We start from the raw sequence: 72,089 nt of genomic DNA, 5'->3' as shown, positions 1-72,089 counted from the left end.
TCGGGACGAAATTTCCTAAAGGAGGGGAGACTGTAACGCCCTGCGTTTTCAAACTTCCTACATTTAGAAACCTTACATGAAATTCTAACTTTGGAAATCTTGTGTTCTTATAACCATTCTTTCATTGTAATCGTTGTAAAATACGGAACTTGCTTCGTAAATAAAACTTGTACATTACACTTTTTACCTAGTTAAATCATGTTTTATTTCATATTTCACCTTGTTACAAGTTAGGGGAAACATTGTTGCACATTATTACACAACTTAACTAACAAAATTACTCATTATAATGTTTTAAAAAAATAAAAAAATAAAGAAATATGGCAGCCCCAATTCAGCAAAATTCAGCCCATATAGTTGGGTTTTGTGGGCTAGTTTCAAGGTGTAACCCCTTCTAAACACTTCCAAAGCCCAACCCATTGAAACCCTAATCCTTCCCCCTATAAATACCACTTATAACCAGCCTCCCTACCACTTTTGCAACCCTAAAAACTCACAAAACATCCACCAAACCGTAGCTGAAAGCAAGGGTTCAAGTAGATTGACACCCCTTCACGAAAATGAGCATAACTCACTCAATTCTTATCCGATTCACTCGATTCTTTTTCCTACTTGCTTGTATAATCATGGGGTTCGATTCCTAGACTTCTCCTTGGAGAAATCAGACCTGGAAATGCCCCGAAATAGTCCATAAACTTTCTGTTTGTTTTTATGTTCATCAAAAAACTTGTTTAAACCTATGCAACTTGTGTCTAACACATCTCATACCTATGTCCTAATGCTTACAACTTATCCCATGGTTGGTTAAGCTTAAAAACAAGGTTGAGACATTTAAAATCAGAGGATTAAACCTCATAAACTTGGTGTTTTGTTTAGGGTTTTTAACCCACAAGTCATGTCAAACTTTGTCTTTGATACATGAGTGATTATGGAACAACTTGGGTTGTCCAAACATACAATCCTCACATGATTTGATGATTTCTCTTAGTTAGTGTGTATATTTCTTATTCTTTATTGTATGTTCATGACCCTCCTTGGTTGTTTTTTTTACATCAAGTGTAGTGGTGAACACATAGAGGTGCCTAAATGGAAGACTTGATCTTCCTACCTCCTACATGACTTCTATGACATTTAGAGGTACCAAAATGAAGATTTTAATCTTCTACCTCATGCTTGAACTATTGGACATATATTATATAACCTAAATATATTATTCGAATAATCGAATCTTTGATGATGAACTAGTATTCATATGTCGGGGTACTAGATTACATCATCCTAGACTATGATAACTTGTCACGATTCTAATGGAACCTTGTTCCATGAAAACATCTAAACTCCTTCGAGTTTCCTAGTGTCAAGAACAAGCATCATATGTACTAAATGATTATTTTCCATGTTATTCTCATATCTTATTTTTATGTTGTTTTAAACACCGAATCTCGACTCTAAACATACTTGAACCTTAACCCTTATACATTCGGACTCTAAATCTCTACTCGTCAACAATTGGATAATCGGAAAACATATGCAAACTTTGTGAGTATACTCGTACTTTTCCCCTTTTACTTTTACCACTTTTGGGGTGTAACATGTTTACCTATTGAAACTTACACATGAACTTTTGTCTAAACACACGAACATTCCTATAACAATGCTTGTATATGTGATGGCTTGATACTTTAAATTTGGGTGATTCTTATGTGTTGAACTTATCATTAACTTCGTACGAGCCAAACCTTGACATATGTAGCGCTATAGGATTAACGACCCGCCTCTACTGAAACTTTGGTTATGTCATGAGCAAGTTGCGTTTTCTTGGTTTGATATGTTAGACACATGCCATATTTAATGTTTATCTTGAATCGCATGCTTGCTATGAGGAATTGTTCACATTTTTATCTTATGCTATGTATGTACCAAACTTGTATACTCGCCTTTGCTTTTGCATTGAATTATTTTAAACATGTTACAGGTTGATGAGGACGATGCTAAGAAAAGAGATAGCGTTGATGCCTAGATACACATATAGACGTTAGGGTTTAAAATGTTGTATCAAAATTTTGTTATGTTATCATGTTGTTTTGTTAAACTTGTCGTATTTGAATTTCTTGTAATGTTGACTATTTGAAGTTATGAAATGAAATGAAATTTGGATTTTCTAAATATTGTCACAAATAGCGTTATGATGTCTCTAGCAATCTTCACACTTCGTCCCATCCCGATGTTTCCGCCATTGGTTGGGGTGTGACATCATAACCATCTATGAAATCTGCTAAGAAACACTCATCACCATACACATTAGTACCGTTAGTAAAAACATTTAATCTCATTTTTCTATTACCGAATGTCATGTCGACCGTACCATATCGACAATCAATAATAGCATGTGCGGTGTTCAAAAATGGCCGACCCAAAATAACATTTTGTTGTTGAATTGGGTCCGCGGATGAGTAATCTAGCACAAGGAAATCAACGGGATAATAAAACTCATCAACTTTAACTATCACATCTCGTACGATACCCCGGGGAAGTTTATGAGACAAGTCGGCTAATACAACCGTTGTCTCAACTCGCTTCAAAGGATCAAAATTGTATTGGTCATATAACCCCCCGGTAAGATACTTACTCCGGCTCCAAGATCCAATAACGCCCTTGTGGTTTGAAAATTTCCAACTTGGATGTTTATTAGGGGCGTTCCCGGATCTTGTAATTTAGGAGGAAGGTCTCCTTTCAATACCGCACTTACCCGCTCCGTTAAGTCTACCAATTTAGGCACTTTTTGTTGCCTCTTTTGAGTACACAATTCTTTTAGAAACTTAGCGTAAGCGGGTACCTGTTTGATAGCTTCAAGTAAAGGAAGATTAATTTTAACTTGTTTAAAAACCTCCCACATTTCCTCTTTTTGAGGACCCCGTTTTGAAATAAATTTTTTTCTACCCGAATCTAATAAAGTCGAGGGAAATGGTACTTCACTAGATCCCTCACCCTCATTTACTTTTTCTTTTTCTTTATTAACTTCGGGTTTTTCAAAATTGGGGTTTTTAGAAGAAACAATTGGTGGTTCATTTTCTTCCTCACTTTCTTGACCCGTTATATCCTCAACCACCCCATCAACCAAATCCGGTGAAGGATTGGTTTTGTACTCTTTCCCACTTCTCAAAACACTTACATGGTGAATGTTAACATTATTACCTCTTGAAGTACCATGAGACGGGTTTACCTTAGTGTCGCTTGGTAATTGACCTTTGTTTTTCTTCAATTCGGACACTTCGGTTGCAAGTTGACCCATTTGGGTGGTCAAGGTTTGAATCGCTTTGTCTCGGGCCTCATCCTTTTGAATGCGAGCATCATCCATTTGGTTCCTCTTTTGCATCTCCGCTTGCATGCTCTTCAACATTTCCATCATTTCACTACCACCCGAAGATCCCCCTTGTTCTTGACCCGCTTGATATTGCCTTTGGTATCCTTGGTTATTCCCACCTCGATATCCACTTTGATTGTTGTAAGGTTGGCGCGAACCATAGTTTCCTTGGCTACCTTGAAAATTCGGGTTTGATTGATTCGAAGGGTTCCCATAACGAAAATTCGGGTGGTTTCTCAACCCGGGGTGGTAAGTGTTAGAATTCATATTGAAGTTTCTACCACCCCCTCCTTGACCTTGAACGGCATGAACTTCTTCATATTGCCCTTCCACCATTCCTTGGCAATTTTCAGCCGCATGACCTATTTCATTACACAATGCACAAACATCATAAATTTGGTTAGAAGTTTGAACATTACCGTCATCTATTGCGTGCACATGAGGTCGGGCAATGGCCGGTCGTGCTCTTCTTGATGCTTGAGCTTTTCTCTTTGATGTAGTTGCCATGCTCTCCAAAAACTCCCAATCATCATTCTCGTAATTTGTACCAAAAGTCCCACCGGTGATGGACATTAAATCACGAGCATCTTCGGCACTCAACCCCTCGTGAAAGGCATTCATTAATTCCCACAATTCGATTCCATGGTGAGGGCAATTTTTGATCATCATATTGAATCGTTCAAATGCCTCATGGAACATCTCACCATGTTGTTGGAAGCTTCTCAACCCCTTTCTTGCATCGTTGGTCTTTTGGGCGGTGTAAAACTCATCCAAGAAAGTTTGTTGCATCTCCCCCCATGTATATATGGATGCCGAAGGCAATGTGTAGAACCATTTTTTCGCCTTATCTTCCAAAGAAAATTGGAACAATACCAATTCAATATCGTCAGCCGAGAACCCTTGACTCCCAAGAGTGTTACAAATTGAGTCATAAGCTTCCAAATGAAAGTAAGGCTCCTCTGTTGCTAACCCCTTATATTTTGGTAAACTTTGCAAAGAGTTGGTCCTCACTTCAAATGTCCTCCCTTGATCATTGTGAGGAATGACTACCAGTGAAGGGTTATGAGTGATTACTGGCCTAAAATGTGCTTCGATGCCCCTCACGTTTTCTCTAAGGTGCCTCCTTGGTACACCGAACCTACCCCTTGGGGGAATAGGACCCATTGGCCTTGGCACATGCCCTTGTGGTGCAATTGGTTGTTGAAACTGTTGTTGCGGCATTAGTGGGCGTTGAGGTGGTCTTTGAAATTGTGGTTGCACATGTTGCGGCCGGACTTGTTGCAATGGTATAGGGCGTTGCATTTGTGGCCCTTATGGTCTTGGCCGAATGTTTTGTGGTATGAGTTGTTGTTGTTGTGGCATTCCACCGACACTTGCCATCCCTTGCGATTGACTTTGCACATAACCGAATTCTCCTTGATCACCATAACCCCCGTAAGCATATCCATCTTCATCATACCCCTCAAACTCCTCAAATCCTTCATCATACCCATCTCCTTGAATTCCCGACGATTGCCCAAATGGAAGAGTCGAGTATTGGAAACCCGACTGGTTTGATGGTCGAAACGGTGTAGCATGGACAATGGATGAAATTGGTGCTATGGTATGGCTTGAATATGACGGACCCGCACCCAGGAAGAAATGGGATAATGGTGGTATAGTAGTGGAAGGGTTAAATGTGATGGTTGGTTCTTCTTGTGTAGTAATGGGCTGTATGGTGTTGGTTGATGTGACATTTTGAAGTATGGTGGGTTCGGTAGTATTTGGTGGAATGGTGGTATTTGGTGAAGGTTGAGTGGATGTTGGTATAAATGATGAGGTGGATTCACCCGTAGTGGGTGGTGGTGGTGGTGGATCCATGTATCGAAGTGGTGTAATCGGTGTAATTGGTGTTGTTGGTGAACTGCTGATTGTGTTTTCCCTTAACAAAATTCTGTTTGCTCGCAAAGTTCGTTCAATTTCCGGATCAAATGCCAATGGTGAAAGCTTGTGAGAGCTTCTAGTACGCATGCACCTGTAAATACCTGCACACTAACACACCCAGCGTAAACCAGAAAAATAACAAACTTAAGAAAAGCAAAAAATAACACACGTTGCGCACTACTCCCCGGCAACGGCGCCAAAATTTGACGTGATGTCGTGGTCACAATCAAATTTAATCCCAATAACAACTATATAGATAGTGGCAAGTGGGTATCGAACACACGGAGTTTGTGGAATATGTGTTATTTGAAAGTTTATCTAATTTAACTAAATTAATCTAATTGCAAGAGAAATGAAATTCAAGAGTTGGTTTGATTGGATTGGTTTTTTAAAACTAAGAATACTAATTAATTTGCGAAATGTAAGTTGAGGTTGTAAACAATTTGGAGACAAATGACCATCCTAAGTTTCCGGTTTGCTTCAACAATTGTGCTATCCTTTACTAGAAAGAACTACATAGACATAGTTCATGTGAAATTATTTGTTGTGATAAAAGGGAACTAAGTACTCAGATTCCTAGAACATGAGGTTGTTACCCGATGACCAATTGACCCTTACCCAATCCTACTTTTACCCATGATATCTCGGTTGCCAATGGCACCAAGAACGTATGGTTTCAAAGTAGAATAATTATAAAAATCAACAACTTACAACCAAACAAGAACACACCATAATAAACAAAACATAAGTTAATTCATCATTTCTAGAACTATAAAATAAGCACAATAGTTTCACAAACCTTCCACCTAGGATGACCATAAAGTTTTTAGCCACACATGGCTTCAACAAACATCATCATGAAAAATGTAGAAGCAAATATTGTTTACAAAGTTCACCAACAAAAACTAGATAGAGATTAGATGATTGGATGGATAAAAGATGCTTGTCCTCACTCCCAAGTGCTTCTAAAATACTTCCCCACTCGTTCTAGCCAAGTAGTAACCGAAATATTATGATTAAGAACCATAAGTCCTCATCAAAAGACCAATTAATGCATAAGTTACGTTGTTGGATCAATCGGTGCCGTAAGCTACGCCAACCGCCATAGCTTACGGTGGTCAACATATCCCCAGCAGTGTAAGCTACGCCAGGTGCCGTAGCTTACGACGATCATCATTTCTTTACGGCCGGCAGCTCCTGTTTTATGGTGGTCCTTTTTGGCATTAGATGGGGGCCGTAAGCTACGGCCAGGCACCGTAGCTTACGGCGCTGAGATTTGCTTCTTTCCTATTTCTTCACCCAAGCTTCACTTTTTTTACTCCACCAACTTCTAGCAACCAATCATGCCTTCTAAAACCCCCGTTTTGAGCACTTTTGCACCTGCATCATCAATATCTTGTGATTACCTAATTCAAGCAAATAACCGGATAAAATATGGGATTCTGTTCTATTTAAAAGTCTTAAGATTTGTCCTACGGACCACCCGTCAATCCGCCGAAGTCGATGACAAACTGAGTCAAGCTCCTAGTCTAAGGCAAGAACAACATAGTCCATGCAAATCGATATGTCTAACCAACGTTATGGCGCAAATCCAAACTCTACCACTCCAAGTCCGAGAAGGTCTACTCGGGTGTCGAAACCAAACTCGAGGTATGCGATGAATGTAGCGATTACAGAAGTGGAAGAAATAGAAACAGAATGAAGAGGTATGTGATCAAATAAAATGGAACCTTGCAATGTAAGAAGAGATTAAATCAATGAACTGGAATGAAACTTAGTCTTTAGTACCCAAGCCTTAAGAAGTAAAATCAATAACATGCAAGTGGGCATACAAAATTAAGCGCAAGCCTAACTGATCAGTTGAGAGATGTAAAGCAATGTTAATGGCACGTAGATTCTCTAAGCAATATGGTATTGACTATGAAGATACATTCAGTCCTGTAGCCAAAATAACAACAATACGAGTTGTGATAACAGTAATGGCTAGTATCGGATGGAATTTGCATCAAATGGACGTAAAAAATGCATTTCTCTTTGGCGACCTAGATCTTACTATCTACATGGAGTAACCGAAAGGATTTGTAAGTGCAACTAATCCTAATTACATTTGTAAACTCAATAAGGCGATATATGGCTTAAAGCAATCTCTAAGGGCTTAGTTTGGGAAGATGGGAGAGTTCTTACCACATAATGACTATGAGATGTCGAAGTCTGACGCAAGCATGTTTTTCAAGTCAAGTGGGTCGAAAATTGTGGTAATGGTGGTGTATGTAGATGACTTGATAATAACCGGAAACGATAATGAAGGCATTGAACAATTGAAGCAAAACTTGTGTGTTTGGTTCTATATGAAAGATCTAGGAAGACCACTCACTTCCTTGGTCTAGAACTAAACTATGAAGAAGTCGCCATACTTCTTCATCGAAAGTGGTATTGTGCAAATTTGTTATCTCCGTTTGGTATGATCGATTACAAACCTACTAAGATTCCTATGGATAGTATGGTGAAACTAAGCGCTGAAAGTGGAAAGGAGCTAGCTGATCCAACTATGTATGACTGATAGTTGGGAAGTTTGATATATTTGACATTAACCAGACCCGACATAGCATTTGAAGTAGGTGTATTAAGCCATTATATGTAGAAACCTTTGAAACTGCATCTAGATGCGATACGACGTGTGCTAAGGTACATAAAGCACATAATAACTCTTGGCGTGAAGTTTAATGAAGGTGAAGAGTTAAAGTTAGTTGGGCTATGCGATGCAGATTATGCAAGAGACTTAGAGACTAGAAGGTCGACAACGAGATACGTGTATAAGTTGGGTCAAGGAGCTATCACTTGGTATAGTAAACGACAACTAACGGTGTCCTTATCAATGGCCGAGGCAGAGTAACGGGTTGTTGCCATGGCAACCCAAGAAGTGGTATGGCTACAACTTGTTTTGGATGAGTTGAAGCAGAAGGTAGATGATGGTGTAGCTATTATGATAATCTATCAAAAATATATTTGGTAGAAAATCCATCGTTTCATGCAAGGTCTAAGCACATTGAAGTTCACTGCCATTTTGTTCGTAAAAAAGGTTTTGGAAGGCAAAGTCGATTTGAAATATGTGAACACTTATCAACAAGTTGTTGATATGTTTACTTAAAGTCTACCAGTCGAAAAGCTCAAGAAGTTTTGATATGAAATTGGTTTGGAGGAAGTCAACATTGAGAGAGTATTAAAATTGGCAATGTTAGACTAAAACAGGGAGGCACGATTGATCTCAAGGGGTGGTTGGAGGAGATCTATTAAACTTAAAGGTCCTTGGCATATTATTAGTTTAGTTATATTAAAACGTGTTCACATAAATGTTAAGTTGTTTAGAAAAATATCAGGTGTCCTAGTTCTAGTTTAATTCATATTACTAGTTGTATAAATAGGAGCTCTGATTTCTATTCATGTATTTTTGTTTTATTATCAATAAAAAGTGTCGAACATTGAGTTCAAACCCTTGTGTTCTGAGTTATGTTGCTTACGGGTGTGTTCTTGTTGGTTTGATATCGCAATACTTAGGAGCCTACTTTTTTTGGGGGGTGGGGGCACTTACAGAAATGTGTCGCATGCCAAGAAGGTAAGGAATGTCTCAACACATTGGACTCCACTTGACATTTCCAGTTGCATCTGGCCGATCAGGACATCTCCATGGATTTCGTTTTAGGCCTTCATCACACTTGGCAACATGATTTGTTGTATATGTGAATAGAATTCGAAACTAAAGATGCATCACTTACCCAGACAAAAATATGCCTAAAACAGTGTGATTCACATCTAAACATGAGCATTTCCTTTTCAATTATGTTGTAAAATCAAGAAATTATCAATTTGAGTTCTTGGTGCATTTTGAGTTCAATTCCAAACGTATGGAATTTTATGGGAACTATGGAATTCATAAGTATCAAATATGATGTTGTTTATGACTTGTTGGAATTCGTTTGCTTTTTGAAGCTTTGGCAACATGTATTCTTAGTGAATTATGAAGATTTTGAGCAAGTTATGTTTCTATCATCACCAACTCATAAGAGTTCACCATCATCTCTATTAAATGGACTTAAAATTAAAATATGCGAATAATTAGTGAAAAATTGTTTTCTTTTTTTTCCTTTTTTTTTAAAGCTTATGTTTTACACCAAATCAAACTTAGGGTGTAAGGAGTGGTTAAACACTTGAGAGTGGCATGTTGGTTCAGTTCTGTTTATACATGAAGGAAAACATTAAAACATACCTGTTATAGCAGACAGTGCGTTGGAGAATCCAGTAATGGAGTTTGACATGCTTGTCATCATGATCTGGTTCCTCCTTAGGGTGCTGACTAATGATGGGGACTTAGAAAACCGAAAAGGGATATCGGTTAGGAGAGGAGGTCGAACTAATGATGTTATGGCTAATGGGGTGTGTGTAATTGTGTAACTGAGTAACCCCCTTAACCTCCACATAATTCTCCTTATATAAGCACCCAGGAGGAAACCTAATTAGTTAATAAGGGTAATATGGTCCATCAACAATTACCAACTAATTATTTAATAGGTTCTAATATATTTTGATCTCTATAATGTAAATGATTATGATGGCTATAGATTAAATATCAATACGTAATATATTTAATCTTACATTCTCCCACTTAGCCGAGTAATCATTTACTATGAGTATTAGATAAGCCTGATCAGGAGTTAACACTCATTTTAGCCTTAAACAAGTACTATAGCAGAAAAATACAGCCGTTGAATCATTATGCGACTCAGGACCCCCATTAATCATACTATAGCCTTAATTTAAAACCTAATCATCATGATCAAAATACGCGTAAGCCCTTTGTTTGACTTGTAATTTTATTTGTCTATATGCCATTATACCGGTTGAACATATTCTAACAAACATACAAAATCAAACTGAGGAAATTTCATTAATCATAAACATAAGCTAGTACAATATGCTCAAATAAGGTCTTTATTAAATCCCATATTCCGAACATGTTCTTCATAAACCTTAGGAGGGAGACCTTTAGTCATCGGATCCGCAAGCATATCCTTAGTACTAATATACTCGATACATAGATTATTTTCCTCAACTCGTTTACGTACAAATAGATATTTCATATCGAGATATAAACCAGCTCCAGTCGAACTGTTACTGTTCGAGAAACTAACGGCAGCTGAATTATCACAGTAAAGCTTCAATGGTCTAGAAATGGAATTAACAATTTTGAGCCCAGTGACCAGATTTCTAAGCAACATTCCATGACAGATTGCGTTATAAACAGCAATGTACTCTGCCATCATTGTGGAAGTTGTGGTCAACTGTTGTTTATGACTCTTCCATGAGATAGAGCCGCCTGCTAACATAAAGATATAGCCCGAAGTGGATTTCTTGTCATCTTTGCACTTGGCAAAGTCAGAATCAGAATAGCCCACCACTTCTAAATGATCACTTCTTCTATAAGTCAGTTTATAGTCTTTCGTCCCTTGCAGATATCGAAGTACCTTCTTAGCTATTTTCCGGTGATCTAGGCCAGGATTAGTCTGATAACGGCCTAGCATTCCAGCAATATAAGCGATATCTGGGCGAGTACAGACTTGAGCATACATCAAGCCCCCGACTACTGACGCATAAGGTATCTGGCTCATTTGCTCCTTCTCAACCTCTGTTGTCGGACACTGGAATGAACCGAAAACATCTCCCTTAACTACTGGAGCGACGGAGGGTTTGCACTGTTGCATGTTGTAACGTGTGAGGACACGATCTATGTAAGCCCTTTGGGACAATCCTAAGATCCCTTTGTTTCTATCTCGGTGGATTTCGATGCCAATGACGTAAGAAGCATCTCCGAGATCCTTCATGTCGAAGTTATGCGAAAGTAACCGCTTCGACTCATGCAACATGTCTAAACTATTACTTGCCAATAGAATATCATCTACGTAAAGGACAAGTATAGTAAAGTTACTCCCACTCATCTTGAGGTAGGTGCATTGATCCACTTGATTCTCCATAAAACCTTGCTTCTTCATGACTTCATCAAACTTGAGGTACCACTGACGTGATGCTTGTTTTAACCCGTAAATGGATTTCTTCAACTTACAGACTAGATGCTCCTGACCCTCAGGTTTAAAGCCTTCAGGTTGTTTCATGTAAACATCTTCGTCCAAATCCCCGTTAAGGAAAGCGGTTTTAACGTCCATCTGATGTAACTCCAAATCAAAATGAGCTACTAGGGCCATGACGATCCTTAATGAATCTTTACGAGAGACGGGTGAAAACGTCTCTTGATAATCAATTCCCTCTTTCTGAGTATAGCCCTTTGCAACCAATCTCGCTTTGTAGCGTTCAACGTTCCCATTCGGATCCAGTTTTGTTTTGAACACCCATTTGCATCCTACGGGTTTGACTCCGTTGGGTAATTCTACCAAATCCCAAATGTCATTTTTCTTCATGGATTCAAGCTCATCAATCATTACTTTATTCCATTCAGAAGACTGATCACTGTTAATGGCTTCATTGTAAGAGATAGGATCATTGAGCTTTCCGGGATCCATTTCAGTCAGGTAGGTAACATAATCATCCCAATTAGTAGGCCTTCTTTGCCTAGATGACCTCCTGAGTGGATTATCGGGTTCAGCGTTGTCTTGGTTTTGAGCGTTTGATGCGCCTTCGTCATGAGGTATAATGGGTTCTGATTGTAGAGGTGAATTTGGAGTTGGTGCAGTAGCTTCAGGTGCAGTAGTTGCATTGGGTACAAGAGGAGTAATCGGAGTAATGGTAAGCGACGAGTCTCCCCCCCCCCCCCCCCCGCGTCTTGTACTTCTTGCAATTCTTCGTAAGGGTTGGTACTGCTCCCACTGACCTTGAAATCCTCCAGGAACGCGGCACGCTTAGTTTCAACAATACGGGTGACATGGGAAGGACAATAGAAACGATAACCCTTAGAGTTCTCAGGATACCCGATAAAGAAACAGGTAACTGTTTTAGGGTCAAGTTTCCTTAGGAAAGGATTGTAAAGTTTTGCTTCAGCAATGCAGCCCCATACTTTCATATATTTAAGACTCGGTTTCCTTCCTGTCCAAAGTTCATAAGGAGTTTTAGGGACAGACTTAGAAGGAACTCTATTGAGTATATGAACAGCTGCTTTTAATGCTTCAGTCCAGAGGAATAATGGTAAATTAGTGTTGGCTAACATACTGCGCACCATGTTCATAAGGGTACGGTTTCTTCTTTCAGCGACACCGTTCTGCTGAGGTGTACCAGGCATGGTGTATTGGTTCACAATCCCCTGGCCCTTACAAAACTCATAAAATGGACCAGGAGCTTGACCCACATCAGTATGTCTTCCATAATATTCACCGCCTCTATCTGATCTCACAACTTTAATCTGACGATCTAATTGCTTTTCAACTTCAGCCTTATAATCTTTAAAAGTTGTAAGAGATTCAGATTTCTCCTTAATAAGATACAAGTACATGTAACGAGAATAATCATCAATGAAAGTGATAAATGAAGCATGTCTTGTTATGCCAGCGATTTGGTAGGGACCACTAATGTCAGTATGAATGAGTTCTAATAAATTAGAACTCCTAGTGGCACCTTTCTTATTCGCTAATGTCATTTTACCTTTAAGACATTTGACACATGTTCCAAAATCAGAGAAATCGAGAGGAGGTAAGACATCATCCTTTATGAGACGATTTAATCGTTCTTTTGAAATGTGGCCTAAACGCTGATGCCACAACATGGATGAAGTCTCTAAGTCTCGTTTCTCTTCCATCTTTGTGAGTGATTCATTAATATTATATGACAACAAAGATTTGGAAAAGTTATCTTCTAGTTCTAATCTATAGAGACCACCATCCAGAATACCAGTACCATAAAGAACCGAATCATAGAGGATAGAGAGTTTGCGATAACCATGGGAAACAATAAAACCGTCCATGTCTAACTTTGGTCCTGATACAAGGTTCCGAGTTACCTCAGGAACATATAAGGTATCATAAAGTTTAATACATAAACCAGTTTTTGTAACTAATTGTAATGTTCCAATGGCCTTCACTTCTAATTCTCGATCATCCCCAACCTTAAGCGTTCTTTGGTTTCTTTCCAGCTTCCGGATTGAAAGGAATCCCTGAGTAGAATTGGTAACATGAACCATAGAACCAGAATCAAACCACCAAGAATTAGCAGGAACACTTAAATTATAGGACTCAAGTATCATAAAATAATCATTACCTTTCTTAGCCAGCCACTCCTTAAAGTCAGGGCATTCCTTCTGCATGTGTCCTGTCTTTTTACAGAACTTGCAGCGGATACTGCCTAAGGAGTTCTTAGAGCTGGAAGGTGCACTTGTATTAGAATTAGGATTAGGCCTTTGGACTTTTGAAGCATCCTTCCTCTGATAATTGTTCTTCCTTTTCTTAGAATTGGAGGTAGTGAAGTTTGCAACATCAGTATGGCGATCCATCCTCATACGCTCTTCCTCCTGTACGCACATAGCGACCAGTTCACTCATTGTCCATTTGTCCTTTTGAGTGTTGTAATTGATCTTGAATGCTTCAAAGGACGAAGGAAGCGAAGTAATGATGAAATGAACAAGGAAACCATCACTGATTTCCATTTCCAGCCCCTTCAGCTTATTGGCCATGTCATTCATCATCATGATGTGCTCGCGAATGTCGCTCCTCCCATCATACTTAGTTGTCACCAGCTTGAGAATAAGGGTACTAGCGTGTGCTTTAGACGTCCCCTTGAACTGCGCCTCCACAGAAGCCAAGTAGGTTTTAGCATCTTCAGAATCAGGAATAGCTCCCCTGATAGCATTGCTTATGGACTGCTTCATAAACATGAGACACATGCGGTTACACCTAGTCCACTTTTCATGAAGTATCTGCTCAGTAGCAGTACTCTGAGTGGTAAGGTCCGCTGGCTTATTCTCCCTTAGAGCATAATCAAAATCCAGCAGCCCAAGCGTAAGCATGAGAGCATCCTTCCATGCAGCAAAGTTATCACCAGTCAAAGATGGAATCCCCTGATTTAGTGCTGATAGTGGAAATAAGATGAGCAAGTTATGATACTAAGGAAGAAGTCCTAATGTGATCTAAGGGCACGTTAAACTAAGGCAGGCATAAATAATGACCATTTTACGTTATGAAGCTGTGATATTGTCTATTACTAACATCAAAATAATAGACTTAGTTAAAAATTCTACTTAAACGAAGACAAAACAGCTTTGGCCAGAAGTGTAATCATTTAAGCATATGTGCAAAGTGGTTGTAACAAATCAGCTTTGGCCAGAAATTGAAACAATCACTTTAGTTATGCACTTGTTAAGTATGTCATCTATGAAAGAATTAAATCAGCTTTGGCCAGATATTAAAACATTCATGCTTATGATGTACACTTAACATAGCTTTCGTAATACTTGAATGATAAGTAGATGTATCAAGTCAGCTTTGGCCAGAAATGATACATCAGAATCAAGTTAAGCTATTTTGGTTTTGTAAAACATTATCTGATTCTGATTATTTAACTAAATAACTACAAAACCAATTATTTAATAGCAAACTACCCGTTAGCGCGGATTGCAACCTTGTTATGAGATTTCGAGTCAGGTCTCGACTGAGTTATGAGATCTCGAGTCAGTTATGAGGTATTGAGTCGCAACCTTGTTGTCACGAGTCGAAACCATGGTCTCGACTACTATTCTTATGAGCTCTCGAGTCATGATGAGGTCTCGAGTCGCAACCACGGTCTCGAGTTATGACGTTATGGTCTCGAGTCGCAACCTTTGTCTCGAGTTATGACGTTATGGTCTCGAGTCGAGACCTTTGAGCCCTTATGATTTCGAGTCAAGACCTTATGGTCTCGAGTCGAGATCTGTTGGTCTCGAGTTGTGAAGGTTTTAAGGACCTGATGATTTCGAGTCGAGACTGATGGTCTCGAGTCGTAATCTGATGATCTCGAAGCTTCCTGTTAACAGCTATTAATTGTGATAACATAACTAAAAATTCGAAATCTAAGGGATTATGAGATATTATTTCCTGTTTTAAGATGATCTAATTTTATCAACATATTTCAAAAAATTATAACTGTTTATCTAATAACATTTTTCGAATAAACTTAAAAGATAAAATTGGATCAAACATGGAAAAAACACTCATTAATCCTAAAACATTCCAAAACATAACAGAATTATCGAATTTTCCCAAGAACATGATGAACCCTAAAAACATAAAACATAAATTCTGGAACCCGAAACCTGAATATTAATAATTTTTCTAAACAGACTTCGGTTAAAACATAATCCAGTTAATTTCGAATGAACATATGATTAATCTTTTTCCGAAAACAATGATCTCGAGTCGATCTTCATGACTCGAAACCGGCTGTGATGGTTTTGAAGTTATAAAAAATCCGTTTTCCAAGTTTCAATCCCAGAATTATGGATACGAAAACAGAACTGACTAATCAACACATGCTCTGATACCACATGTTGGTTCAGTTCTGTTTATACATGAAGGAAAACATTAAAACATACCTGTTATAGCAGACAGTGCGTTGGAGAATCCAGTAATGGAGTTTGACATGCTTGTCATCATGATCTAGTTCCTCCTTAGGGTGCTGACTAATGATGGGGACTTAGAAAACCGAAAAGGGATATCGGTTAGGAGAGGAGGTCGAACTAATGATGTTATGGCTAATGGGGTGTGTGTAATTGTGTAACTGAGTAACCCCCTTAACCTCCACATAATTCTCCTTATATAAGCACCCAGGAGGAAACCTAATTAGTTAATAAGGGTAATATGGTTCATCAACAATTACCAACTAATTATTTAATAGGTTCTAATATATTTTGATCTCTATAATGTAAATGATTATGATGGCTATAGATTAAATATCAATACGTAATATATTTAATCTTACATGGCAAACTAAAAAATCAACCAATGAGAGTGTGACATGTCAAAGTGGTAAACTATGCTCAGAAGTGTTGGCAATGGTTAGATACTTGGTGAAGTGGTAAACTATTTAAAAAAAAATGTTATATGTGAACAATCATGATATGATGATCAATCAAACAGCAAAACAAGATAAAATAGCGACAAAATCAAGCGACAAAACTCTTATTAACCCAAACCAAAAATTTGCCCCCCCCCCAAGAACCCTTGATCTTACAACTGTAAGACCTGAAACGATACAGAGAATACAAACAGTGTCACAACGATCATCCACTGATGATCGTCAACAAGAAACAACAATGAACTCTCAAGAAATACAGGCGAGAGTAGAGACATCAACCACTGCGATACAATTGCCTTAACAAACCCTAGAACTATACTAAAAGTGAAAGTGAAAATATGTGAGAGATTAATATCCACAAATGAGCAGCAACTCCCTTTTTTATATCAACAGCCACAAGCAATTACATTCAGGTCCAAAACAATGGCTGAAGATGATCGTGGCCCCTGCAATATTACACAATACACCCTCAAGATATTTTTAATTAGTTGCAACAACTTGAACCAATTAATAACTTCTAGTAACAAACCATCAGTGAAGCCCAGTTCTCAAAAAAGCCCAATAAACAACAACTGGGTCCAGAACACGTGAACAGAATTCACAACAAGCCCAAAAGGATGACCAATGTTTTATAACATTTTATCACCCCCCCCCCCCCCTTCATCCATTTGGCTTAAACAAATCAACCATTCCCAGTTTTTCACAGAAATAATTAAGTAGATTAACACTTAAACCTTTGGTAAAGATGTCAGCCAATTGACTTTCAGTGTCAATCTTTTCAGTTCTTGTAAATCCTGTAGAGATCTTTTCCCTTAGAAAATATAAGTCTATCTCAAAATGCTTTGTTCTTTCATCAAAAACTGGGTTTGCAGCTATAGAAATAGCTGCATTACTATCACAAAACATTTTAATAGGTAACTCACAACTTACTTGCAGCTCTTTTAACACATTAACAAGCCAAACAAGCTCACACGTAGCAGAACACATAGATCTGTATTCAGCTTCTCCTGACGACCTGGAAACCGTACTTTGTTTCTTGCTTTTCCAAGACACCAAATTTGTGCCTAAGAAAATGCAGAAACCTGTGACGGATTTCCTACTAACCAGGCATTTTGCCCAATCCGAATCAGCATAACATGACAAACAAAAAATTGCATCTTTCCTAAACATAAGACCTTTTCCAGGACTAGACTTCAAATATCTCAACAAACGTAAAGCCACTTTAAGGTGTCCTTCTGTAGGACTATGCATGAACTGACTTAGATATTGAACAGTATAGCTAATGTCAGGACGAGTTAACGACAAATAAATTAATTTTCCTATCAGTTTCTGATAGTTAGTTACATCAACAACATTCTCAGCATTACTTTCAGTTTTAGAATTAACCATATGATTTAGTTCAATCGGAGTAGACACTGGTTTACATCCTAAATATCCAAACTCACTTAGTAATTCTAAACAATATTTTCGCTGACTTAAACACAAACCAGATTGATTATACAACACTTCTATTCCCAAAAAATACTTAAGTACACCTAGATCTTTAATACGAAATGTGTCACTAAGCATGGTTTTCACTTTATTAATCTCAGAATTATTATTTCCAGTTATAACTATATCATCTACATAGACTAACAAAATAATAAACACAGAGTTTTTAGACAAAATATACAAAGAATGATCACATACACTTTGCACAAAACCAACACTCAGAAGAACATTTGTAAGCTTTTCATTCCATTTTCTAGGCGCTTGCTTTAAACCATAAAGCGACTTAACAAGTTTGCATACTTTATTTTCACCTTTAGTATAATACCCCTCGGGAAGTGTCATATAAACATCCTCAGAAATAGACCCATATAAAAAAGCATTATTAACATCAAGCTGAAACAACGACCACTCATTTTGAACAGCTATACTCAGCACACACCTAACAGTCACCATTTTAACGACCAGAGAAAATGTTTCTCCAAAATCAATACCCTCACGTTGACTATAACCTTTCGCCACTAAACGAGCTTTATATCTCTCAATCTCTCCATTTGCTTTGTATTTTATTTTATAAATCCAATTACATCCTATCGGTTTTCTATCCCTAGGTAAATCTACAATTTCCCAAGTTCGGTTTCTAAGTAATGCTTCCATTTCAAGATTCATGGCATCAACCCACCTTGAATCATTAGAAGCTTCATTAAATGAACGTGGTTCACTTAGCTTATTTAAACGACTTGTAAAGCAGAAATTTTCAGCAGTTAAACAAGTATAATTTACCACTTTTCCTATATCATATTTAACACTACTGTTTAACACAAAATTATCAAAACGTTTTGGTAAAATAGTACTTCTAGAAGATCTCCTAAGACCAGAAGTGGTCCCCTCAGACGGGTGGATCTCATCTGTTGGTACAACAGTGTCCTCTGCCCTGCCAGACTCCACCCTAACACTACTTTCTACACCAGATCCTAAGTCATGACTCGACTCAACAGAACTTGGAGTGGCAGACGTAGAGGGAACTGGTTGCTGATCATCACTGTTTGTACCATGAGACTCAGCAATACCCTCTTCATCATCGGGAGTATGAGAAACTTCAGATGTAAACATTTCGTATGAATCAAAGAAATTGATATGATTTAATGTTTTATCAAAACCAGATTGTTCAGTTATGAGTTTAGACTTAAAAGGATAAACATATTCATAAAATTTTACGTCTCTAGAGAAAAATATTTTTTTCTCGTCTAAACTCCAGAGTTTATAACCTTTTTTTGTATTAGAATATCCAATTAGAACACACTTATCAGCATGATAAGCAAATTTATCAGACTCATTTAACACAGTACTAAAACATAAACAACCGAAGTTTCTCAAATGGGATAAGGAGGGTTTAAAACCAAACATAAGTTCATACGGACTCTTACCACCTAACACCGAGGAAGGAAGCCTGTTAATTAAGTAGACAGCAGTTAGCACACAATCACTCCAAAACCTTAACGGCAAACAACCCTGAAACATCAGAGCTCTGGCTATATTTAAGAGGTGTCGATGTTTACGTTCAACTATTCCGTTTTGCTGCGGTGTATACGAGCAAGACGTTTGGTGTATGATACCTTTACTGTTACAAAATATGGTCATCTGATTATTTACAAACTCAGTACCGTTATCACTACGGAAAACTTTAATCTTACTTTTAAACTGAGTTAGTACAAGCTCATAAAAAATTTTAAGATTTTCGTAAACCTCCGTTTTATTTTTCAAAAGATAACACCAAACAGACCTTGAATAATCATCCACCACAGTCAAAAAATATTTATAACCTTCATAGCTACTAATTTTATACGGACCCCACAAATCTAAATGAACCAAATCACCAACATTCTTAGACTTATGTTCACTAAGCGGAAAAGGTACCCTAACTTGTTTAGATTTATGACATATCTCACACGGACCATGTTGAACAGTGTTGATACCTAGACTTCCTTTTAAAACAGCCAGAACTTGATCTGAAGGGTGACCTAGCCTACTGTGCCACATATTAGACTTCAACACAGTATTAAAACAAGTATTCACAGAATTACCATATCTACCAATCATGTAAAGACCATTATCCTGTTTACCAATCACCAGGATTTTCTTTGATTTCAAATCCTGTAACATGCAATTGTCTTCATTAAATAACACAGCTATTCCATTATCTTTAGCAAGCTTATGAACAGATAACAGATTAACACTATAATCAGGCACATAGAAAACATCTTTTAAAACAACTCCATTAATCAATTTTAACTCACCAATTTTTATAACTCTTACACTAGTGCCATTAGGGTGACCAACAGTTAAACCGCATTCAGAAACGTCCACACAATTAAACATGTCTTTATCAGTTTTAATCATGTGTTGATTAGCACCAGAATCAACAATCCAATTATATTCAGTTTCAAAACTTAAACTACTAGAACAACACATATAACTACTAGTAAAATTAGACATATTGACCAACTTACCTCCCATATTTGACTTTATCTGCTCTCCCCCAGACTTTTCACCAACTAAACTTAACAATTTAGCTATCTGCTCAGAGGTAAATGGTATAGAAGATACAACAGGACTAGAACAAGCACCAGATACCAGATTTATTACTACCAGTAACAATACTAGAATTATTACTACTATTATTATTCCTAGCAACTTGTCCTGTATTTCTTTTTTTCATACCAGGGGGATATCCTATAATCTCAAAACAACGGTCAACTGTATGACCTAACATATTACAATGGGTACATTTCAAATTAGTATTAGGACCCCTAAAATTTCTTCTTCTGGAATCAAAATTCTGATTAGTTTTAGATACAAAAGACACACTCTGATTCTTTGACCCACTACTAGCAATCCTATGAGATTCTTCTCTAGAAATAATAGAAAAAGCAACTTTGACAGAAGGAAATGGCTCTCTGGTTAGTAGATTTGTTCTTACAGGTTGATATACGTCATCAAGACCCATAAGAAACTGCATTAATTTGATTAAAGTTGAGAAATCATTATAATCTTTAGCTGCTTGACAAGAACATGAAGGCAGATGCACCATTGCATCAAACTGCTTCCACATAGTTGTCAGTTTGTTATAATATTCAGCTACACTACTTCCATTTTGAGAAACACAGTTTATCTTTTTATAAAGATCATACACCACAGAGCCATCTACTTTATCAAAGGATTCTTTTAAATCTAACCATACTTCAGAAGCAAGTTTTGAAAAAACTTGCCCCAAAAACAATTCTTCACAAATAGAATTCAACAACCAAGTAATGACCACAGAATTGCATCTATCCCATTGGGTAGCCAGAACCTCATCATCTTTTGATCTTATTACCTTCCCATCTATAAATCCATATTTATTTTTAGCTTCTAAGGCTAATTTCATAGCATTTGACCAAACAGAATAATTTTCAGTACCTTTTAGTTTGATACTAACTATGGTCAGACTACTAGAGTCACTTGGATGAAGGTACAAGGGGGCTATGTCCAATTTACTTCTTAAGGTCTAAGAGGTACCTTCCTTATCACCCATGATAACAATACACAAGACAGCAACAAACAACAGATAACAGATCACAAAGAATAAAAAAAACAACAACAATCTAGGACGAAGCTGAGTCAGGGACCAGATTCCAGGTTCGTCACTCGATGGTGCCTGGACAAGCCTTTACTCAGGAGCCACTCCTAAACACAAGAATCAGATAATAACCAAGAACAAAAAATACACAGTAACAAACACAGATCAGACCAGATCTAGACAATCAAGAACAAACACAAAAGACCAAACAATGCAACAGATAACAAGTAAGACTCGATCAAGTGCCGGCCCGACTAGTCCGGTAAACAGAATGCCTAGACACAACAACCGAATGATGCAGAAATAAAAAATGTAAAGAAGAAACGAGAGGAACGATCTTACAGCGGGTGCAAGCAACTCCAAATAATATCAGATCTGTAGTTTTCTAGAACTACAAGACCTGATGTAGAACAGAAAAACACCTCGAGCCAACTGGTTAGTTTGCCCTGAACCTTCGAGGGTTACAGAGACTAACACAGCCGATAAGCCGGAAAGCAGATCAGAAGTCAGGAACCCTAAGTTAGGGTTCCGTTCAGCACCAAACAGTATATCACCAAGACACCACAGATCTAAGCAGATCTGTCACCAATCAAAAGTTTCCGAGCACAGAAACCCTAGACAACACAACAACTGCAATCAGAGAACACAAAATATAAAGCGGAAGAACACCAAACAATTAAAAATGATCATCAACAGGAGCACGACGGCTCTGATACCATGTGAACAATCATGATATGATGATCAATCAAACAGCAAAACAAGAGAATATAGCGACAAAATCAAGCGACAAAACTCTTATTAACCCAAACCAAAAATTTGCCCCCCAAGAACCCTTGATCTTACAACTGTAAGACCTGAAACGATACAGAGAATACAAACAGTGTCACAACGATCATCCACTGATGATCGTCAACAAGAAACAGCAATGAACTCTCAAGAAATACAGGCGAGAGTAGAGACATCAACCACTGCGATACAATTGCCTTAACAAACCCTAGAACTATACTAAAAGTGAAAGTGAAAATATGTGAGAGATTAATGTCCACAAATGAGCAGCAACTCCCTTTTTTATATCAACAGCCATAAGCAATTACATTCAGGTCCAAAACAATGGCTGAAGATGATCGTGGCCCCTGCAATATTACACAATACACCCTCAAGATATTTTTAATCAGTTGCAACAACTTGAACCAATTAATAACTTCTAGTAACAAACCATCAGTGAAGCCCAGTTCTCAAAAAAGCCCAATAAACAACAACTGGGTCCAGAACACGTGAACAGAATTCACAACAAGCCCAAAAGGATGACCAATGTTTTATAACATTTTATCAGGTTGAGATTGGAATGGACCCCACCTCACACTACCCTCTCTTTCTCTCTCATACCCTCCCTTCACTATTTCGGCAAGCCTACACTGATTTGGCAATGAAACCGAGCGGCAAAGGGGTCGGCGGCGGTGTTGCCGCGCGGCAAAACCCTTTGCCACTCCCCTTTGCCGCACCACTCCGGACACCCTAAGTTTTAAAGGTACGGATTGAAGGTTGATTTCAGATGATATTTTTATACCTATGATGGGTATAAGTTTTAAAGGTACGGATTGAAGTGATTAAACATGAATTTGTAGGTTTGGTACCAACATGGTTGTTTGGGTATGGGCATTGGGTCTAGGTCTTCTAAATTCATTTTTAAGTGATTTAATGTAGTCAATTGGGTGCCTATGGTTGAATGAGATTAGTTTGAGTTTGGCTGGTAATGAAAGTGGTTAAAGTGGCCAGTAGGTTATTCTAGTTAAGCCTTGTGCTTAAAGAATAACACATTAATTAGAATTTGATTAATTTTTAGGATATCAAATTATCATGGTGTGAACGTACAATTAGAGAGCTCAAGACACAAAGCAAGGACATTCTACTTCCCAAACTAATAAGGATAAATACAGAAGTTAATATTCACCCAATCCTCCCAAACTAAATATATATAGAGAGACATAGTGAAAAGGGTGTGAGATATTAGGATGTGGGAATAATGCGAGCCTAAATACACTAATCGACTCAAGGTGGTTTACAGGGACAAGCATAATATCAATAAACAACTAAATAGTGACAGGTACATGATTTCCCTTTAGGGTTCATATTATATAGCTTTGTTTTCCCGCGTAGTATATGTTCATTCAATTTTTTCGAGAAAGAAAAAAGTTAAATAAACAAACGAAGAGATGGACGGTTTGGCTTCTTGTAGTGGATCTCTTATATATATTTTTTATAGTATGAGAACCTATTTTTGTGATTATAGTGGGATAAGACTGTAAAAGACTAAGAGTGATTATTAAACAAAAGCATTTACACTTGTAATAATTAAACAAAGAATAATCTATATGCCTACGGTAAGTGGCAAATTAATGGCATCCTCGATGGAGGCACCATGAGTTTTATGCAATTTTAAGGATATATTTCTCTTCGATCAAACGATTTTTTATACATATAAAATGATTTTTTATAGCTCAGCGGCACACACTACCAATGAAGTTCATTGCCCATATGTGAAGCTGTAGTGGCGCGGGTTCGACCCTTGTGGTGCCCTGATCATGTGGATGGTGTGCAGAGGTAATTTGCTGGCATCATAACCCTTATGGGGTGGGATGATGAGTATCCTATGGCAGTACCAAGGACAGGGTTCCTTCCTAAACCCTTTTTTCTCCATCTAGCATCCCCTCATTTACTTTAGCTTAACAATTAATAACTTTCTTTCTCAATTTTCAGCACAACAATCATTAATCTATATAACTAACATACAATCACTAATATCAACACAAACATGTTACATGTTCCTTGGTAAAATTTATATAAATATCTTTATATTTGGGTTGATTTCGTGTCTAGTGTTTTGGTTAAAAAAAAATATTAGATACTTTAATATTATCATGGATCACTTCTTTACCCGGTTCACATGTGGGATGCTTAATACGAGAAACAACTATAAAATTGGCCCAATTATAAGCACCGAGTTATTAAGCACAAATCTGGCCCTTATTTTAGCCACATAAAAATTGGGCCTGCATCTTAAACCATCCTAAATGAAAAGTAAATTCCAAAATCATTTTGGGTTTAGGCTGTAGATCAGTCAAGTGAAGCTAGGAATAAAGTTGAGCTTGATCTTAAATTAGAGGTTGTTTAAAACAAGTTCACTGTAGTCACTTGATTTAACTTGTGTGCCAAATCTATCATGGGGAATCCGCGCGTTGCAGCGGAGTCGACAATATGGGGCGAGAACATAATTCAAATCTAAAAACGTTAAAAAATCGTATATACGTTGTGTGTGTATATATATAAAACCACTCGCGGTTTGCGGCTGCAACGTACGGGAAACCCTTATGATAAACAAGGAAACCCTTATGATAAACATTATATAATCTACTACAACATTTTTTATCTAGTGGGAAACCCGCGCGTTGCGGCGGAGTCAACAATTACATCTAAATTCTTAACTAACTTCTCTACAATTAAAAAACACATTTTAATTTTGGTTAATTGATTAGTCCTTTAGTTCAAATACACAAATACAATGGAATGTATTTTTGAATATATGTTCTTGATGAATGTGATGAGTTTATTATCCAGAAGGACATAAGGTTATTTTTTATTATTTATAAATAATATAATATCATCTTAAAATTTGATGGAATTTACCATTTTGTACACAGAAAATTCTTTATATAGTAATATAGATTAAATTCTTCGAAAAAAAAAATAGTACATGTTTAGTTAAATATCGCAACATGATAATTTGAAATTATCAACAGCCACATATCACATCGAACAAGTACAATATTTCTAAGATGAACTGAGTTATTATCCGTGATTTTTTTTTTTGTTGAAATATGATAAAATAAATTTATTTGTTTAGGACTCCTTTAAATGTAAAGTTAAACTCCTTAATTCAGATGTTTTAAAATTGGGGTAACTTTGTAGAATAGTAACCAAGTTTTAAAAATGTTCCAATTAGGTCACTCAAGTTTCAAAAGTGTTCCAATCAGGTCACTCAACATTCATTTTTCATAAAAGTTAAGGGTTTTTCATCCATTTCATAAGTAACCATGGTGATGTGGATTTTTGTTTCTTTTTTCTCTTTTATTTGATGCTAACTTTGAGTGATGACGTGAATTGTAACTTGTTTTTTAATTTTTAATGTAATTAAAGCGTTTTTATTTTTAATAAATATAATTTCATATATTAAAATAATCCGACCCCAACATCTTATTCTTCATTTTTTTCTTGACACATAGAAAAAAAAACATGACTCGATTTGAATGTTAAGTTATTAAATTGAGACAAAAACGATACGAGTGACCTAATTAGAACACTTTTGAAACTTGGTTACTATTCTGTGACATATTCCCTTTAAAATTTGATCCACTTTCTACAACTCGTGCATACGTTTCGAATTTGTTTTTATTTGTCGAGTAATTTAAGAGCTAAAGATCGTAGTTCTCGAACGAACATCCGAAAAGATTCTGGGCCTCAGGAGTCGGTATTTTTCTTCCAAAGATTATAGTACCAAGTACTTTCTGGCGAGCTCTAATATGATCAGATTTATAAGTAAGCATTTCTTGTAAAATATAAGCAACGATAAATCCTTCTAAAGCCCAAACCTCCATTTCTCCTACCCGTTGCCCCCTGGCCCTTCCTTTAAGGGGTTGTTGTGTAAGACGTGAATAACGCCCACTAGAACGCCCATGTATTTTATCATCAACTTGATGAATTAATTTCAAGATAAAAGGCTTTCCTATTATAACAGGTTGTTCAAAAGGATCCGCTCTTGCGATGCTTCTTCACCCCAGGTCACCAACTAGTGGAAGAGTCGAAAGCAGAGTAGAAACAAACCTTTAGTCACGTAGGGGCCCTTAGAGCGTTCTTTTGAGGATCTTAACTTAATCAGCAGAGGGGTGGAGTAATTCAATGCCAAGTGTTGGTTTTCAATTCCATTCTATTGAGGGATCAACAAGGACCAAGTGTTTTCTTCGTAGTTTACCCATGTAAAACGGTATGATGGAAAGCCGGATGTGGGGCTATTCATCTTCCCTTACGGGCTTATGGATCTAGTGGCTCGTCCCAGTAAACTACTACCTATACTAATTATACTAACTACTTAGTTATCGTCACTGGCTGCAGATCTGGCTTGGCTTGATAGCCTATTGAATAGGATGGAGGAAGCCTTGTCCCTAGCTTCTGAAACAAGAGAACGGACTGACTCTAACTAATCAACTCCTACTAACAAGAAGTGTAAGGGCAAACCTCGTCCTAGATTGGTATCAAGATGTAATGTAATGGTGTTCTTCCCGTAAGGTTATGTGTTGTGGGTTTAGTCATAATCATGCCCAACATCTTTTCTGAGGGCGTCATGGGCGCGAACACCACTACGGGTGGGCTCTGAAGAGGCGTGGGGGCGGGTTTGAGTGTTTTTTTATTTTCAACAAATCGTATTTAGCCACCTCAGCCTCAACCTAGAATACGCTAGTATGTTTCCATATGTTATAGCATGAAATAAAATAACTAGGATATTTAACCTAGTTAAATACTTAGGGGTTGTTTAGCAACTTCTGAATGGGTAAGTGCTAAACTAGTAAGAGGTCTAAACCATTAAGTATTGAACCAATAAGAGGTCTGAACCATTAAGAGCCAGTATAATGCTTAACCGTTCAGAGGCAAATGTCTGACCAATTCAGATAAGAGGTCTAACCATTCAGACTTAGTATAATGCTTAACCATTTAGAGGAAAATGTCTGAATAATTCAGACATCTGCTCGCGAAACAAACAATCTGAACCATTAAATGTTGAACAAGTAAGATGTCTAAACCATTAAGAGCCCCATTAAGAGCTAAACAAACAACCCCTTAGTCAAACAAATAAGGAATGTAAGTTGTGGCAACTGTGAACAAGTAACAACTAGAGGGACTAAAAATGAAGAATTGGGTTAAAGTTTCTACAGAATAGAATAGAATGTGATAATGATGTATAGCATGTGATAATGATGTATTTAATAGGGATAAGAAACTTCAGGATGTTTATGTGTGTGTGGTGAGTGTGTGTCGACACACATGAAGAATAGGGAGAGGAAAACCTCAAACAACCTTGAATCCAGGAAATTGATGGTGAAACTGAATGGAAATTTATGCATGAATAAAGAATTTGCATCATCTAGCTTTTGCAAACACGTGGTAAGTTATAGAAATTGATTTAATGATTTTGGTATAAATGGGTATGGGACCAATCTATGATCTTGTATGAAAACAAGCATGAGTATGTGATATTGTGATGGAATCACCAAAATGTAACTTGGATTATGAATAATTTTAAGTAATTTGATGTTTGAAGGTGAAACCCACTTGAAGTGGTGAAAGTGGCAACATAGGTGTGTCACCCATGTCCAATCCTTGTTCAAATCTTGATGTGTTATGTTGTATGTGATTGATTCTTATTAGTTAGATTGTGTATGGTATGGAAGTAATGTGATTTTAGTTATTATTGATGAATGAGAGCAAGAAGTAAGAAGTAAAGCATGAAATACTTGTACATTATGCTTAGATAATAGTACGAACACCGAGTGTTTAATGAAATGTCTAAATGAAAATAATATGTGAAATTGTATGCAAGTAATGGGTAAAAATGTATAGAATGTGAAAATGATGTATTTCATAGTAAACTAACATAAGAAGTGTGTTTTAGATATAGTTCATGTAGAAGATTTGATTTGTTAGTATGATGTGGTAGAAGTATGCTTTAGGAGTGGTACCTTATGCTTGAATGATGCAATGTACACAAGGTGTGATTGATTTCTTAAATATGATTATGAAGCAATTATGACGAATGTGAATGAATTAGGAAGGAGCAACGTTAGAATGATGAGTTGGGTTAGCTAATCATGGGTTGTGGTGCTACACGTAGGATTATGAAATACTAGTATGAATGGAAGTTGTTTATGTGTGTGCATATAATATAGGTGATCATGTGATAGTTTGTGTCTTAAAACATGAGTGTGAAATGTATATGGTGTTATTAGTATGGTCTATTACATCAACATGGAAATATGTTCCTAAGTTGGATGTTTGTATGCTTGACCGTTGACTTTCTGAAAAGTCAACAAATATGTTAATAGCATGGTTTGACTTATAAATAAGATTGTAGGATTAAGGAATAATCGTGTGATATGTGTTAGACTAATAACATGTTATGTATGATGAGGGATTGAGTTGTGTGGATGTTGAACAGTGTGATTGTTAAATCATGTCTTATGCATGTTAAATATTGACTAATGAAAATCAATGTAACTAAGGGTAAAAAATGAACGTGATATGAATGAACATACATATTAACCATGATATGGACCCAATGGCATGAAAGGATAGGAACCACATTAACGTAGACTCGAGCATGGAAGGTTAACAAGTCAAGATGAGGTAAAGAAGCAAGCACGAACACGAACGCTCGAGGTAAGTGATTCCCGACCTTAACTCCATGTATGTTAATGAATGTATATATATAAATATATGCAAGTGCATGGGAATCATGGAAGGATGAGTACATAATAACGAAATCAAGGCATGGAATGTGCTAACGGATCTAGTGTAGTATAATTATACTTGAATCCAAATAATAGGAAAACAGGAAGTCAAGGGCCAAACCGCGTCAACCAGCATTGTAGTAGTTCATATGACGGGTTAATGAGTCAGGGTTTTGGCTTAAAGAGCCAGTTGACTCCTTAGAGAAATTTAAATGAGTAAAGGGTTTTGGCTTAAAGAGACTGCTGACTCTTTAGAGAAATTTAAATGAGTCAGGGTTTTGGCTTAAAGAGCCAACTGACTCTTTAGAGATATTCAAATGAGTTAGGTTTTGGCTTAAAGAGCCAGTTGACTCATCAAACAAGTCATCTATATGTATGTAGGTGTGTACGTATAAAATATGCATGTATATGTGTGGATAGAATGGTATGTATGGATGTATTGGGATTCAATATATATGTATGGATGTATGGTAAGCAGGTACGTATGGCTTTAATGGTATGATAGTAGATGAAAACCATGTATGCGTATGAGTAGAAACGAATACGTGTTTAGGTTGTATGTATGGGTTTTGTATGGGTGAATGTTTATGGCTAGGTTTTGTAGTTGGAATGCGTTAGGATGTAAGAGGTATGTGAAAGTTTGGATTAGATAATATGTATGCCTGTTTGGAACTATGAGTATACGAATGAGCGAGACTTGCATGTATGTTTGTGTGGTGTTAATACCTATGAGTATTCATGATGCTAATCCGGGTTGTTTTTTAGAATGAAACGAAGTGCAGGTACGTTATAATTGGCTCATTGAATGGTAGACACCGAGATGAAAATGTCTGAATTCCAAACGAGAACTAAATGGAATGTACATGAGAATAGGATGTGACGTGAACATTTAATTATGTATGTGGCGACTGCAGGTCGCACAGAGTTACAGATCATCATCATGAAGTGTAAGCAGTTGAAGACCGAGTCAAAGAACATGGATTGTACGGGAGTGTGGTCACGTAGTTTAGTAAACGTATGTTATGTTTTATTTCTTAATTGAGAGCAAAGATTGTATTTATTGTAAAAGAGTCAGTTTAAAATAGACCTTCATGTATAGCATAATTATACCCTTATACAATTAGCAACTTGGGTTATGTCTAATTTGTTTAAAAGTCACACCTCTTTAATTTGGGTTATGTCTAATTTGTTTAAAAGTCACACCTTTTAATTTGGGTTATGTTCAATTTGTTTAAAAGTCACACTCTTTAATAACACAAAACACACACCCTTTAACTTGGGTTATGTCTAATTTATTTAAAAGTTACACCATTTAATATCACAAAACATACCCTTTCAAAAAGTTTCACCCTTTCATATATTAAGGCACACTCTTTCATAATTATATTATCTATATATAGAGTTGCGTTTGACAGCCGTAACCGCTCAAATATAATGCAATGTAAAAAATTACGTTAATATAATACTATTAACTTAGGCTAAGGATAATGCTAATATTTAATAAAACGGTGTGAAGTTTAAAATAGACCTTCATGTATAGCATAATGTTTATAACAAAAAGAAATTTTAAGGTTCGTATTTTCCGATGCGTCTTTTAGTTTAAACGTGTTAGGGTCTTACATTATGGCGTCCCAAACACCACCCCGTGGGCGCTATTGTGGTGGTGGTGGGGGTGGGGGGGGGGGTTATGGAGGGGCTCGCCAGACTGATCATGAGCGCTATGAAGGAGACTTGGCGAGAGCACATGCATATCCAATCAAATCTCTTTATTTTTTAATTTCTTTTTTCTTATTTTTTATATAGTTAAAAAGGCTTTAAAGGAAGTATTATCTAACACCGTGCAAGTTAACGATAAAACCTATTGTTTAGTAGCGCATACGTAACACTGATGTAACGTTACCACTCAATCTAATAAAGCCCCACAAGACTTTCTTTAGAGCCCGTTCTATCAAACCCACTTTTTTAATCTTAAAGCCCACTTTAGGAAAGAGTATAATTCCACGGGTGATACTATACACACCCCCCCTAATTCCTGATTACACCCCCCCTATAAAAACATCATATCCATCAATCATTGGTTTTTGTTTTTAGTCTTTTTTGTCTTTTTTTATTTTATTTTAGAGCCTTATTTTATTGTCTTTTTTATATTTTTGTTATTATTATTATTATTATTATTTACTATTAGTCTTTGAACAAATAAAAATAGAAAAAAAGCTTCAAACTTTATCACAATAGATCTGAGCCCATATGGACACAAAAATATAAAAAGACAATAATAATGAGCCGTGCAAATAGTAAATAATAATAATAATAATAACAAAAATATTTTTTTAGTGAACACAAAAAGACAAATAAAAAACACAAACTGGTCATACATCCAAATAATTTCCATATTTTTTATTTTATTTACTATCTCATGGTGATATAATAATGAACACAAAAAGCTCATATGAGCCGTGCTATTATTGCTGCAAGATATTAAATAGTGATCTATTTATGTTTGAGAAAGCTATACTTGAGAATCCATATTTTTAACACAAAAAGCTCATATGAGCCGTTCTATTATTCCTAATGAACACCAATTGGTGGCAGAGTTGACGGGTATCTAGAGACTAATGATTTTGTTGGTTACATCAGTCCAGACGTGAACTATCAAGTGCCTGGTGAAACAAGTCCGTTCATAAATCAAGATATTTACGGAAAAAAACCATTCAAGGACGATCCTGGTGAACCAAGTCCGTTCATGACACAAGATACAGACGGACAAGGTTTTTTTACCAACCTTTTAATCACACCGGGATATGATTTCATGGGGTTGAACCAAGATATTGTCGGACAAAGTTCTTTCGCCAACTCTACAAGTGCGCCAGGCTATGACTTCATGGGGTTGAACCAAGATCAAGCATCACAGGTGATACACAACTATATTCCTCTAATTCCAAAAATATTCCATGCGTATGTTACACGCATACATAACGTGTTAGGTGATGGAAATTGTGGGTTTCGGGCGACAGCTTCTGCTCTCGGGTACGGTGAAGATGAATGGTTATTTATCCGGAGATCACTGATGGAAGAGCTACTCGAGTTTAGAAATAAGTACACTAAGGCTTTCTTAGGCTCATTCAAAGATGTGTTCACGTCCTTGGCTTGGTCAGGATCGGGGTTTGCACCTGAAAAACACTGGATGATTATGCCAGAGGCAGGATTCTTGATTGCGAACAAGTTTAATGTGATCGTTCATTTTTTATCTCAAGAAAAAAGAAACAGTTCTACTTGTTTTTCGCTTTGGAGAGGCCCTCACGAGTTCCCAGAAAAAAAAAATAATTACAATTGCACACGTGAATGGTAACCATTTTATAATGGTAGAATTGCAAGGAGAGTATCCAATTGCCAGCACAAACAACCTATGGAAATTAATGAGAGAAAATGATGCAGTTGGCTGGGAGAATATATTTGAATCACGTCAAAATATGTATAAGTCTTGGATAGCACAACCTGCTACATTTGGAGGGAGTATAGATTAAACCTCGGTATATAAATTATTAAATGATAATAATTTTGTAAAAAAGTACTTATTTTTATATAGCTTTTGTTACAGCTATAAATATAATTTGATAAATTATAACAATAAAAACTAATAATAAATACTATATCATAAAAACAACAATAATAATAATAATAATAATAATAATAACTAATTAATAAACAAATACAAACAAATACTAAATAACTAATAATTAAATAAATGAATAAAAAAAAGACAACAAAAAGACAAAACAGGCTAAAAACAAAAACCAAATGATTGATGGATGTGATGTTTTTAATAGGGGGGTGTAATCAGGAATTAGGGGGGGTGGGAATAGAATGAGCCTAATTCCACACGGTGTGTGAGAGTTACGTGTTATAATAAAAAAATATATATGTATGTATATGCACACCACAAAAATATATATTGAAAATACTTGAGAAAAACGAGGATGATGTTGGGCCCAACATTCAACGCCACTCCAATCGTCTTCCTTCCGATTTCCCCTAATCTACGGATCCCCACCTAACCATGGCTTCAGCGATCTTCAATCAACCATGCCTTTCATCACCATCATCATCATTAACACTACCCAAAATTGCTAGAAAACCCCTCATTTATGCTTCTTTATCCCCCTCTCACATTTCATGCTCAAGAACCCCAATCACTCGTTCCTTAACTCTGGGTTTTACTCCATTTTCTACTTGGAATGGCCTCAGGAGAACTGGGTTCTCACTCTCACTGCAATCTTCCAAATTAGGTATCCAATTAGATGTCACTTGTTATAGGTTTTGTTGCCAATATTGCTGTACTTTGGGCTTGTTTTAATCTTGAAATATATGGTCAATTTTGTTTGAATATGTGATGTTTGACTTTTTAAAGTCAAAGTTTATGTTTTTAAGTCTTGATTGATTGCAGAAAAGAGAAAGAAATGTAAAGGGAAGGGTGTGTATGCATCTTTGTTTGGAGTTGGGGCTCCTGAAGCTTTAGTGATTGGAGTGGTGGCTCTGTTGGTTTTTGGCCCTAAAGGTCTTGCTGAGGTCAGTTGACTTTTTGTGTGTGTATTAGCGGCAGCAAAGCTATCAAAATGATTATTAATTTATTAGGGGGAGGGGGCGGTCCGTTATGGACTCCCCATCACGAGTGATATAGTATCACTGACACCGCCGCCTCCATGTTGGTCACGAGTGATAGGAATAACTCGTTGATTATATAACGCGTTGAACATACTGATGAATGAATGTGTATGACTTGTACATTGTGTATTAATACTTGTACATTGGAATCCCATCACTAGTGATACCACCCCCACTACAATTCTATCACTAGTGATAGAATATTGGGTGATGACATGGCATGATTTGATTGGATATTGGGAGTGATAGAAATCTATCACTAGTGAACCCCCCTCCCCCCTTATGCTAATAACTTATTTCCATTAATGGGCGTCTCTTATTTAGCTGCAATGTTTTTAAATTTGGAAAAAAAATGGTCAGCTCAAATGACTTTTTTCAACTACCTTACTCTCATCCAAACACGCTTAACTGTGGAGCGCTGCTTGCATCCACAGTCAACAGCGGCGAAGCTTGAGATTTCCAACCGGGGGTCGAAGACGTATATACAAAAAATTTCTATAAAACCGGGGGGTCAAAAACGTATATACCCAAAATTTTCTATACGAAAACTACATACTCTCCACTACTGAGTGAAAAGTTCAGGGGGTCGGCTGCCCCCTCCCGCCCCCACAAAGCAACGCCCTTGACAGTCAATGCGGCAAAAACGTGTTGGTGGTATTTGAGGTCTGGCATTTTTTAGGAGCCCGACGTCTCTCTTCTCTATGGCCCGATGTGGGATTTGTCTTGGATGTTACATTATAAAACTTCATGCCTAGCTTATAAGTTATAACCAACTTGATTTTGTATGATAACTTTTTTTTTGTGCTGCTGTTTAACACATCTGCATTGCAGGTTGCAAAAAATTTGGGAAAAACTCTGCGTGCGTTTCAACCAACCATCAGGGAACTTCAGGTAATGCGATTTACCTTGATTTTACATAAATAAAAAAAAATAAAAAACAGAATCGGTTTTTTTTCAAACACTCACAACTGACTTTACGCCCGTATTCAAGTTAAGATGAGGTATCGATTCATATCCACGAGACTTTTATATTTTGATTAGAATAGAAAGTTAGAAACTACATATACTAATATAAAGCACACTTTACTTCATAATAGGAAGTATCAAGGGAATTTAAGACCACACTTGAAAAGGAAATTGGTCTCGATGAGCTTAAGAATCCGGTACAAGGAAATTACACTTCCAACACAGTCAGACCGCCTCCCGATACCCTTCAGAATTCTCAGTTAACAGAAACACCGCCTGCCGCCACCGCCACCACCGAAGATTCCGAGGCAACCACAACAACTCCTGCTGACGGTCCGGAGGATTCCCAGGAAACTGTAACAACCTCTGATGTCAGCCCGGTGTATTCCCAGGAATCAGTGACCACCTCTGATGTCAGCCTGGAAAATTCCCAGGAATCAGTAACCACCTCTGATGTCAGCACTGAGGATTTGCGGGAAACAACTGCAGATCCTGCTGTCACCATGGAGGATTCTCAGCCTACAGTTGACACCAGTAAGTCCTCTTAAATAACTTAAATACCAATGTTTTTTGTATGACGAAATGAAATTATATGAAGTTGGCAATTTCGAACCGTTTAAGGGGTAAAGAGGTAAATTCGGGCCATACATTTCACTGGGTCAAAATAGCTATAATGTAAACTTATCGAATGAGTCAAACCGGTGCCAAGTCACCAAAGTGTTTTTAAAATAATATAGTTTTTAATCATATTTGACATGTTAATGTTTATCATGCTTAAGAGAAAAAGTGTTCTGTGGGTCAGCCGACCCTGCTCGACCGACCCCCTATGACTTGTACTAAAAGCTACCTCTTTTGATCCACCCATTTTGTGATCCAGCAAACGGGTCGACTTCAAGCAAAGCATATACAAGTGAAGACCTTTTAAAGATCACAGAAGAACAGCTGAAAGCAGTTGCTTCTCAGCAGCAGGAAGATCAGCCCTCATCTCCTGACAGCCCCAAAAGCGAGATCTGAAAATTTTAAAGGAAATGCCAGTTAGTTTTGATCAGAAGACAAGACGACGGAGTTGACTTTGTAGAACCAAGTCAACTTTAGAAATTTAATTTGTGAGTTTATTTGCTATTGAAAGGAACAGGCTAGGAAGTTGTTAGGATGTAAGATTTTGTTTTCTGTAATCGAGCAATTTGTTGTTGTACACTTAGCCGATTCTTATTGTTCAATTCATATGTATTGTCATTTCATCCACATATTTGTTCCATGCTAGTCTAGCGAATTGAGGTGGTTCAACCATTGTTTTGAAAACTGCTGGCTGGCGAAACCGGTTTAAGCCTGGTTCGGTAAGTATAGGTTGAAATGACCGATTATGTCAAACACATGTAAATCGAAGAAGGTAGGAGCCGGGATGGTGGGGATGAAGACAACAACAACGACCGCTAGGGCTTGCAGATTGACGGTTTAGTAGAAAAGAAACACATGTAATGTCGAGGATGCTTTTGTTAATCCCTCAAACTCACCAGAAAAGACGACACTCTCTTGGTTGGTTTTCTCTTCCGACTTCTTGAAATCAAGAGACTCTTTTTTGACAAAATTTGGTCCTATAATGTTGCAAATTTTAATAATAAAATATCTTACTCTAAACTCCAAGGGTATGTTTGAAAAATTCGGTACCGGTGCCCAGTACCAAATGCTCATCTCTAGTTTTAGGGGCATGCAATCGCGTATGCCAACTATACTAAGAATTATTAACTGGCCTACTGTGTTCAGTTTGTTCTTTATTACCTTTTATTTGCAAGTAATTAAAACATTTATATGTTCATCGTGTAATTTACCCTTTTTAGCCTTCTTATTAAAATTTTATTCAATTGCTTTAAGTAGTTAGTTGATATATAATAAACATATTAGATACTACTAGGGGTGAGCAAAAGACAAAACCCGACCATTACCCGACCCGACCCGAGAATCGATCAAAGATATAATAAATAACCGATTCACTACCTTAAATATGGGGTCGGTTCTGGGTTTCTATGTAATCGGGTTTGTCGGGTACTAAGTATAAGAACCGACCCGACATATTTCATTTTTGAGCATGTTTTGTTACGAACTTGGGAAGAAACACAAACCATCCGATGATGAAGAAACACAACATTCTCCTTGATTTCGGCCTTATACACGTTTCAATCTATGTTTATGTTTCAATCCATTAACGGTGGTGAGTTATTTCTTTTTTAATTTTCATTCAAATGTTATTGATAATCATGCCTAATTTGAACTTATTTGACCAAGCAAGTATAATATGTTTGTTGTATATTAAGTAGTTTTGTAATGGTGGATACAAATTTGCAAGTATTTCATGCTTAATGGGGTGTTTACGTTTCAATCTAATGTTTATTATCCATGATTAATCTCTTTGCACACCAAGTGTTCAATAATGTGTCCTAGTGAAAAATTTGACGAAACATATTACCAAAGGTTGTTATTTTTGATAAATTGCACTACCAAAAGTAGATAAAACCTTCTAACAAAAATTTATAACTTAAACATCCAAAAATTCAAAAAGTATTGCGTAATTCACAGTAGCAGCCAAGAAGTTGACTGCAAATTCAATGTAGATGGTTTCTTTCTCTATTTGAATGTATCTGTGGACTTTATGCCGCCGTTGTATGTTATATATTTTAGGGATTCAAGCCCCAATCGCTACTGGGCTATGGCCTATCTTTTTTAATTAGCACTTTAGTTCGGTCCATAGGTACAAGTCGGGTTTCACCATGAAAAGAACCGAGAACCGACCCGACCTGATTTTATATGAAAAATTGGAACCGATCTAAATACCTATCTAGTTGGGTTCGGGTCGGGTTGGGTATATTTTCGGTTCGTTTCTCGGCTCACCCGTAGATACTACCATGTTTAAAAGAAAATCTAATTTAATACATCTTTTTGAGCATTTGAGTTTTCTCTGCTGTGGTGAGTATCCGTACCACAACGAACCAATGTTATCGATCTGAATTAGTTTCTTTTTTACAATTATGTTTGGTTCAACGTTTTAACATTTTTTGGTTTGGTAAAATGGTCTCGCCGCAGCATGTTCTAAAAACTCATTATGTAGAAAAATATAATGTTTTTGACTCTCACTCGTTATATAGAAAAATAAAACGTTTTTGAGTCTCAATTGGACTTTACCCGAATTAATTGAGACACGATGATGTTTTAACTTAGCCCAGTTAGCACAGAGAAAATGAGCCAATGAGGTAGTGATGGAGTGGTTGGGGAAAGAATTAGTGTTCCTTGCGATCGAGGTTCGATTCCCACTCTTATTATTTTCTGCGGCATTCAGGTGAAGAGCGAATACGGGTGACGTTGGTTCGACTTGGATGGGAAGCGAGATTTTTTTGATTATTCCACTGTTGGGTTTCTGCGCGCCTGGAGAGAACGAACATCTGAGGCCGTTAAAAAAAGAAAAAGCACATGAAAAAAGAAAAGTTATAACAAGTTACAAACTTTACCTTGAAACCGAAACCAAAACCCTAGACCCTGAGCTTATAAAACCCCCCAAGTCGCCATTCCACACTTCCCTTTCCCTTAAACCCTAAACTTCCAAATTCAAACCCTCTTCAACTAGTAACCATGAGAGCTCCAATGAGAGGAGGAGGTACATTACTTACTGCAATTGTATCTGTTAGATAGGACAGAGGAATTTTCATAAAATGTTTGTGTCTTGATTGTTGTGTGTATTAGGGTTTATAACTATAATTACACAATTTGATTTACAGGACGAGGCGGAGGAGGTTTCAGCGGTGGCCGCGGAGACGGAAGCGGTAGAGGGGGTAGAGGAAGGGGAGGATTCGGTGGCCGCGGAAGAGGCGGCGCCGATATGACGCGTGGCGGTGGCAGAAGTGGCGGAAGAGGTGGCGGTAGAGGACGCGGTGGTGGCCGGGGCGGAAGAGGCGGTGGAATGAAGGGTGGAAGTAAGGTTGTAGTTGAGCCACATAGACATGAAGGTGTGTTTATTGCTAAGGGGAAAGAAGATGCTCTTTGCACTAAGAATATGGTGCCTGGAGAAGCTGTTTACAATGAAAAGAGGATCTCCGTTCAGGTATTAAACTTGATGAATATTTGTATATTTTAGGTGAATGTAATTGTTGAAATTAGTTTAATGTTTTGTGATCAGAATGAAGATGGGACAAAGGTTGAATACAGAGTATGGAATCCATTTAGATCAAAGCTTGCTGCTGCTGTTCTTGGTGGAGTTGACAATATTTGGATGGTATAATCACATTTCAAGAAACATTATTAGTAAATAAAAGAGTTAAATGCCATTTTAGTCCCTGTGGTTTGACCATTTTGCTAGTTTAGTCCAAAGGTTTGAAATGTTGCCATTTTAGTCCAAATAGTTTCAAATGTTGCCATTTTAGTCCATTGGGTTAACTTCATTCATTTCTTCTGTTAACGAGAATGGCAATTTGGTCATTTTATATGGTCGAATTGCCCTTCTAGGTAACCGAAATACATATAAAATGACTGAATTGCTCTTCTCGTTAACAGAAAAAATGAATGAAGTTAACCCAGTGGACTAAAATGGCAACGTTTGAAACTATTTGGACTAAAAAGTCAACGTTTCAAACCTTTGGACTAAACTGGCAAAATGACCCAAACCACAGGGACTAAAATAGCATTTAACTCCAAATAAAACTATCATATGATAAGTTTATATTGGTTGTTCTTTTGGTTTAGAAACCTGGCTCAAAGGTGCTATACTTAGGAGCTGCTTCTGGCACCACTGTTTCTCATGTGTCTGATCTTGTTGGACCAGTAAGTAGTTACATTTTGCTTTTGTAAATGATGAGTTTTTGGTTATGATTGTAACATTTGGTGGATGGTAATTTACTTATTAAGTTTTATGTTATTTAGGGTGGAGTTGTGTATGCTGTTGAGTTTTCTCACAGAAGTGGTAGGGATTTAGTTAACATGGCTAAAAAGAGAACAAATGTGATCCCTATTATTGAGGATGCTAGACATCCTGCCAAGTATCGGATGCTTGTTGGTATGGTTGATGTTATCTTTTCTGATGTTGCTCAACCTGATCAGGTTTGTTTTTAACTTTTTTAAGATCTTTATGCTTAGATTTTGGTTTATTTGTTCGCGTTCAGTTTGTCCAGCGTTGTTAAGCTACATACTTTTAAATTGGTTTCTTGTCATATATTTTTATGATTTTATTTGAATTCTACATAGATTTGAACTTTGAATTTATCATCTCTCTTTTTTGGTGCCACTCTTTGGTTTTCGTATTTTGTAATAAGTTTTGAAAAATTCTTACTCTGTTATATTTTAACAACTATTTAGTAGTTTTTACAATATTTTGTTTTCAGCATGTTTTATATTTGTTGTCTATTGGTTTTGGCATGGTTTTAAAAAACGCCTGAGGCGTGCGCCTCCAGGCGCGCCTCGAGGCGAAACGGCCAAAAAACGAGTCTGAGGCACGCCTCATGGGGTTTTAGGCGCTAAGAAAGGCTGCGCCTCAGGTGTGCCTCATGGGATTTTCATAGTTGTTTATGATGTTTTTGACTTTTTGTGTCAATTTCAAGCATTACATGTCTTTTTTATGTATATGTTTTTGATGAATCTGATGATGAAATTAGTTAGTATTATTATTTTTATAATATATATATTTTTTATGTTTATTTATTAATACTGCCTCGGCCTTGCGCCTCGTTTCGCCTCGAGGCTTGCGCCTCGTGAGGCGAAGGGAAAACGCCTCGAAACTCGTTTCCGTTCTTTTAAACCTTGGGTTTTGGATAAGCCACATATGATGAACTACTCGGATTCCCCTTCAGGACATTTGGATGACGCAAAACCGAGTTTCTGATGTATCTATTGGCTTCTGTTTTTTGTATTTACATCTGTGTCGTTTTAGTTTTCGTAAAAGATCATTATTATATCAAGTTTTTATTTTTTAGTACACGATGAACCAACTCGTATTCCTATCAAAACAACCTGGTGATGCAAATTATAGTTTTTATTTATTTTTAAAACTCTCATGGTTTATCTGTGTCTTTGCAGGCTAGAATTCTAGCGCTGAATGCATCTTATTTCTTGAAAGCCGGAGGCTACTTTGTCATATCCATCAAGGTTTGTAAATCTTTGGCATGTTGTTTTTAGTGATTTTATAATGTTATTTGTTTGGTAATTAATCATTGTTTTTGGTAACATTGTAGGCTAACTGCATAGACTCCACTGTTCCTGCTGAGGCCGTATTTGCTTCAGAGGTGAAAAAGCTTCAGGCAGAGCAGTTCAAACCCATGGAGCAGGTGACTCTTGAGCCCTTTGAGAGAGACCATGCGTGTGTCGTTGGAGCCTATCGTGTTCCAAAGAAACAGAAACCTGCATCATAGGTGCTTACCTGCTTTTGTTTTGTGTCACCGGTGAATGTATGGGTTTTTTTGATTTAGTTTTGCTTGTTATTTTGAGTGTTCATTTATGTAGTAGAATACAAATTAAAAGTTTAACAGCAATTTATGGTTCATTTGCATCAACCAATTATGTCAAAGAAACAGAAACCGGCATCATAGATGCTACTGTGTAGATGGTTAAAACCGGCATCATGAAGGAGTTAGAACATTCACCGTGCCACCACCCCTCACCACCGACCCCACTTCACCTGCATGCACACGACTGCCTCTACTTCATCCTCGCCGCCACTTTCACTATTGTCGATACCATTGGGATGGTGATGGAAATGGTGACAACAAAGACTAATATGTGGGGTTGGTAGAGACATCGATGACGAGTAGGGGTGTGTGTGGGGTCAAAATAAGACCGAAACCGAAATATAAAAAAAATCAAAACCAAAGACCAGAGTGATATATGATGGATCAATTTCGATCTTTCTAGGATGACAAGAGGGGACTTAGGTTGTGACCGATAGATTGAGTTTTGTTGAGCCATTTAGATTTTTTATTAATTAAATAGTCAAAATTTTCAACAAGTGTGTGTTTATTTTATTATAATAATTTTAATAAGAAATACATTTATAATAAATAAATCAAATTCATGTATTTCATTATTTGACTTCACATACTTTGTTTCAACACATACAAATTTAGACTTAAAACCAACGAATTTAAACTTGATGATTTATTATAGGTTTATAAAAAAACATCATAAAGACTTGCTTTTAGTGCCCAATAAATTGGACATTCCATAAAACTAACATCTTCAACCACCTCGATGAAGCTCCAATAAATTGCTTTTAGTTCCCCATTTAATCGGTTTTAGGTTATACATCCGCTCAATATTTCTTCCTTCCTATGACTTCACTGACTAAGATGGGTTTTTATAACTTGAGCCAGGTGGATAGGTTTTGGGTGCTACTAAATGTACTTTCTCTCCTCTCACATACTTACGAGTAGGGTCCCTCATTTTTTCTCCTACCCCTAAGACCATGTGTGGTGGTAGAACACTATAATGCCCCCACCATGGGGCGTTTTGCGCCATGTGGCGTCCTAGTCAGCAAGGGGGCATTATAGCAAAAGTGGTGTAGTGGTGAAGAATTATAATGCCCATATTATTTTTAATGAAAAAAAAAAAAGTGAAAAGCATATGTCAGACAAAAGCTTGAAAAGTGATTGGAGGAACAAGTTTGAAAAGTAAAGGTGAGCCACAAAAGTCAAAAGCATGGCAGAGATTTGGGCGTTTAAATAAAAACGCCGGCCCCTTTTTTTTTCGAAAATAACGCCTGAAAACGCCCCCTGTAATGGGGGGTTGGGCGTTATAGGGCGTTTTAGGGCAAAAATTTTTAAAAAAAACGCCCCATTACGCATGGTCTAAGGAAGTGGAAGTTGGAATGTCCAATTATCTGGTTGATTTCCTTCACAAGTTGTGAGGAATATTGGATTCATTCACAACCCTATTATAGCAAACTAAAAAACTTCGGAATGAAATTCACATATCAATTTCATTCAATTCTTGTTAGCAATAACACCCTTTAAGAGGACCCGGGGTGGTCCGTGTTCGGCCCCCCATCACGCGTGATGGCCTTTTGCTACACCGCCGCCGCCATAAACTTAACGCGTTATATTGTTAACGCGTAATGTGTATAACGCGTTGAAAACTCAAAAAATCGAACGTTGGATGACGACCGTTGGTTTCAACGGTAACTTTAATAAAAAAAAAAAAATTAATCCATTTTATCTATATACTAGGTTAGAACCCCGTGTATTACACGGGCTGAATAAATATAATCTTATATACTAAGTAATAAAAAAGTTACATCTTTAAAAGCCCGTACATTGCAAGATTGTATAACCACGTGTATTACATGACTTAAATACGAATAATGTAATCAACTAACACACACAATTATCAATATATGTTTTTAGAAAAAAAAAGAACTTTGATGTAACATTTTACTTTGTTTTTTATTTATTATTAAGTTAAATTAGATTCTTGTGTATTACATAAGTTATAACATTTTACTTTATTTATTTTTTATTAATAGGTTAGAAACTTGTGTGTTATACGTGGTTGAATCAATGTTATATTAAATAGTTATTAATAAGCAAAAAAATAAAAGACAGATTTAAGAAAAAAAATATTAAATATATAAGAGACAAGCAAAAAAAAAAAGAAATAAAATAATTATAGAGCAATAATCATTGAAATTATTATTAATAAATAACCCGTTATATTAATCAATATATTGATTGACAAAACGATCCATTTGTATTAATTATATAGATAGATTATTCAGATGTTTCTTAGCTAAAAGAACATACAAAAGTATGTAGAAATAATATATGTCATGTAAATAAGTGAGGTTGAGAGGGTTAAAAAAATTACATAGTTAGTCCAAATGTTACAAAATGAAAAGTTAATACCCTAGAAGGTGATTTTAAACTATTAGTACCTAAGTCTGTTATTTTGTGTAAACCACAGGGACTAACTATATAATTAACTCGTTAAAAAAAGTCGATGGAGAATACTGAAAATCACATGTATTAGTCCCTGTGGTTTGCACAAAGTATGTAATTAACTCTTTATATAATTTAAAGATAATTTTATGTGAAGTGAATAGATTATTTTTATATATCTTTGAATTTTAGTCTTATCATTTATTAATATCTATATAATGAATATTTTTAATTATAAAAATAAGTATTTATAATTAAGTAGGAGATAATTAAGGAGGAGATAATGGATATATTTAATTATAAAAAATATGTATTTATAATTAAGTAGGAGATAATTAAGGAGGGAAAAGAGGCGGGAAAACAAAAAAATAGATAGTTTCAATGAATGACACGTGTCCACTATTGATTTACTTTATTATATGTATAGATATATCCACATTTTAACCATTTTTTCATACACCAAACTATATCTTTTAAACCATTTTAAACTCACTTCACACATTTTTTATATCTTTCTCAAATGGAATTCCCTACCGATTCGACGTTTCCGATGTCTAGCGATTCCGAGTCGTCTTCCGACAACGACACACTAAAGTATTTTGTGTCGGTGTATAATGAGCTTGATGTCGGTGTATGTGAGGGGAGACATCAAAAGACCAACCATCATACTAGAAGCGGTGGCATAGAATGATTTATGGATTTGGCATTCTTACTTCGGTGTTCCAGGTTCAAACAACGACATCAATGTGTTGCACACGTCGCCGTTGTTCCAAAGCGTAACGGATGGTACCGCACCTTCCTCTCCTTTCTATGTTAACGGTCGACATTACAGACGAGGCTTTTATCTTGTGGATGGTATCTACCCGTCTTGGTCTGTTTTTGTGAAAGCTCCCTCATTTCCCATCGAGGCTAAAGAAAAGGCGTTCAAAAAATTGCAAGAATCGGCAAGAAAAGATGTTGAGAGGGCGTTTGGTGTTTTAAAGGGTAGATGGGGTATACTACACCGACCGGTTCGTTCGATGACCAAGAAAGCAATACATAGCATAGTGTATGCGTGTATCATATTGCACAATATGTTGATCAAACACGACGGACGTGCAATATCCCCGGATTGGGTACCGGATCCTCCTACACAAGTTCAAGTTCCACAAGATATCAATTTACAATTGCGTAACGAAGAAACTCACTTTCGGTTGAGATACGATTTAATCGAACTAGTAGGTTCTCTAGGTTTGGAGTTTCCGGATTCGGACGAGGAGTAGGTTTTTTTTTTTTTTTTTAAATTGTATGTTCCTAGTATGTTAAATTCGAGGAGTAGGTTTTTTTTTTTTTTTTTAAATTGTATGTTCCTAGTATGTTAAATTGAAATAGTATGTTTTAAAATTAATGAAATTTTTAATTTTAGTGTTTTATTGTTAATTTCTAATTTAAAAATAAAAGTTAAAAAAATTGGGAGGGAGTGATAGAATCCATCACTAGTGATTCCACCCCTAGTCCATTTCTATCACTAGTGATGGAAATATGGTTGATGACATGGCATTTGCTGATTGGATAGTGGGAGTGATGGAATCCATCACTAGTGATTCCACCCCTAGTCCCCTAACAATAGCACTTTACGTAATTGATATAAACTCTATGATGCCACATTGTTTTATAACTTATTTATATATTATTTTTCATTACATAGGGCATGTTTGGCTAAGCTTTTTGAAACAACTTATTGACTTATTAGCTTTTTGAAAAGTTATAAGCTCTAAAATGATGTTTGGCAATGAAGGTGTATGTGAGAAGAAAAAGCCAATAAGTCACTCCATACTGACTTTTCCAAAAAGCCAATAAGTCAATAAATTATTTTAAAAAGCTTAGCCAAACATGCCCATATTAGACTCTACCCTTTCCAAAAAAAAAAAAAAACATATTATATAACTGGTTTCATACTATACTTAAGCCTAAGTTGTATTATTTGTATACCAATGGATATTGAATTTAAATAATCTCGCATTTCAATAATTGGTTTTTGATTTGTACCACAACATTCTTAACTTTCAACTTATTTTCCTCTGGCACTCCAAAACTAACCCAGTTATAAGTGATATCAAATGTCATGTCACTAAACAAGTGCCACATCAAATTCCACACCATAAAAAATGCCACATCAACAAGTGCAACATCAAATGCCCCGCCACCAAATAAGTGTCACATCAAAAATGCCTCGTCAAATATACCACACCAGATGTCACGTCACTAAACAAGTGTCATATCAGTAAAAAAAAACTAACTAGGTTAGGGTTTAGTTACTTTGGGAGTACTAGAGAAAACTAAGTTGAAAGTTGGGAGTGGTGTGGTGTAAATCAAAAAATGTGTCGTCAGATACCACACCAGAAGTTACTTTGGATTGACTAGAATACCCCTACACAAACTCAGACGCATCCTTCTTTTTTATCAGTTATACTCATTTAATCTAAACCTTGATTAATCAATTGATGGTCAAAATTAATTCCTAGCCAAAATAAACTTTATAGGGGAAATCACGAAAATAGCCAAGTCAACGCCGTTTTTTCAATTTTGGCCAACTGAAACGGCTCCCCAAGCCTTTACACGAATTCCGACACGGCTCAAGACATAACTTAAGAACTTTCCTCATCAGCCACTCACCTTTTGCCACGTGTCCGACAAACTTCTAAAACGACTTGGGTCACCTTAGGTTACTGTGACGGCTTGAGTACTTGCCGGAAACGGCTTGAGTACTTGCCGGAAACGGCTTGAATAGGGTCTCGAACAGTACCTGTGACGGCTTGAGTACTTGCCGGAAACGGCTCGGCTTGAGCACCACCGTAAACCACCACCACCCTCCACCCACCACAACCACCACCCGGATTAGTATAGATGCGGCGGATTAGTATAGATACGGCGGAGTTTGTTGAGTTGCTGAACGACGATAAAGACTAGGAAAGTTTTGGCCGATGTGAGCGCGCGATTGACATCCGTGATGAAGATTGCTGCACCCAAAGATGAAGTTGAAGATGAACAAGAAGGTGGAGAAAGATACCGATATCAGAGAATGGATTAATTTGATTCTGGAACAGACCCCTCCCACTCCCTCTTCTTCAACCTTCTCCACCGTTCAACCTTCTCCACCGATCAATATTATCATTTAATGCACTAAAAAACAAAAAAAGTGGGAGAGCTCATTCATGTCAGTGATGATGATGGAGAGTACAAGTCCATTTAATGCCTTGACAGTTAACGTGTGCAGTGGATAAAGGAGTGAGGGAACATGATAGAGTCAGCAGTACACGTGTCAAAACCTGACTGGTCTTTGAAGAAAGTTCTTAACCTTTGTATTGAGCCGGGTTGGAATCCGTGAAACGGCATTTTGTGGGGTGTCAACTGGCTATTTTTGAAAAAACGGCGTTGACTTGGCTATTTTCGTGATTTCCCCAACTTTATATTATATCCGGATCCTATTTATTGAATCACTTTATGATAATTAACTAACGTAAACAGGCCAATGAGCTAGTGGTGGAGTGGTAAGGGAGAGACCTTGTGTTCCAAGTGACTCAAGTTCAATTCCTGCCCCTAGCATTTAGTTTCTGCGGCACCTGGTGATGATGGGAGACTAGGCGAGTAGGCGGCGATCGCTAGTTCGATCCTTGAACTGAGCGGGTTTTACCTCACCGCACTGTCGTGCCTTCGGGCGAGTGTTCACGGGCTTCGGCCCTAGGTGGGGGTTTTCCCCGGTTCGGAAGGCGAGTGTATCCCGATGTGGTGAATTTCGCCAGTAGCCCATTTGGAGGATTCGTTGGCCGTTCAAAAAAAAAAAAAAACTAACGTAAACAAGGGCAAAACTGTAAAAGTTAACCAATATGACCGTTGGGAGGGAGCGAGTCTTCTCTTTCCCCCTTTAAATACAACAAATCCGTTGAAGAATTTTATAAAATAAATCGTTCCAAACAAAGCATAAAGAAAATTGTACAGTTTATTCAAATCACAAACCACCAATCGATCCTTACAATCTCATCTGTTTCAAGGTATTCTTCTTCCTTCAATCCCTAATTTTATTTGCTCCCTTCTTTGTGTTATCGATTTGTTCGTTTAAAACCCCTTTTATTTTAATTTTTAGGGTTTTTTTCTTCGATTAATTATCGTTTATGGTGTATGATCTTGGTTTTGGTTAGTTTTACTTCGATTAATTTGAATTTTGAATTCAAGATGTACGATTGTTGATTTTAACTGAAACAAAACCCTAGTTTCGTTAGGGTTTTCAGATGCGTGAAAACCCTAAATGATTTACCTCGATGAAACTGAATACAGACATTTAGATTTGATTTAAATCTTTGCCCAAAATTAGTTAGTTAGGGTTTTTAATTAATTTATAATTGCATGTTTTAATTTGTACAAACTGAATCTTGATCTTGATATTTGTTACACTTATTCTCCCCTAAATGATTTAAGATTTTGCTGGTAGTATAAAACCCTAGTTCTTGAAAAAATCTTTTGATATATGAATTTGTTCTGTTATGAATATTCCTTTTTTTTTTTTTTTTTTTTTTTTTTGCTGATTTCACAATTTGGGAGACTATTTACTCATCAATATATGAATTTAGTTTCTTTTTTGGCTTTGTTTGAATTGTGCAGACTACAGTGAATCAAATCAGTTCCGAAAAAATGGCAATGCATGCTAGCCGTTTGACTCAAGACCAGAATCTCAATGTACACTTTGATGGTAGGTTACATCTTTATGCTTTTAACCATTGTTATATGATGGTATGTTAATTAACCATTGTTTCTTACAGGGGTCAAGATCAATGGGTCTATTGCTCAAAAGAACAAAGGGGGTCTTGGAGGAAGGAAAGCGTTAAACGACATATCGAACTCTGGGAAGCCATCGGCACTCCAGCCGTCGAAGAAACACAACACTAAGAACGTGATTCCGATAGGGGAAGATAGCATTGTGACCAAGAAGGCTCCTGTTAGTGGCCGAAAAGCACTTGGTGACCTTACTAATTCGGCTATACCGTCTTCTCAGAAAAACGGTTTGAAAAAAATGAGTCAAAGAAAGAAAGCAATAGCTTTTGTTGATGATGAAAAGTTTCCGTACTCTATTGCTGAAGAGGGTTTCATTCACAATCATGATGAATGTATCAAAGCACAAAAGAAATCAATGGGACTGAATGAGTTCTTAAGTACCATTGGGTTAGATGAAGGTATGCTAATGCATATACAATCCGGTAGTATATTTTTACTCGTTTAATCGCTTACTGCTGTTGTTTTTTAATGGTAGATGCTTGTTTTCAATCTGTGTCTTCGTATGAATGCATATACAATCTGTTTGTTGGTATATTTTTACTCGTTTAATCGCTTACCGTTGTTGTTTTTTAATTGCAGATGCTTGTTTTCAATCTGTGTCGGCATGCAACAATCCACCGAAAAAAGTAAAGGTGAGCTTTCTGATGTGATTTTACAATTCTACAAGCTCTCAATTTTTTTTTCAATTTGTGTTACTAAGAATGAATTGCAGGATGAAAGTGCTTTGATGATCTTTGAGATGGAGGAGATGCTCGAGCCGATATTTGAAGATCGCGTTCATGGTGGGATGATGTCCCCGATCTGTGGAAGCCCGGGTTCTCCAAAGCTGTCATACCTGAACGATTATGACGATTTTCCGAGTTTTGTGTTGACCGCGTCACCGTAAAGGTCAAAGTAGTGTGATTCTGTCGTTCCCTGTTTTTGCAAAATCTATGTCCTAGTAGTGGTTGTTCTTAAAGTTGAATGGATAGTCAAACTATTGACTGTTGTAGTTAAAAGATAAAGAACCTTGTTTTGTTGATGATGTTGGGTAGACTAATTCAGTCAAATCTTTAGTTTTTGCCAAACTTGGCTGTTTTGGTTTTGTGTTTCCTTTGTGTTCTTATGGATGTTTTTCACAATGGGACCTGTGGAACAACATAATCATCCTTAAATCTTTGTTAGGCTTGAACCCATTAAGTGTTTGTCTGTTTTCATGTACAAATTTCTTATCACATTACAGATAAACATATCTTTGTGTTAGGATTAAACTTTGTTTTGGAACTGCATTATGAAGGAAAAAAATTCTAGCAAGAAGGTAGAATAAAAACAACAGTAGACAGACCGATTAAGGCAGACCGATTTCCCCTAATTTTTTTATCCAGAACAATGTTTTTTTTTTTTTAAAAGCTCCTCCTTATTGAAGATACGTTTTGATATGTTATTGATTCTTTTTGTATAATGGGCACACCATATACGCCGTCAAAAGAATCAGTTGCAGCCAATATATCTTCTACTGTGTTGCAAGAAAAGCTGGGAATCTTACACCATCTACTCCCATAACATAATTCTTTTGCAAGAGACCATTAAGTGGTTTGTTGACTTGATTTCAGACCCACACGTCACTGAAGTCGTTTCATGGAGATTCAACGCTAGAATCAATAGATTCGTAATCCTCTTTGACAACAGAAGAAGAGTATTTGTCAAAACCCCAAACGCCATACTTGGCATTCTTCTTGATAACCTCAAGTGAGAAAACATAGACGGTTATCCTAGCACTTGTCTTGAATTGAAGCAATGCATTCTTCACAATTCCATATCACAGACACGGACGGAGTCACCAATTTTTCGTACTGTCACTTACCTTGCATAACTTCTAGTGCGAATCGAGCTGAGCATAATTATCGACCCCAAATTATATGGAATCCCCGTTTCCCACCACCCCATGTATTAGCTCAGATAGTAGCTCTTCTATGTCACGGGCCATGGGCGACTCTAAACTTGTTTATGTTTTTCCCTTTAACTCCACAGCCATTTTGTTAAGGGTTTAAATGTTGAACCCATCTTTCAAAACTCATATAACAATAGTGACATTTGAATTAATACCTTGTGTTGATCATATATAAGTATGAAACTTGGTTCTAAGCCTACATGCATTCCAACCTTATTGTCAAACTTTGCAACATAAATAATTCATATCAATTGCTTCCACTTGTCATACCATTCATTCCCACTTTTACAGATATTCAAGAATTAGCCCTGGAAATCTCAAATCCATATCCGTGAATAGTGTTCTTTCAAACCACCATGTGTTTCAACATCGTCGTATATATTTCCATATCACATTGACTTTCGTTGACGTCAACATGTAGCCACACTACGTATCAGCTTGTATTTTCTTTTAATGAAAATTCTTACAATAAGTTCTCTAAGCAACAATCCATCTGGGTGTCACTAGGGAACACAAGATGCAGTCGCTGCCAAAATTGTGATTATCATCATTAAGGATTTTTTTATATGAAAAGATTTGTCCTACATCTAAGATTTCAATACTCAAAATGGACAATCATAACCTACAAACTTGGAACCTTCTTGTTTACCTTTTTTTTGTAACTAAGCGAATTTCCAATTACCACTTTGTAGCGACACATAGCAAACTTCTGTGGAGCGTTGATGTTTATACTTTTCCCTAAGAGCCGGTCTCATATCTTTGAGTCCGTGTTTTGATCATGAATTGGATACATCTACCTTTTATCTATAGCCTTCAATGTCTAATTCTATAATTCATGATCATCACCCATTCACCCAATGTCAGTCAACACCATCATTAACAAATGACTTTGCCAATATCATTCAAAAGAGAATAATAAACTTTCCTATAATAAGATCATCCGTCCTCCTCAAGGTCTCTTTACAAAGAATACGATAGATCCTCACTCGGATATGAATCCGTCAACATGTATACCAAAACCTATGATTTACCAACAATTAATAGTACTATACTTATTTGTAGAATTCACTACCATCCAGTTAAATATTAAAATGTTTTGTAAAAGAATGTTAAATAAATATACAACTACTCAACATTGATTTGCTGCTTTATAAGTCACATAAGCAAGCCCATCCATCTATTACTTGGGCTCTTTTCATAGAATAATTTGGTGTAGCCCCGGCCCAAGCTCTTTTCTATTTATTTTTGTGCTGCCCACTCACTGGTGGTCTGGTGCTACACTTTCTGTCAGCCCAAGTCAATTTGAGCCTTTCAAATGAATTAGAAATCCAAGTAAAAAATTAATTCTAGATTCTTTGATGAACTACTTACAACACAGCCTTAAAATTTATTATATAAACTTAAAACCCATCGTGTAAATCAATGATCATTCATTGCTTACTTTATATCATGTTTCATGTAGAAAATGTATTTATTCAACACTTTTTGACTGATATTTTATAAAAAACTTTGAAAGGTATTTTTTATAAAACATTTGTTTCTCTCACACACACATATATCCCTATTTAAATTAATTGTAACTTCCACCCGTAGGCACCTTTTTAGCGGTGAAAGAAGATAAATAAACCAAACACCAACACTTGCAACGGCAGCGACAACGACCTTTACCCCCGTTGTATCGGTGACAATGACCAATAACCATGTTGTGTCGCCTACAACAAGTCTTGCTTTCATCCATCGTCATATATGTCATGGTAAGAATGTTATTTTATATTGAGTTAATTACTGTCTTCGTCCATGTGGTTTGTCAAAAATCACTATTTCAGTCTATTAGTTTAAAAATTGCGATTTCAGTCCCTGTGGTTTCACTTTCGTAACCATTTCAGTCCCTGTGGTTTCACTTTCGTAACAATTTCAATCCATTTATTCTGTTAGTACAGGGACTGAAATGGTTACGAGGTGGACTGAAATGGTTACGAAAGTGAAACCACAGGGACTGAAATCGCAAATTTTAAACTAATGGACTGAAATAGTGATTTTTGACAAACCACACAGTAATTAATTCTTTTATAGAAATAACAATACTTTCTAAATAATAATGATTGTAGTTACTTGGCATATATGTTTAGTCACAAAAGCGATTAAAATGTTTTACAAAGTAAAGGCTACACACTTTATGTTGTTTTATGTAAAAATAAATGGTAAAAGTTAGGCATAAGGGTGAACGGAGTGGGCGGTAAACGCCAGCGCTAAAGGTGTTTACCGAGCGGTAACACCACCGCCAATGGTGTTTACCGCTCGGTGATAGGAGGACATCGGTGAAGGTTTACCGAAGCGGGGAAGGTGAAGGGGGACCGATGACTGGATGGTTTCATTTATATGTTTTTTTTAAATAATAGTTTACCTAATCCAAGATAGGTAAACCATCGCCAACGTTTTTGAGCAATAGGTAAACAAAATAGGTAAAATGACGTGACACTGTTTGATTGGGTGATTTGAGAGTTTACCTATTCCAAATGTTTAGCCACTCACTTCACCCTAAGAGTTTCACTAATTCTTTTAATAGTCAAATTCATGAGACTGAATTGTCATCATTCAAACCTAAAAATCATTGTTAAGGATATGGTCTTTATTATTGAAAAGTCTAATAAAAATACTTTAATATGAACCATGTAATGAGGTTGCTTGGATAAGGTCATTATCTCCATTTTTTGTTGTTGATACTTAAATTGAGTTGGTCAAAGATGTTTTAGTCAGTGACTGGATAGTAATTGAGTGGATAGCAATTGAGTATTTGAGTCTATACACAATTATATATCTGATGACCGAGTATCAAAATCGTACTGCTACCATATTGAACTGAATTGGTATTGATCGAACAACATCATTATCAGTACCAATGTTCTTATTATTTCCGATGTTTAATAATTTATCATGTATCATTTAATTTGATTTTTCTCTAACAGTTTGTCTTAGGTAACATGTTTAGGTTGTGTTTTTTTACACATTTTCAATTTTGGTACGATGCTCGTATCATTTTTTTTTTGTTAATGTTCAAATGGAGTTGTACATTAAAATATGTCTTTTTATTAAAAATAAAGTTGTATTCAAAATAAAGTATATTTAGGTTTTAGGGTAAAGATCCTATACAAATAGTAACCAACTGGGATAGCCCAGTTGGCCAGTCCCACCCTTTCTCTTCCAAGAGACCCGGGTTCGACTCCAGTGATGGTCACAAGCCACACACCTCTTCCCAGAGGAAACGGAATCAACTCAGGGCCAAGAGTATTCACCGCCAGGCAGTATTGGGACGGTACTAGCTTGTGGAGTGGGATCACTCCAACGGCTGGGAGGTCCGTGCAATAACCCCCCCCCCTATACAAATAGTCTTATCATACAAAACAAACGAAAGACATGAAAAGGTAAAAAAAACGCGATGACATTTTCATAATTATTTTACCTGTAATTACCTTACATGATCAAAATTATCCTACAAGATCAAAATTACCCTACAAGATCATTTGCATACTAATTACGATGCTCTACAAAATTACCCTACAAAATCAAAATTACCCTACAAGATCATTTGTAGAGTAATTATGATACTCTACAAAATTACCCAAAATGTCATTTTACGAAATTACCCTACAAGATCAAATTTACCCTACAAGATCATTTGTAGGGTACTTTTGATAATTACTCTACGAGTAAATAATTACGAAAATGTCACCGCGTTTTTTTTTTACATTCGTTTTGTTCGATAAGGCTATTTGTATTTGATATTTTGCCTTAGGTATTATAAACTATATTGATATCGTACTGAAGTACTAAACCAAACTTTTTTTATAATTTTTTATCGATTTAAAATACGTGTTACTTACACTTAATCTTTCTGATACGTTACAAGTGGTGCACTTGACCTAATACGTGTTACAAGTGCTGCACTTAACCTTTCTGGTACGTTACAAGTGGTGCACTTGCACTTGAGCTTTTGGGACAATAGTGAAAAGTTGATGCTTTAATAAATTTGTCTCATCAAAAATTAGGTACGAAGCCAATAAGGTATCAGTGGAGTGGTCGGGGGAAAATTGGTATTTCTTGTGACCATATTTGATTCTTACTCTCCTTATCATTTTTTGCAGCATTCAGGTAATGAGTGAATGCAGGTGGTGCCGGTTCGACTTGGATGAGAGACGAGGTTTTACCGATTATTTCACTGTCGTGCCTTCGAGTGGGTGGAGGTCAGGTTTCCGCGCATATGGGGAGAGCCAAGGGGCTGGCGACGGTCAAGGTAGTCGACCTTGATCATAGCGTCTGGTGTAATGGTGGTTGCCACGTCGTTCCTTTGTGTTTTAAAAAAATAGGTATGAACTATGAACGCAAGTGGTACGGTACAAGTGTAGAAAGCTAGAAGGTTTTAGTGCATTAAATATTGACAGCAGGAAGCCAGCTGGAATCATGATATGGAAGGTGCGTATGAAAGAGGGAAGAATGATAACATAGAAAATGGAGGCAAGGCATCTTTGACTTTTCCATTCACCAAAAACGCGTCTTTGACTTTTTTTTTCATTTTTTTAATATTTATTATTTTTTCATTCTTTTCGAATTTTTTTTTTAAAGGAAAACTTTATTAAGAAACAAACAACCGCTCGAAGCCGAGCGGCCACCCCGAAACTACATATTTACATAACTACACCAATCCTTCCAAGACAATCTACTACCTTTCGATCTATTACAATACCAAACATAACCCAAGGATCTAATATCACTAAAAACCTCGTCGATGACACAGGGCTTCCCTTCAAAAATCAACTCATTCCTAGCTTTCCAAATTCTCCAACAAACTAGAATGGCGATGCCATGGAACACCTCCTTTTTTTTACCTTCCAAGCCGACCCAGTTATGAATCTCCAAAACATCGCGGAACGAAAAGACGAACAAGCTAGATGTTTTGCACCAAGTTTGGATTTTCTGCCAGATAACCGTCGCCACCCCACACGAAGTGAACAAGTGATCCACCGTTTCGACGCCCGTGTTACAAAGCGGACACGCGCTATCCTCGACAAAAATATTTCTCCTGATGAGAGCCTCCCTGGTCGGGATCCTATCCTGCTCAGCCCTCCAAGCAAAAAGATTGCACTTCTTCGGAATCCAACTGCACCACTCCCATACAAACCGAGAACTGAAATCTTTATTAAGATCGAGCAAATGTTTTACCGCTTTCACCGAGAACCCCTCCACTCCGGAACCTAGCCACGTCCATCTATCCTTATGATCCGATAAGAAGGTAGAACGCAACAAACAACATAATCTACTCCATTCAGCAAGCTCAACATCCGCATTAGGCTCGGTCCTCCACATCCACTTTCCGCTCGAATTAGACACCAGTCTCACAATCCGATCCTTCACTTTACATTTCTTTCTCTTCTCTAGACGAAACAAGTTTGGAAACTCTTCTTTCAATGGTCTCTGTGCCAACCACGGGTCCAACCAAAAAAATAAATCCTGCCCGTTCCCAACCTCTCCTCTCATCAAACTTTTAAGGAATATGTTATCCGCAAACCGGCCAGAGCAAACCTTGTGAATGTTACGCCAAACCCCATTGAGGGACAACCGGAGCGGTAAAAAGTCCCAGCACAACTTATGGTTATGAATTGCATTAATCACCTTAACCCAAAAGCTAGTGGTCTCAGTCTTAAACCTCCAACCCCACTTGACAAGAAGAGCAATATTGATCTCAAACAGACTTCGCAGACCCAAACCCCCGGCCCTAACCGGCGAAGCCACCCGCTCCTAAGCGACCCAATGAAGATTATTCCTTTCGTTAGATCCACCCCAAAGAAACCTTCTAATAAGTTTTTCAAGGTCTTTTATAACCCGCACTGGAGCCTTATAAAGAGAGAAAAAATAACTCGGGAGACTTTCCAACACCGATTTGATGAGAGTCACTCTACCAGCCATAGAAAGACCCGACGCTTTCCATAAAGACAACCGAGATTCAAAGATCTCGAAAACCGGCCTCCAATTACATATACTGTTCATGTTAGCTCCAACCGTTATCCCTAAGTATTTGAACGGAAACCCATCCGACTTACAACCCAAAGAATCCGCCACCCGATCCACCTCGCTGCGCTCCACCCCAATACCATAAATGTTCGACTTCTTGATGTTCATCCTTAAGCCCGAGCAAATGTAAAAACATCTCAGAATCCGTATCACCGCTTTCACGTTATCACTTGACCATTCCCCCATAATGATAGCATCATCAGCGAAAAAAAGGTGGGAAACACACGGCCCACCATTAGGAAGAGAGATCCCCTTTAGAATACCTTTCTCCACCGCTTTGTTGATGAGGAACGACAACGCTTCCATAACAATAAGGAATAGAAACGGGGATAACGGGTCCCCTTGCCGCATCCCTTTGAGGCAAGGGAAATCGAAGGTAGGCGACCCATTAACGAGGACCGAAGCTCTGGCCGAAGACAGAATTCCTCTGATCCAAGCACACCACCGGGGCGGAAAACCCATCTTAACCAAGACGTCAATAACAAAATTCCAGTTGACGAAATCGTAGGCCTTTTCGAAGTCGATTTTTTTAGGACAAATGCAGCCTTGCTACTTTTCTTCAGCCAAGTATGCACCTCATTAACCACTAGAGGCCCATCAAGGATAAACTTGCCTCTCAAGAAGGCGGATTGTGAATCTGAAACAACATTCCCGAGAACAGCTTTCAACCTGTTGGCCAAAGTCTTAGAGATAACCTTGTTGATAGCACCAACCAGGCTAATCGGCCGATAATCACCCAACCCGGCTGGATCTTTAACTTTAGGAATAAGCGCTATAAAAGAGGCCGCACACCCGCGAGAAATACTACCCGAATGAAAAAATTCCTCCATAATCTTCTCAAAATCCGACTCAAAAAGATGCCAAAAGCACTTAAAGAACCTGAAGTTGAAACCGTCTGGGCCCGGGGCCCTGTCAGAACCACACTCGAAAGCTGCCTTCTTAATCTCAGCCCGACTAAACCTTTCACTTAAAAATACCCCATCACTATCCGCAAGCGTCTTATACCTTCCAATTCGAGCTTAGGTCTCTCCGCCACAGCCTCTTTAAATTTCTCCCTAAAGAACTTAAAGACATGCTTCTTGACCCGCGTGGGCTTATCGCACCAAACGCCATCAATAACCAACCCAAAAATCCCATTTTTAGCCTTCCTATAATTAACCACCGAGTGGAAGTATTTGGAGTTCTCGTCCCCGTCCTTTATCCACTTATCACGAGACCGCTGCCTCAAATCCTTAGATATATTATCTTCGAATTCAAAGATGACTCTCTTAGATTCCGCCAAAACCCACTCTTCCTCATCATCCAAATCCCTTTCCTCCATTATCTTTTCCAACGCGACCAATTCAGCCCTAGCCGAGGTGACCTCACCTTCCTCCTTATCCTTCATCTCATCTCTCCATTCCAAAATACGGCTTTTAATGAATCTCAGCTTATTACTCAAGCAAATATCCGGCGGCCCTACCCCAAAAAACTCTAAAGCCGCACGAGAAACCGTCTCTTCGAACCCAGGCCTACCCAGCCATGAGTTGAAACACCGGAAAGGCTTCGGACCGAAGTTAGAAGACTTCGTGGATAACAACAAAGGGCTATGGTCCGAATACAAATTAGGGAGAGCCCGAAGACAAGCGGTGGGCCACTTGGAGAAAAAATCAGAACTTACCAGAATCCTATCAATCTTGCTCATCTTCCTCCCGTTATCCACCCATCTCGTAAACTGTTTATCATGCATCTTGTACTCTAGAAGACTCGAATTGAAAATGAAGGCATTAAAATTACTCGCGCACCGGGGTTTAAATAAGGTATTTTGGCGTTCCTCCGGATATCTGACCGCATTGAAATCCCCAATTAAAACCAAAAAACCCGTAACCCCCGAAACCAACCCCTCCAGATGATCCCACAACTCTTTTTTTGCATAAATTCCCTGCGGCGCATAAACGTTAATGATACAAATCGGGGACCCGCAACCCTTCAAGCAACCTCTAATCAGCAGAAAATTCCTATTTTTAATACAGTCCGAAACCAACAAAACAGCCGGATCCCAGATACAAAGTAACCCCCCTGACTGGCCCGTCGAGCCAACAAATTCCAAATTAAACCTTCTGCCCCCCCCCCATATTTTTTCCAGCGAAGAATCAACCATAGTCGTCACCTTAGTCTCTTGAATAGCAAAAAAATGAACGTCGAATTTTGACCGAATATTTTTCAACCATCTCGCCTTGTTGTCACCCCCCAAACCCCTAACATTTAAGGACAAAAAATTCATGATAAACACCCATTAATACCTTCACCTTCGATCGAGTCTTGAACCAACTTTTCTGCGTTCCGAAGATCAACTCCTAACATAGCCCCCAATTTGATGGTAGCTGCAACTTCATCGATTAGCCTCACACCCGACGCCAACTCTTCGTTCCGATTAACCGTCGCCTACTCCGGTGGACCCTCGAATACCTGTTGGTCCTCCGACGATGTATTCCTTCGGTTCAAAACAATAGACGCCTCGATAACCACGTTCTCATTATCGCCGGTTCCTTGGTCTTCCATTGCCGAAACATTTTGGAATGAATAAGGACCATTCTGCATAAGATCGTCCATACCATAAAGGCCCTCTTTCTCTACTTGGGCTCTGACTCTTTTTTTGGGCCTAGACTCCAAAGGGGAGCCCACAGAACTCGATCCAGTTGCTTTCCCTTTTCTTCTTTTAAACGTTTTGGGCCCAGCTTGTTTAGGAGATTTTTGACTTTTAAAAAGAGTCTCTCCACCTCCCTCACATCCGACAAAATGAGAGGCCGAATCTTCCGCCGCCAAAGAATGAAAAGCAGAACCACCTTTGACAGAAAAGTTATTACTAGTATTTTCCCCCAAGACTTTGGAAACTGAAACGTCGTCTCCTTCGTCAACCGACTTTTCTGCTTCCTTCCCGGAGCTCACCGTCACCGGAGCTTCTTTTGCCGTCGGAGAGGACTCCGATCCAAAGGAGCTGATACAGTCCGGCACCCATTCGTTTTCTTCTTCCGAGACCCAAATCCTGAAAATCTTATCTTTCCATCTTAAGCTCACAAATTCCTTAATTCTCTGATCATTACCTGCCAAAACTCCCATACATATAACAGAAAGGTCCGACTCGTCCCCTACGTCCTTCGGCACGAACAACGTTTTACCATATAAGTTCCCGATCTTCCTCAAAACCTCCGAATCCATAATATGGATCAGTACACCTTGAACCCTTATCCATGCTAACCTTTCCACTGCTAAAACTTGACCCTCCCACATGTCAAGTTTAGAAAACCACGGACCCCAAAGATCCTTATTCCTCAAGAAAGTCTCAGCTTCCTCCGAGCACCCAAAGGAAATAAACAACGACAACCCACCCAGGTAATGTATCTTTACGTACCTCACTTTCCCAATACTGAGCAGGCGATCAAAGTAAATGAGTGTGTCCAAATCTACCGTACGGCCAACCACAGCCCTACGATGCAGATCATCGAAGGCAACCACTTTATCAGAAACTTCCACCACCTTCTCAACCTTACCATTGCAGTCACTCTTCTCCGACCCAGAAGACCCCACTCCGGCTGACACAGGTTTGACGACGTTACTATAGGATCTTCCGTCCCTGTTAGCTGCGAACTTGATATCTCCTTGCTGCTTATTAATCCCTCCTTGACCTCCTGACACCCTGGACCTCTCATGCTCCCTTCCGACGCCACTGTTTTCTAACGCAAACCGGGCTATGTTCACCTTCAGCTTAAACCCTCCCATGTTGGCACCATTTAACGACAGCTCCAACTCTTTCCAATCACGGACAGACTTGAAGGAAACAAACCCGAACCTATTACCGTGCTTATCTCTCTTCTTCGCCACATAGCTCTTTGAGACCTCCCCAAATCTATGCATAAAACTTGACAGCTCCCAAGGGGTACACCCCTCCGGAAGGTTCGAAACGAAGAACTTCGACACCGCAAATCCCTCCATTTTATCACTCCTTGAACCAGGTCTTGTTATGTTCTTCACATATGTTATCTCCCTAGCCCCTCAGACAAACAAACGAATCAGTCGCACCCCGACCCTAAAGGTGTTAATGGGATTCGAATCGATCTAGCTAAACTATACTCAGATAGCCGCGATCAATATCAGACCCACTAAGCCCCGAAGAGATCCAGGTACCACTGTGGGAAATGAGGGTAGAAGAGATGACGAGATAAGAACGGAAAAAGAAAGAATAACCACCCCGGATGCGAGTGGGAGAGTCACCGAATCAAGATAGAGGGAAAGGTTCAAACCGGAGAAGAGGGAACCGGGACCCGACCAGCTATTCCGACTGAGTTATCTCCGTCGAGCACACCGGCGAGGGTTCTATCCGAGAGAAAGATATGTGGCATTCTATTCTTTTCGAATCTTAAATTAACTACTAGTCGCGTTGCGGCAAGACTGTTATGGGTTGTGGCAAGACTTTTATACCGAATAAAAAAACAGACGTAAAAATGTTGAACTGTAAAATTTATATCAAAAGGTAAAATGAAAAAAAATTCCACGCATTATAGCAAAGACGTTGACAATACTTGAAATATTATTTAAAAAAGTGTAGCGCGTTGTGGCAATATCGTTAAACTGAACAAAAATTAGATGTAAAACGTTGAACAACGCACTCGCGTTGCGACGTGTTAACTCGCAAGTCAATCAGATTTAAATTTATAAAATAATACTACCAATAATCATGCTTAAATAGATTTATAAAGTATAGGGTTTTTTAAAACTAAGAGTACACCATAAAGGTTATATGGTACTGGGTGGAGTTATTGTAAAAAAGACCAAAAGTGTGAGAAAGGTAAGAAAGAATCTCAACCATTAGATCTAAATTAATTGAAAAGGGTATAATTGTAAATGCATTAACAAATTCAAATATGGTAATCCTTGATTTAATGATTTGGAGAGAGAAAAACCTGGATTTTAGGACTTATAACCGTCCACAAATATAACACCATTCAAAGCATGTTCATACATGGTGTTTTAAATATAACACAATTCAGAAAATATAACACCATTCAGCACAAAAAATAACACCATTCAGCACAAAAATAACACCATTCAGCAGTAAATAAAAAAAACACCATTCAGTACAAGAATATAACACCATTCAGTACAAAAATAGCACCATTCAGCACAAAAATAACACCATTCAGCAGTAAATAAAAAAACACCATTCAGCACAAAAATAACACCATTCAGCACAAAAATAACACAATTCAGCAGTAGATAAAAAAAACCATTCAGTACAAAAATAACACCATTCAGCACAAAAATAACACCATTCAGCAGTAAATAAAAAAATACCATTCAGTACAAAAATAATACCATTCAGTACAAAAATAATACCATTCAGTACAAGATATAACACCATTCAGTACAAGATATAACACCATTCAGTAAAAAAAAAATAACACCTTTGTATCATCTTCTCCACTTCCGGCACCACCACTGCTGCACCACCGCTGCCGATCCGCACAACCACTGCCGCTGCCCGCTCGCCGTCGCCGCCGCCATTCGTCGCTCGCCGTTACTGCTGCCGCTCGTCGTCGCCGCTGTTCGATCGATTATAGAGATGAAGTCGAGATATGGAGGTTTAGCGGCATTAGGGTTTTGAAATTGTAGAGAGAGAGAGAAACTGTACGATCAATTGGAGAGAGAGATCGGGATTATAGGAATTTTGATTTACAGTTTCCTATTTTGAATGGATATAAAGACTTTATTACCCCTATAATTTTCAATTCAGTCCAAATTAAGAAAAATATTTTACATTTTGGTCCCTACTGATCTCAATCATTAGATCAAAAGATCTAATGGTTGAGATTCTTTCTTACCTTTCTCACACTTTGGGCCTTTTTTACAGGATTCTAACTCATATGGTACTTATATTAATACTCTAAAGGAATACTTTTTTATTTTAGAAATAGTTTTAAGAAAGAAAACATTAATATTTAGATGCAATAGAGGCTTGTATACAGGGGCGGACCCACATTGGTGCCACCGGGGTCCCCGGACCCCAATCTTTTAAAAAAAAAATAGTAGATTCGGTATATTAAATTGTATATGGACCCCATAAATACAATTAGGTGGACACCATAGAAATAAAAAGAAAGCTGGTGTAGTGGTAAATCTCCTTCTTTTCCACCAAGAGGTCATGGGTTCAATCCTTGATAAGCCTATTTTTCTTATTTTTTTAAAAAATCTAGTTCAAACCTCACTTTAACTCGACCCGAACGAGTACCGACCCGAAAATGGACCCCATTAAAATAAAATCCTGAGTCCGCCACTGCTTGTATACATAACTTTAAGACATGTATAGAAAGCAAATAAGAGCTATAAAAGCTATACGTTATTGGGGAGGTTAAACCTTTGTTAAAACATCAGGCTAAGGAGGTGGCTTTCGACGAGTGATATTTGGAGACGTTTTGATTTTTTGTAATGTCTTGATTGTTTCATCTTTATTTTTGAGTTGTAACTTTGTTCCTTCAAGTTTCTTGCTCGCATGTTTGTTCTAATAAAATGTCGTCTTTCAAAAAAAAAAAAAAAAATAGCCATACGTCACGAACACAACACACAATTGAAATAAATATGAAATTATGTTCAAATCTTAAATTATATAACTTATTTTTCTAGTGGTATGGTGTTTATTCTTATAAATTGTTAGTGGTTTCAAATCCTTACAAGTGTAAGATAATGGTAGAATCAAGAGTTAAATGTCATTTTAGTCCCTGTGGTTTAGGTCATTTTGCTAATTTAGTCCAAAAGTTTTATTTTTCGCCTGTAGGTTCAAAAAGGTTTCACCGTTGCTATTTTAGTCCACTGGGTTAACTTCATCCATTTTTTCTATTAACGAGAAGGGCAATTCGGTCATTTTATATGGCCGAATTATCCTTCTAGTTAACAAAATTATAACCTTATTAAAAAGCAACTAAGTTATGCATATGAGAGTTGTACAATTGGCTTTGGGAGCTTTTCAAAAAAAAATTGAAATTTTCCTTTTTGACACTAAAGTTTTAAACTTTGACAATTTAAGTTTAAAGTTTTAATCTTTGTTTCATTTTTAACCTTAAAGTTTTAATCTTGACAATTTAAGTTTATAGTTTTAATCTTTGTTAATTTAACCCCTTTCATTAATTTGATTTTTCACTTCTAATTCAAAAGTTTTCATCTTATACAATTTAACCTCTTTGATTAATTTGATTTTTCACTTCTAATGCAAAAGTTTCCATCTTTTGCGATTTAACCACTTTAATTTTTTTTACTGATGTGTTGTAATCTTGGCTTTGGGAGTTTTTCAAAGAAAAAATGGTTATGCATATGGTTGTTGTAACCTTGGCTTTGAGGGTTTTTTAAAAAAAATTGATTTTTTTACTTTTCACTCAAATATATTTCATAAATTACCTTTAATGCAAAACTATTTGTTTTTTTACTTTTAACATAAAACTTTTTATCTTTTGCAATCTATGCTCACAACCTTTTTTACTTTCAACTTTGGCCCTTTATAATTTTCATTTTCCGCAAATTTTTCGCTTTATGCTTCGTTCTAAATTTTGTGACTAAACACATCGAAACGTGCGTCTTTGGTTTAACGTTTTTACGTTTCGTTCTAAATTTTGCGAGTTAACACGACGCAACGTACGTGTGTGGGTGAACGTTTTTACATCGTCTATTTTTTCCCGTTTGAAAGGTTCAACATAACGTACGCATCCTAAATCGACTTAGTTATAACTAAAGAATCCCTGCCGCATTGCGGCGGGTCGTAATTCTAGTTACATATAAAACTTAAAATACTTCATTAAATTAAAAAAAATACAATACTAGAAATAAAAAAAATAAAAACCGACATAACTTTAAAAAAAACCGGAAATAAAAAAAGAAATAAACTTAAAAAAAAGATGATGATCTAAAGTCCGTATTTTTCCCGAAGTTTTTGACGGTGCATTTGTGCAACGATCAACGCGTCGCCTTGGAGGTGGTCGATCGGTTTGGACAAAAACTCTATGTCCTTTTCCGTTTGCCTCGACGCTTGCATCTCGTTAAATTTTTAGTTTTCGGCGACTCGTTTTTTCATAGTCTCCCAACGCTTGTGGCCGAGGTCTCGAATGTCTTGTCTTGGAGACAACGGTTCATCTCCTCGAAATCTTCCTTTAACTCGAGATCGGAAGACGACTCCACCGGTTTTTTCCCGGTTCGCTTATCCTTTCTTCTGCCGGCCGGTCGGGTCAACTCTTCAACTTCCTCGTCATCGTCCACAACAACATTTAAATCCACGTTGCGGGCATCCGACGTTGGTGTTTCAGGGTCAACGGAGGATGATGTTGAGTTTTTTCCCAAAAGAGTGTAGGTGGAAAAATTATTTACCAAAATGGATGATTTGAAAAATAATTACCAAAATAAATGTTTTGCAATGACTTTTTTTCCCAAATTGGTGAGGGTGGAAAAAATATTTACCAAAATGGATGATTTAAAAAAAAAATATATTAAAATGAGTGTTATTTTCTTATTTCTTTATTATTAACTAATTTATTATATTTTTTTCTTTTTTTTTCAATTAACTTAATATGTTTTTAATTTATTTTCTCCAAACAATTACTCTTTATATTGTATTTACTTTTTAACCGACCAAAATATAATTCTTTTTTTCATAACATTTTTCTTTTTATTTCCTTTTATATTTATGTAAGCTAAATCATTCTAATTTTAGAGATGTAAACGATCACTAAAGTAGCACGTTCATGTTCATTTATTTAACTTTAATCGAACAAACAATCAAACACAAACATGGTTTTCTTTTTTGTAAACGAGACATGTGTTCATGTTTAAATCAACTGAATGAAGTAAATGTTGTTCGTGACTATTAAAAAATAAGTTGATAATAAAAAATAATAATAAGTATCGAGTTGGCCAATAAAATTACGAACCAATCAATCTACGTAAATGTTTTGCCCACTGATTGTTAATACAATTTATGTAACTTTAGGATATACTATATTATGGGTTTTCAATTGAGTTGGTAATCAACTACACGAACAATAGTAAATGAAAAATTAATCTCAAAAAAAAATTAAATTAAAACAGTAGATGAGAGGTATTAGCACTCAGTTTGTTTTAACATGGGTTTCATTATAAAAAAGAAAAATATATATATAATAATTAATAAGTTAGTTAAAAAAATCTATATAATGAGTTAGATGGAAGAAAAGAATATAAATGTGATAGGTTGATTAAATAAAATAGAAGAATTATAACAGATTAGTTAAAAAATAAAGAAATATAGAAAAAACCCCAATTTTAGTAATTATTTTTCAAATCACCCATTTTGGTAAATAACTTTTCCATCAACACCTTTTTGGGAAAAAACTCGGATGATGTTTTCGACCGTTTAGCTTTACGTCTACTACTAGACGTCATGGTTGGTACGCCAGCCCACTTTGGACTTTTTCTAAGTAGGTCCCAACATTTATAGTACGTGAAAACGCCTTTCGTTTTCTCGAACTCTTCCATAGCCTTCGTTAAAACACCGACGTCACCTTCTCCGCTCGGCCGATTATCGTAGTTTCGTTGATAAACTTCTTGGAAGACGTGACACTTGTTGTTGATATCGGTCCATTTGCTAGAGATGGAATCATTGTCACGATGTTCACCCTTTCCCCACGTGCTATAAAAAAGCTCACGAATCATATTCCAAAATTCTGGACCGGTTTGAAAGTTTGATACAAAAAGTTAAAAAAAAAATAAGTTGTACGTTAAAAAAATCGACGTGTAGGAAAAAAATAAGTAAAAAAAAATAACACTTACCCACATCGGGGTCCTCCGAATAATTGACCCACGACCGAACCAACGTGTATTCCTCGTCCTTCATCCAAATAACGTAAGTATGCTTACGACGAGGTTGGTTCGGTTCCTTCTTTTTATGCGACCTTTTACCACGTTTCGATGTCTCTCGCTCCGGTTCGGGTTGCGTCTCCGGCACGATATCCACCTCGGGTTCGGGTTGTTGTTGGGATGGTTGCGAGGCGTCGGGTTGGGCAAAGCCGTAATTGTATGGCATGTAAGGAGTAGAACCGCTCAAGTAAGCCACGTACGATAACATGTTCGGGTTCATGTCTTGAATGTAAGACCCTTACTATTATTTAATGGATTTCGTATAAATATCGACTTAAAGGTGTATTTACGTCTACACATACTTGTGAAATTACGGGTTTATTAAAACTTTTACAATTTAAAAGTAATACAACATAATGTGGTTGAGTGCATCGTTTAAAAATAACGACTAAACAACGTGCGGAAGCTTCATTTTCATGTGTTCGGTTCTTGTACGTTGCTTGATCTTCATCCGGGAACTCATGACATTCACCTATGATCAAAACCAACTTAAAAGTTAGTTTTGATAATTAAATAACAAGTTATATGGGTCAAACAAAACAAAACAAAGTGCCAGTGTTTTCAGCTCTCGCGGGCCGCGAGAGCTTACACCTCAGTTGGTTGCGGGCCGCGACTCTCGTCGCGTGACGCGACGGTTTAACCAATTGCTATCGCGTAGCGCGACAGCCCAAATTTGACATAATGTTCTTTTTCGTTGAGCTGTGTAACAACTCTCACTAAAAATTAATATTTAGTATGATAATTATCCAATAAGGAAACCCTAATTAAGACACCCAAAGTGATTCTGCACAAACCCTAAAATTTCCGGAATGATCGGAATCAGGATCAGGGCCCCTAAAACTCAAGGGGGGGATAAACCTAGTGGACGATTATCCTAAAAACGCGTTGCCTAAATCTGATTGGTCGAATCTGTTGATTCAGCATAGCTAGTCCCATGCGTGGCAACCCTATAGTCGGTTCCAACCCTTTACGGACCGTAAAGGGTTAGGCTTACGGTCCGTAAGCGTGACCAATTTCGTGTATAAATAGCCGACCTTGGCTCATGCTTTCTGTTGTTAAAACGACGGCCAAATTCCTCTTGTACGTCGAGTTATACTAAACACAGTCCAAAACACACACACCACGAAGTGCTGCCGCAATCATGGTATTAATTCGATCACTGTTCAATTCTTTTCTTTCCGTCAGCTTTTATTTTGTAAATAATAGCTCGGGATTTTACCCTCTAAATCCCTAAACTCTGCCCGTTATTAGGGTAATAACTCTAATCACTGGTACGATACTTTATCCGATCGATTATAACTATCCAACGATTGTCTGAGTGCTGCTCAAATTGAGTTATACTTTGTTATTCATCGTGATTTCGACTTGAATGTTTGAGTGCTGTCCGAACTCGGGCTATACTCTGTCATTCGTTGTGAATCCGCTGAATTGTTAAGTATTGCGCTTGTAGATCGTTGTGAGGGTTTTATCTCGTGATTGTCGTTAAAGTTGAATTGAGTTAATACACTAATACGAGTTCCATTGTGTCTAGAAATTAGAACTCGTAATCAGGAAACTGCTAGAGTACTTAGTAGCTAAGTAAACTTAATAGCTAAATAAACTTAGCAGCTAGGTTAACTGAGTAGGTCAATTAATCTATTAATTAAGTTCAGTATTAATTAAGTGGGATTAATTAAGCTAAACCAGATTAATTAAGCTAAGTACGATTAATTACGTTAAGCAAGATTAATTAAGCTAAGTAAGATCTAGTAAATAGAAATATATATATATATATATATATATATATATATGTAAATGGATAATATCAAAGGAAGGTGCTAGGAAGGTGTAAGAGGATAGATATCAGTGTATAGGAAGCTTCCTAGAAAATGCATAAGTAATTTCCTAGAAAAGCTATAGGAAACTTCCTAGAAATACAAGGGAAACTTCCTAGAAATTTCCTATTTCCTACCTATAAATAGGAAGCTTAGGAATTCATTTTTCTTTTCTCATTTCTCTTCTTCTTTACTCTATACGTTGGTGTTATAACCAATAATCACCAAAGCGAAGTTCTGTCCGATTGATTCAGGAACCAACGAACGAATGCCAAAGTGTTGTACTTTGCGAATTTCGGTAAACGGAATCCAAAGTACTATACCTTGTGATTTCGACAAAACGGAATCCAAAGTATTACATTTTGTAAATTTTGTTAAGGTTCGAATCTCGTGACTACCGTTAGGTTTGATTTGGGTTTTACACAAATACGTATTCCATTCTGTTAAACTATATGTTTAACTACCGAAAATACTTCCCACTACACACTCACAATCAAACAAACTATTAAATCATCAGAAGATCCAGAATAATAAAGGGCATGCTTAATTATCGAAAGAAGTAGAATCAAGAAGTTGTTAACTCAATCCTACATGCTAATTTGTGAGTCATTCTCTTTTTATCAACTGTTTTACAAAACTCCAAGTTATTTTCCAAAGTTATAATTACAGGGATTAAGTCTATGTAATCACCAAATTACAGCCGGTATGTGGGGTTTTGTATACATTACTTGTTTCCCGTCACACTTGGACAAACGGGTGGCCAAGGGGTGATCTGACCACAGTCACAGACACCATTGGACAAATGGGCTAGCCAATGGATGGTCGAGTGACAAATACTGTGGGTAGTTGGTTTGATATCAGAAACATTGTAATTCCCCTTAATACTGTAAATTATAACAAATCTGTTTTTGTATAAAACCTGAATGAACTCACTCAGTATTTCCCGCTGACAAAACCTTTTTAAAACGCGTTTCAGGTAATTACAGTATATTGGAGTAAGGATTGGATCTGGCACTGAAGGACTTCAAGAAGTGGCTTATTTTATTAATTAAATCAACTTAAGAAAGATTGTTTTGGGTTTATCCCGTATTAAAAGCTACCTTTGTAAAACATGGAATTTATTCCATCTATTTAAATAAAATCCGGTGTTTCTAAACTCTGATATTTTTCCTAACTCACGGTCCTGATGAAATTTCCGCTGCAATGTTTTTCAAAATAATCACCGGTACCACTGAACTGCTCGCGGCTCCCGATTCCGGCCAGGGTGGGTCGGGGGTCGTGACAAGCTGCATCTGGCCAGCTCCATTATACTAACTTAATATGCACAAAAAAGTGCATAACTTTCAATTTACAAATCCGTTTTACCCGATTCTTTTTCCTATGCGGTCGTAATTTGATTCTCCATTGCATGGAGTTAAAATCCGACATCTGAACGCATAAGATATTGGATTTCAAGCCCTCGGCTAGAAATTACTTTATAAAGAGTTTTGGCCCGTTCAAGTTTAAAACCACCAACTTGTTACTAAATAATCAAATTACATACACCGATGTATTTAACTCAAAATCCTTAGGTCGGGTTCGAAGATTTTGTTTTATGAATTACGCTTCTAGTTCATAAGCGATGCGCATAAATCCATTTTGACCCGTTTAGGGGATTTTTGTGCATTTAAGCATCAACTCGCTCTTCTCCCTTTACACTTCGCATTCCCATATCTAAATAACTATTTATAATCCACCACAACTATTTTTGTGGTGGATTTAACATAATGAACCCATTACCTCAAATTTTACCCTTCGGTTAGTCATTTTACGTAAATGACCCATTCTTAGGCATTCGACCCACGAATGTTTATGCCTAAAACTTTCCTACATATCCAAGGATTACATAATCATAATACAAATTCCTAAACAACCTCTAAGGGTCGTTTGCCCGGTTTTCCCATCAAGGGCTTTTTGGTCAATTTTAGTCCCTCATTTTACGATAAAGGACTTTCACTAGTTATTTGGCCAAAATCGCATTTTTAACTATAAACTTATTTATGCATACCTGGCTCGGGTCAACATATAGACCCGTTTATACCTTGCTTTTATTAGCCGCTACTTTATAGCGACGCAATTGTCCACTTCCGGTTCACTCCTGTGAAGATATGACTTGACAACCAACGTTAGTCGATATTGTCGAATGGTGTTATCACCGCCATTCGACCCGTTTGGCCTATATGACCAAGCGTTCACATTTATAACTAAGCATGGTTTTTTTTTTCTACCCATTCACACGTCTGACCCATTTCGGATTTTACCACAAGATCTTCTTTTTCTTTTCTTACGCATTTAACGCGTTTCGGCTTACGCCTTAGGGTATCTTTTGAACTGAAACTTACATTTGTCAACACGTGACTAATTTGCCATTTTACCCCTTTTTCTCATTATGCGTTACCCCGAAAGGTAACATTTCAAAAACTCATTGTTTGTTCGTCATTCATGGCTTAGTTACCATTTTACCCCTTTTTACCAACCATTATAGTTTTCATCATTTTCACTTGTTCCGACTCATATTATTCACGTCGGAACATCATAATTCAATTACGAATTTTTCTTTATTCATTTTCAATCCACATACTAAGTATTCTATAAAAAAGGGTGTAAGCATTTACTTACCTCTCATCCAAATTACGCTTTTCTTCTCATAATTGTTTCGTTTGACCAACTTTCTTCCCAAGCTTCCACCTAGCTTGTTAAGCGCCAAACTGTCATTCATCATTCACAAGGTAGTTAGATTAATCATAATTTGATACGATTATTCCACTTTTTAAAAGTCAAATGACCATTAGTATATAAAATGCACATTCAAGTTCATTAACTAATTTAGGCATTCACAATTTACCCGATAGGCGTTCTTTTAAGCCACCATTTTAACTTTTAACTAATTTTTTAACCCGATTCATTATATTTCCAACACTTCAATTAGTTCAAGCGATTATCAAAGTCAACTTATTTATTTATTCATTTCATAAGAACTAAGGGTTCTCATCTATCTATAAGTGAAACCCGTTTCATCATATCATTAGCATTCATCCGAACACCTAATATAATCAAGTTCTACATATCAACTAGTAGATATCATGATTTCAAATATCCGTATTCAAGAAATAAATCACCAATTTCATTACAACGTTCAAAACCCATTTCGAATCATGTATGATCAAGTACTCAAACTTGTAATTTGTTTAAGTACCTTGCCTTTACTATCAAATATGATGATTCTAATCACTAGCTAGGAACTAACATCATCATATTACAAAAACCCACTTAGCTAGGTGTGGTAATTCATCCAAACACCTAATCATGGCAAATTTTACTTTAAATCTCTACCTAGGGTTTGTTCCTAAGTAATCATACTTCACTAATTCGGCCATGGCCTCTACGATTCATACATAAATCGTATCTTGAAATGTTAATCAAATATCACAACTTCATGAATGTCAAAAATTCGACATACCTTACGATTCCATAGCTTAGGTGATCACTAATATGTGTTTATTCGTTGATTTCGGGCTGGAATCGATCTTCAATTTGATGATCCTTGAACAATTTAGGGTTTGCTCCCTTTTTCCTTTCCTTTGGTCGACCCACGCACACACCCTAGGTGTGTGTTGTGTTATAATTATTATTCTTTTTTATAAAACTTAAGTTTCCTTTTTACAATTTTGGCCCCTTTAGTTCTAACCTTTTATAAAAAGGTTCACTAGTTCTTGTTTTATTTATTGTTTTCACTTAATTACTCATTACTAACTAGGTTAATTATTCCTAGTTAACTTAGTGGGTTCGGGGAGTTAAATCCCGTTTTATTTTAAGTCCCGTTAATTCGGGCCTCTTATAAACTTTGTTTCTCAAAAGCTTTTATTCCCTTTTTTTTAATATTTGGTTTATTTATTAAAATCCTAATATTTACCGGGTTAATTTTACCACAAACGGTATTTTACCTGTTCATAAATATTAACGTGGTTTGATTACCAAACCCGTTTTTGGGGTGTTACATT

At 37.1% G+C, this 72,089-nt stretch overlaps 3 protein-coding genes and 1 non-coding gene across 5 annotated transcripts; all 4 read left to right on the top strand.

The window, feature by feature from the left end:
• The first annotated feature begins 32,898 nt into the window (after positions 1-32,898).
• On the top strand, positions 32,899-35,863 carry LOC110878118 (sec-independent protein translocase protein TATB, chloroplastic). Its single transcript, XM_022126377.2, has 5 exons — positions 32,899-33,276; positions 33,435-33,556; positions 34,484-34,543; positions 34,750-35,152; positions 35,496-35,863. The coding sequence occupies exons 1-5, from the start codon at positions 33,048-33,050 to the stop codon at positions 35,630-35,632; spliced, it is 951 nt and encodes a 316-aa protein (XP_021982069.1). The 5' UTR covers positions 32,899-33,047; the 3' UTR covers positions 35,633-35,863.
• Positions 35,864-38,110: 2,247 nt separating this feature from the next.
• LOC110878119 (rRNA 2'-O-methyltransferase fibrillarin 2) lies at positions 38,111-41,145 on the top strand. The gene is made up of 7 exons (XM_022126378.2): positions 38,111-38,264; positions 38,386-38,708; positions 38,784-38,879; positions 39,347-39,424; positions 39,524-39,700; positions 40,673-40,741; positions 40,828-41,145. The coding sequence occupies exons 1-7, from the start codon at positions 38,240-38,242 to the stop codon at positions 41,002-41,004; spliced, it is 945 nt and encodes a 314-aa protein (XP_021982070.1). The 5' UTR covers positions 38,111-38,239; the 3' UTR covers positions 41,005-41,145.
• On the top strand, positions 40,413-40,482 carry LOC118482537. Its single transcript, XR_004868571.1, has one exon. It is a non-coding gene; the product is annotated as a small nucleolar RNA snoR60 (small nucleolar RNA).
• Positions 41,146-47,414: 6,269 nt separating the features above from the next.
• Positions 47,415-49,397, top strand: LOC110878120. 2 transcript variants are annotated; one of them, XM_022126380.2, is made up of 5 exons: positions 47,415-47,552; positions 48,160-48,247; positions 48,318-48,728; positions 48,910-48,962; positions 49,043-49,397. In XM_022126380.2, exons 2-5 carry the CDS (start codon positions 48,190-48,192, stop codon positions 49,214-49,216), a joined length of 696 nt encoding a protein of 231 aa, XP_021982072.1. In that variant the 5' UTR covers positions 47,415-47,552; positions 48,160-48,189; the 3' UTR covers positions 49,217-49,397. The 2 variants fall into 2 exon arrangements, with proteins under 2 accessions (XP_021982072.1, XP_021982071.1); XM_022126379.2 differs by having other exon boundaries at positions 48,907-48,962.
• The last annotated feature ends 22,692 nt before the right edge of the window (positions 49,398-72,089 follow it).

This window comes from Helianthus annuus, chromosome 9, assembly GCF_002127325.2.
Source record: "Helianthus annuus cultivar XRQ/B chromosome 9, HanXRQr2.0-SUNRISE, whole genome shotgun sequence".
NCBI lineage: Eukaryota > Viridiplantae > Streptophyta > Magnoliopsida > Asterales > Asteraceae > Helianthus > Helianthus annuus.
Note: the sequence above shows the minus strand (reverse complement) of the source record. Positions and strands in the feature narration are given on the sequence as shown.

What these genes read in the sequence shown, in the direction of transcription:
- LOC110878120 (XM_022126379.2), top strand. Translation starts at nt 48,190, where the DNA reads ATGGCAATGCATGCTAGCCGTTTGACTCAAGACCAGAATCTCAATGTA. An exon ending in TACCATTGGGTTAGATGAAG is followed by an intron (nt 48,729 to 48,906) that starts GTATGCTAATGC and finishes GTTTTTTAATTG; the next exon opens with CAGATGCTTGTTTTCAATCT. An exon ending in ATCCACCGAAAAAAGTAAAG is followed by an intron (nt 48,963 to 49,042) that starts GTGAGCTTTCTG and finishes AATGAATTGCAG; the next exon opens with GATGAAAGTGCTTTGATGAT.
- LOC110878119 (XM_022126378.2), top strand. Translation starts at nt 38,240, where the DNA reads ATGAGAGCTCCAATGAGAGGAGGAG. An exon ending in AGCTCCAATGAGAGGAGGAG is followed by an intron (nt 38,265 to 38,385) that starts GTACATTACTTA and finishes TTTGATTTACAG; the next exon opens with GACGAGGCGGAGGAGGTTTC. An exon ending in AAAAGAGGATCTCCGTTCAG is followed by an intron (nt 38,709 to 38,783) that starts GTATTAAACTTG and finishes TTTTGTGATCAG; the next exon opens with AATGAAGATGGGACAAAGGT.
- LOC110878118 (XM_022126377.2), top strand. Translation starts at nt 33,048, where the DNA reads ATGGCTTCAGCGATCTTCAATCAACCATGCCTTTCATCACCATCATCA. An exon ending in ACTGCAATCTTCCAAATTAG is followed by an intron (nt 33,277 to 33,434) that starts GTATCCAATTAG and finishes GATTGATTGCAG; the next exon opens with AAAAGAGAAAGAAATGTAAA. An exon ending in CAACCATCAGGGAACTTCAG is followed by an intron (nt 34,544 to 34,749) that starts GTAATGCGATTT and finishes ACTTCATAATAG; the next exon opens with GAAGTATCAAGGGAATTTAA.